General features: G+C 43.9%; 1 protein-coding gene and 1 long non-coding RNA gene across 2 annotated transcripts in view; one reads left to right on the top strand and one right to left on the bottom strand.

Annotated features, from left to right (window-relative positions):
* Window positions 1–7088, top strand: part of LOC146176858 (uncharacterized) — an 8681-nt gene extending 1593 nt beyond the window's left edge. The window contains exon 2 of the long non-coding RNA XR_014701226.1: window positions 6929–7088. This is a non-coding gene — a long non-coding RNA (uncharacterized LOC146176858). The remainder of the gene's footprint in view (window positions 1–6928) is intronic.
* Window positions 7089–33747: 26659 nt separating this feature from the next.
* LOC146176857 (uncharacterized) lies at window positions 33748–48136 on the bottom strand. The gene is made up of 4 exons (XM_084581049.1): window positions 47973–48136; window positions 47666–47763; window positions 44334–44393; window positions 33748–34960 (listed from the first exon to the last, which is right to left on the bottom strand). Exons 1-4 carry the CDS (start codon window positions 47989–47991, stop codon window positions 34658–34660), a joined length of 480 nt encoding a protein of 159 aa, XP_084437175.1. The 5' UTR covers window positions 47992–48136; the 3' UTR covers window positions 33748–34657.
* Between the last annotated feature and the right edge of the window lie 23953 nt (window positions 48137–72089).

Below are 72089 nucleotides of genomic sequence, written 5' to 3'. Positions count from 1 at the left end.
ATTCAGCATTGCACCCAACTTCTGCCCCAAAGGGAATTGGGAGGATATTTTTGCGTGTCTTCAGTGCACAATCACGTGATACATCAGTGACATAGCCTATGTGTTACGTACACATATCTTGTGGAGTTTTTATTCTTTTTTTCCTTGAGAGAGAAGCGCTGCTCAGTCAAAAAGCATGATGCAAGGGAATTTAGAGTGAGCGCCGATTCTGTGCGTTTGCTATCTTTTGCTTAGCTTTCATTCTTTTTCTTCCGGTGGTTTAGTGGGGTTGGTGGTATTCGAGCAATGCAAGGACACGGAGTCAAGAGTCTGCTTCTTCACAGTGCGCTGCAGGGATTGTGCATTTGTTTTCCTCATTGTAATGAAAACATGCAAGGCTAGTGCATGAGTTATTTGCACACACGCACGCCACACACATGCTGTTTTGCAGTGGCAAAAAAAAAAGAAATAACTGTCAAGACTGAGAGCATCTTCTAAGGGCACATAAACATTGGTGTTTGAAGTTAAGCTGTAAATTCATAAAAGATGTGGCTTAGCTTATGAACCAACATTTTTCCGGCACTATCGTTTCACACAACGTGTTTAACTTAAGGTACAAAGGTGGCCGATCGAGCCCTGTGCTTTAACGCGCTGCTCACAGAAGCAATCAAATCTTGAGCGCTCCCTATACTGCTGCTCAGGTCAAAGCAACCCAAACCTCGTTGAAACAAAAGTGACGTGGCTATGTCACTCCTGCATGTCCTGCATGGGCTTTTTTTTCATTCTGCTGTTAGGGAGCGAGAAAAGGGTTGCCTGGTCTGTGCGGGAAGGACGCAAGGGTGCTGGGATGTTGGCCGTCCTTTAAAATGAGTGGCGGGTGGGAAGGGGGAGTGGAGGTAATGGGAGGGGAGTCTAGCTGTCCTGCGAGCTAAACGCACAGCAGTATGCACGCTTTCTTTTTTTTTTTATTTAGCAGTGCGGAAAAAATGAATGAATCGAGGGGGGGGGGGGGCAGGCTGGCCAACGCAGGCAGCACGGTTTCAAGTGAGTGATGGCTTGGAGCTGCCTCGGCAAAGCACAGAGCAGTGTGCATGCTTGCTTTTTTTTGTAGCACCAAAGGTTTGACTGCTTCTGTGTCCGCACATAGGCCTGTTTTGTACCTTGAGTTAAGCCCCCCATGTGATACAAGCCCGAGTCGCTTTGGGGCGTTAAACCCCATAAAGCAAACCTTATGTGAAACATCTTGTATAATTCCATTGCTTAATCCAAACGTCAAAGTTTACGTGCCCTTAGAAGATGCTGTGTCTTGACAGAATTACTTTTTTTTGCGCCACTACAAAACTGCATGTGTATGGGCACGTATGGGCATGCACGTGTGCAAATAACTCTCACTCTGATACTCAATATATATGCAGCCCCGCACACGGCAAGTACTCTTGCACATTTTTTTTAGACTGCAGAAAGCAAATGCACCATCCCGGCAACATGCTGCGAAAAAACAGACTCACGACTCAAGAATCCCGCATCGCATTGCATACCAGCCGTTCCACCAAACTATCAGAAGAAGCAGAACGAAAACAAAAAATTGCAAACGCACAGAATCGATGCGCACTACACTCCCGCGCACTGCGTCTTTTGACTGAGCAGCATGCATCTGTAAAAAAAAAAAATCTAGGAGATATGTGTATGTGACATATAGGCTACATCCCCCATGTGTCACGTGACTGTGCACCCAAGATGTGCAAAAATATTCTCCCACAAGGATTTTGCTATATAATATAGGTCACGCATTGAGTTTTGCAAAGGGTCCAAGTAGGTCATTGTGTTCCTACTTTCACCCTGGCCAATTCAACGGGCGAGAGGCACTAAGAGCACAATTACCTACTATAATCTATATGATCTCGAATGGGCCAGGTGCAGCAGACAGCTTGTGAGATTGAGTATAGTGACAGGCAATCTTCACTTCATAAGAATACATTTACTTCAACTCCACGTAGCCCTGAATGCCTGCTTTTCATTTATTGGCAGTTATGTGACCTTGAGGGCTCATAGACTGGCACTCAACTTGTAAACTCTTGACATCTTATCATTTGCTCTCTCTGTGGGCTTTGTTCTGCGGGTTTACAAGCTTTTTACTAAAGTGGATACAGTAAGTATGCACAGATCTGTTCTCTGAAGCATTGGCTGAGTGACAGCCCAGGTCAACCCTGGTTAACTTAGAACTTCTAGCACATTATTTTTTCTGGGTATGGCTTTGGCATCCCTCCTGACATCCCAGCTTCTGACACCAAGTATGCATAATCATGGTCTATCACTAACTCCAGTGCTGTAGTTGATCATCACATACTTCTGTGGTGCTGCACATTTTAAGTTGTTGCTGTATATGAGCAGTGTTTCAGAACCTACTTAGTGCTGAGCTACGGTACAAATTTGAGGACTAATAGAAGTTTGCTCTGCTTGGTGGCTTCCACAGACAAGGACACACTTGTGGGGAAGGCATGTTGCGTACATACCTGCAGCCAACCCTTCCGATTTTTTAGAAGACTTCAGATGTTTGACCAAACTTTCTGATTGCATGATCACTGCCCTAAATCTTCCGATAAGGGGCTTCTGCCTGCAAAGAATGGCTTTTGCGGAGCCAGCACCGAGGAATCGGCAGCCGCATTATAATTTCGAGCATCTCCATCAGAGGCCACACTAGCACCATCGGCATCATTGGCTAAGCAGGAAATCAATCAAAGCAGACTTTAGCCGAGCAAGAGTAGGTGTCGCTGGCTGCGAAAACAGTTGGTGTACTGCGTTTCTTGTAGGCAGCGATGCACAGCTAATGCAGCCACAGTAGACATAGATGCTTTTCTGGCTTCGCTTTCGATCTCAGCTAAGGGCAGCCACTCAGTGTACTTGAGGTTAAAGGCTTTGCCCAAATGTCATGTTATCTGATCCTTCTTATTGAGCTCAGCCGCATGCCTTATGTTACTAAGCTGCTGTATGCTCAGCAATGGCGTGATTGCTCTTTTTTCGGAACCAACGCAGCCAACGACGGTCACGGATGAAATTACGTGTAAAAGGGCTAGTTATGGTTTTGCATTAAAAAATTTAAACAGCGCTCCGATGGTACTGAGAGAAAACTGGTGGTGGGCTTGCAGATCAGTTTTGCGTTGGCTATAGAGACGTAATGAGAACATTTGGTGGCAGCCTGCAGATATCTCGACAGACGCACAATTGCATGCTTGCTGCATGTGTTTATGCTTAGGATGTTTAGATTAGGACGCATCAGACACTGCCTGAAAGTAGCAGCCGCCTCCCACTTTTGTACACAAATGCTGCCTTCCCCCCCCCTCCATTTTTGCAGTCTTCCCATTTTTGGTCTTAGCAAGTACGTATAAAGGAAGCTGGGGCCACTAGCAGCGCGATTGAGCCTTGTGAACAATGTCAACATCTGTGCTACAGGCATCAATGGCTTGCTTGTCACATCAGGGTACTATGTACTCTTCGGACACACGGTGCTGTCAAAGCGTTTGGTTCACTTGTTCTGTGGAGAGATATTCACGGTAGGCAGAAGGCATGGCTTTTCAAGTGCAGTGACCATTGTGGCTCCGAGCTTTGTTTGGAAACTGAAATCAGCGAGTTGAATTTGTTGGTTTGGGTGTATATGTAGCGAAGAAGCACGCATATTTTCTTCCCTCTCCCCTGAGCCCTGCAAGCTCAAAGATCAAGTGTTGCAGCAACTTCAAATCAAATGTTAATAAAAAATTTGGTCACTAAATTTCACAGCATTTCTCAATGCATATGTCATGTTCTACATGAACAATATCACAGCAGCAGCGACATTTTGCCTAACATTAAGCGTTTTCAGCTGTTTTTCACAGCTGCCTTTTCATGCAGTCCGGGAAACATGTTCTGTTAGCCTGTGAATATCGAGTTTGCTTCTGAATGTTCAGAGGACTTGACATTAGGACATGAGTGTTTTGCGTGTGGAATAGTTAATTCAAATTTTACCCTTGTGGCCGAATTCAAAAATATGTCTCCACTCGACGCTACCTCAGCATCATAAAGTGCAGAAAACAGTCTTTTCTCTACTTAAGGTTCAGTTCAGATTCTTGAATGCTTTTTAGCATTTCTCCGACTTAACCTTCAGAAATATTTCTCCACTCCAGACAGCACAAGTGGCATACGGGGCAAGACTAATGGCGAATTCGAGTGGGAGAGCAGGCGCCCTCGAGAGCACTTCGAAAGTGCTCTCAGACAAGCGGGTGCCCTCCAGTGGTAGAGCAGGAGTAGAATTACTGGCTTCCAATGGTAGAGGAGGAGGTCTTTTCCTTTACTGAGAGCACCTGAATGCACTCCCGGCTGCTCCCTCATCTAAAGCGAGTGTAGAGGAAGTCACATGACATAAAGCGGTGTATCCGCACCATCTTTTTTTCTTTTCTCGAGTCGGTGACACTCTAAATGGCGGCTGCAAAGCATTGCTCAGGTTTGAGAGTCACTGCTGGCATCGAAAAAGCCAAAGGAGGCAGATCGCCGCGCTGTGAGAGCAAAGGCATGCAAAGCAGTTCTACATGGAGTGTTTGCTTCTCCTCGGGTTGCAACTGCTGCTACTGCGGGTAGGCGGAGAATGCTGGGGAGGAAGTGCAGTCACAATGGTCGTGGCGTACTGCTTTCGACACGCAGAGAGCGTTCTCGTGGGAGGAAAATTACACCCTCGCTCGGCGTGCTCCTGTACTTCTTTGTACTGCTCGGCACCTCTGCTCTCGTCCCCCCAACCGAATGGGCCATAAGGCCAAAATTTGGCCCGGAAAGTGCATGCCACTACGTGTAACATGCTCATTTTCTAATGTCAAGTCCTTGTGAACAGCATCCACAAGCTGCCTCAAGAGTCACAGGCTAGTAGGCTGTGGCGGCCGCTTTTCGATGGAGACTAAAAGCAAGGCGCCCATGTGCGGTGCGACATCAGTGCACGTTAAAGAACTCCAGGTGGTTGAAATTTCTGAAGTCCTCCACTACAGCATTTGTCATAGCCTGAGTCGCTTTTGGACGTTAAAAAAAAAGTCACAGCCTAGTAAAATATGTTTTGCAGACTGCATGAACAAGGCAGCTGTGAAAAATGGCTGAAAACAATTCACATCTACCAACATTCACTGCCAGTGACATATGGCTCATGTAGAACAGGATTTAGGCATTGAGAACTGCTCGAACTGCTGTGAACTCTAGTGACCTAGTTGCATATTTGCCCTCTGAGTGCTCAGCGGCGGGCGTTGAGCACATGTGAGGTTCAAAGAAGCATGTTATAGCGCATGCACCCAAGCCAACAAATTTGTCTTTCCAGAAGCAAATGCCGCTTCTGTTTCCAAGCAAGCTAGGAGCTTTATATTAAGCGCACTTGAAAAGCCATGCCTTCCACCAACTGCAAATATCTCTCCACAGCTAAAAAGACAGAATTGACCCCCCCCCCTTCAGCACTGCATCTAGACATACAAGTATATTTGAGGCAATCAGAAAGCCATTGATGTGTGCAGCACAGGTGTTCCATGGCACAACTGCACCTCCGGTACCTCGCTGTCTTCCTATTTGCAATATGACATTCCCCACGATTGCACCACTGTCCACAGTGGTTCACAGAAACCACTGCACATGTTTCATTTGCTGTTAGCCATCAAATGCTTTCTGTAACTTGGCACTCGGCGTGCTCTGAAATGTTGCTAAGGTATCTGGTGATGACTTGAAATGTGTTTACACCACAGTAGCGTAATGCGATGATCAACTACAGCATTGAAATCTGCAACTGACGATAGTTATCCATGCTCAACGTCAGCCGCAGAAACTTAGGAGGCTTTTCTTGGTCGTACTTGAAATGATGTTTCAGTATTTTCGAGTCAGATTGAGGTTCTCGGAGCCAGTGCTTCAGAGAGTGGGTCTGTGAATCCTTATTGTATCCACTTTCATGAAAGGCTTGGTATGCAGTAGAACGAAGTCTGCACAGTGTGAAAGCTGCGATGCCCCATGTTTGCAAGTGGAAGTCTAAGTGTCCCCGTAGTAGTGTCATTGCCACTTATAGATGCTCTGTTTTCTCATGCACTCAAGGAGCAATTCAAGTGGAGCTTCATTTAAAAAAAAGGGCCTCGAGGACCGCTTGGAGTAAAGGTGTTAGTCAAGGCATGTTTGTGAATATCAGTTAACCTGATCCCTATGCACTGTTTCCACTGCCTCGGGTGGTTAGGGTATTTCTCGACCTTATTGGAAGGAAGGCTGAGGGACCGTTATTAATCCTAACCAAGCTTTTAGTAAACTTGGGGAGAGTTGTGCCACTTCTACATGGCATTCTCGATCACCATTGAAAGATTTTATCATCTCACTAAGCTCTTGTACCCCGCTATTGCCATTGATAATTCGCTGCTGGGCTCAAGTAATACTCGTGCACTTTTGAAGATGTGTTATCAACTGTTTTTGTACAAGTTGCAATGGTGATATACTTTCCATACTGTTCTGTGTGCAATTTTGTTTTTCTTCTATGATCATATATGTAGAATTGCATAATCTTTCATTTCAGGTTTGGTTTTATTCCTAGCCCTGTGTGCTAAGCCATATCCTAGAATGCACACTTCTATTTCTCAAAGTCCATTTAAATCTCCAGTTCTGCACTGCTCTGTTCACTCTAGCTATTGTAGCTTTCCATGAAGCAGTGCTCAGATGTCTTTGATTGATAGGATATGGTTCAAAGACCCTTGAAATATCAGTTCGACTAAGGTATTAGATTTTGTGATGGACTGATGCTCAACGCCTGTATTCTTGTGTCAGTTCGTCATGTTTCTGTAGTTCAGAATCGAAACTTTTTGAATTGTTATCAATTAAGAATAGAGCACCTAATTACCCCTTTCTCAGAATGTTTTGTAAAGACAGCGGAATTTTTGGATTTTGGAATATAGTCCTGCTTTTTTTTTGCATTTTGCAGATGTCGCACAGTGAAAACATGTATCCAAGCTCGAATCCAACAGGCCAAGAGCAGCTGAAGAAGGAAACCTGCATCCAAGCTCGAACCTGGTGGACCGAAAGCAGATGTTTTGTGACCACAGTGTATCAGCCAATAAAGCCAATCCAGGTGACCACATGTATCTTTTGGAAGCTTGCATTCTTTGCACTTGAGACTCATCTCATGGAGAGCATGATTTCTGCAAAACATTTTGTGTCATAACTGTAGCAGAAACTGATTGAGGCCTTGCACAAGGCCTAAAGCTGTCATATTAGTATTATGCACAACACAAACATGAGGTGTGATGTAGGAGCCTTGCAACCATGCAGAGTATCACCATAGCATGGTAGCATTCCCATGCTGAATCTCTCATCGTCTGAGATCAGACTAATGTCTTGTACCTTCAGAGTGCACTCATTCCTTGCACTAAAGGCCCCAATATAGTCCGACGTTTTCGACGCGACTGGCTAAGTCTGCGACGTTAGCCACGGCACGTCGGCTGCAACGGGCGCGTCAAAAAACTGCCGCTTCTACAGTCTGGCGCAGCTGGCGTGCCCGATGCCGCGGTGCGCATGCGCACAAGACGCCCTCGAGGGCTGGTACGTTTTTGGGGTTCATTTTCGAGCAGACGACAGGGACCTGGCTGCAGCCTATCAAGGCACTAATTACTGTTGTGATCAAGGCAATGACGCAATGTGTTTACTGCGAATGTTCAAATGGCACAAGGCATTTACAGCCAGCCGTGGAGACGTCCAGCCCAGCAACGGCCTGAGCCCGCGCCGCCGACGGCTACAGACGGAACAATGATTGTCTACGTGCGTGTTTTACTGAAAACTAATCAAAATTTAAGTATATGTACGATTACGGAGGAGTTAGAGATTACACAGTAATGAGGATCACTTTCTCGGCTAGCCGCAGTTCCTGTAGAATTCCATAAATTTCGCAAATTCTTTGGTTGTTGAGCCACTGACGTTCCGTGAGGCCAAATCGAGTACGGCCTTCGATTCCGGCGTGTACCGGTCACAACTCTATGCGAAGCCGTTTCCGCAGTTTTTGGTATTCTTCCTATGAATGTACTGCAGATAAGTGAAACAACACCATTGTTACACCACCTAGAGCAATGCATTAAAACGAGCATGGCACACGCACCGCAGCGAAGAACTCACAGCTGTGCCCAGCCGCACTACTGACAGTTTGCATCGCAGGCATTTTTCTTTCCTCTGAACGTCTCTATATAGTCAATCCGCTTGGTATCATAGATGCAGGGCCGCCCTCGAATTCTTTCTAGCAGCTTTTCCGGAACAGTGTCTGAAATGCGCGCGTGGTTATCGCGCGGTCTCTGTCTACATGCAAGCCGCCATCTTCACTGCGCGTGAGGAATGCTGGAATGTGTGGCCGACGCGGGTGACGCGGTCGGCAAGAAATAGGCGAGATTCTATTCGCGCGTCGGCGACGTTGGGCCGCGTTACGTCAGCGAAAAACCGAGGTCTATAGTCCAACGGCACGGCGTGATGGACGTAGCGAGCGCGAGCCGACGCGGCGCGCGCGCGTTACTTCGGACTATATTGGGGCCTTGAGTGCCCACATCCATGCACTCTGAATTTTGATAGCTATGCACAATTTTGCCGCGCACACACGGGTACAAAATTCCTCACAGTGTGCACGCCTTCGCGCCGTGAGCACGTTGCACGTTCTCCCACCGTGCACACATTGCGCGTCTTCTCATTGCGCACCCTCGTTCGTACATCCTCGTTCGTACATCTTCGTTCGTACATCCTCGTTCGCACATTCTCATTCGCACATTCTCGTTCGCACGTCCTCGGGCTGTGCGGGTCGATAACCACGCACAGATAACCACGCAGAGCCTCGTACAATATTTTCAGTAGGGTGTTGCTGGATTTGTGGAGGTAGAGAAATTGATCTATTTCTTCAAACAACAGATACGACATTTGCTCCCTCGATTTGGTAAACACAACCACTATCGATTCTGCTGCTCACGGTTGACTGAATTGACTGAAGTATTCGAGAGATTAGAGGAATGAAGACAGAGGTGACCCCCACTGTGGAAAAACAAATCAGTGAAGGTAAATCCTTAAGGCTATGAACCTTTGAGGACAAATATGATATGGGCTGTTTTTTGCACGTACATGGCGCTAAAATGTTTTGTGGCAAAATAGAAAGCTGAAAACTATTATCCCTGTATATTTAATGTGGATAGCTCTACCTTGCCACCCGTAGGGTATAGATAAATAATGACACGAATTATATGAGAGCACCTCAGGGAAAGAAACGCACATTCCTGAAGATGCTACTTTCTGGGGCACTTATGATAATATATTTTCTCCTCCGGCAAGAAAGATATTCATAATGCATGTATGGTGGAATATTAGGTTAAAGTGGACCCCCGCGGATTACACGTTTACAAACAGATTGCAGTAGGTCATAAATTAAAAAGAGCATTTCTGAATGTGGTCACGTAGCCGTCAAGAGACACCCTTATTCAAATCAACGCACGACGCCAACAACCGGTTGATAGTTAACCTTGCATGGATTGCTAAATCTATTTTGGAGGGATTTTCATTTCGTCTCGGACATAACGCGAGAAAAGAACACGCACAGAAGACAAAGCGTGTAAGATGATCAGACGCATTCGTTAGGCGTAATGCCTCCATTTCCTATTTTCATGTTCAAACTCAGTTTACTTCTGGTCCGGTAAACCCCGTGGGGTTTATGCGCGTAGCAACCATGAATCCCGAGCGAAAGAGTATTTTACTGGAAACGAGGCAAGCATCACAGATGTTACTCGTCTAAGGAGAGTAGCGAGAAAAAAAAGGCGGTTTTTTCGCATCTTGTCCGCGCATCTCGCGTAGTTAGCACAAAACGAAAATTCGAAAAGGCATGCCATGGGCCTGAAAAGCCGGTCTTAGAGCGTGGAACACATGTTCGGTGCTTTGAAATGGCTTCTAAATTTACCTCGAAGCAGCCGCTTTTCACTGAGCTCACTTTCTTGCCCAAAACATCTTTCTTTTTCTTTCGTCCTAGTGGCGAGCGATAAAGCCAAGTATTTTCACAAATATAGGCTTGACTACGGCGGAATGGTAAGGAACTGGCCAGCGTTCCAGCAGAGCTGTGCTTCGTGTGCCACTAGATGTCATCTGGAAGTGCATTGGCAGTAGACAGTTATATCAACAGTTTGATTTGAAATCTTCGGAATCGAAAATTGGAGCAAATATATTTGACGACAAACGCGTACTCACCAAGAACAAATGGCGATCTCCGCAACTTTGTGCCCGCTTCTCTTCGGTAAGGCCGAGCAAAGGGGATTCCGTATCCACGTTTTTGGAGGCATCGAAAAGTGGACAAGAAATAAGCGCACATACATTGCATACTACATTTACCTTAATTTGCAGCATTTATCCGGCTCATGTTAAGATGTACTTTGAAATATGCGCGCATGGGAGCAAGAAACTTATATAGAATTTAATATATTGGTGCGCTGATGTTTAACAGTGTGAATACCCATTAATGGTGAAGATTGACTGTTATGCGCGTGGGAAGACAGTTGAATTTATAGGGCTGCAATGAAGTATTTAAAGGTAAGTTGCAAGTTATTACTGCTTGTTCTGTAAACCTGCTGCTTTTTCCGCATGGCCACCAGCCGAGTCCACATCAAGGGGTTATTGAATTGCTGGACAAAATGTTGCTGCTGTTTCGTCTACCAGATGGCAGTGCACCAGACTACTCGGCAGAACAGCTGCCCTGTATCAAATGAGGGCGGGTGGTGTGGATAACAGCGTTGGCGCTGGGATCGATCGAACGTGAAGCATCACTTCAGAATTGAACGCAGTGCATCATAATTGACACCCGCTTCATTTTCTGAGTGGTGGAAGTTACTGTTTGCGTTTTTCATTTGAAGTTGAGGCTGTGCTGCTCTCCGTGGGCAATTAAGAAGGCGAGAGGTTCTTTTAATATGTTGGCCACACGTTTTCTGCCTTAGTTGCGGATCTAGAGACTTGATTGAACCTGCGAGGAAACAAACGCGCATGCGGTGCTCAATTTTAATTGCGCACGCACCTGGGACGTTTTGTGATATTTACAAACTCACTCATGATATCTTTACCGTGTTTTTGGGTGATGAGGTAGATTTTATAACTCATAACAAAAAGGCTGCCTTCATTTATTGACAATGTTTTATTGTATCTGCTTTTTAATTAGAATGAAAAATTTTAGTGCTGAGTAAAATGTGCAAAAGATTTGTTAAATTAGGTCATCATGTGAGTTTTAGACTGAATGAATAATTGAACCTCTGTATGAGGCACGTGACAATTTTGTGTACTGTAGGCTGACTCCTTACACGGCACCACGGAATAAAATGGCCATTTATCAATTGCGTACCGTCTGGACAATCTATGCTCAACTCTTTCGTTACAAAATTCTCCTCGCTTTTGCTTGTAACAAACTGTGATTGCCTTTGTGATTGCCAGAACCAATCCTCTGTTTGTGGTATGAGGTTTTCATGCCTTCTTCTTTGACTTTATTTCGGCGAAGATTTAGTTGACAGCTTACACAATAGTAATAAAATGACCTTACTCTGACTACTAAGTTAAGGAGTTAAGATACCGAATATAAAAGGTACACATCCGTGAATTGTTAACATGACTCTACCATACTGCATTTTTACAAAATTGCGTACCTCACTATGTTATGTTTCAAATAGAGACGCGGACTGTGATTAAAATAATTTTGCAAATATTATCAGAATTTTTCCAAGAATGCAAGGCCTAATGACACCTTTGTTTACATATGCAATTTGTGAGACCCAATCAATGAAATGTAAAAGGTGAACTCACGGTGCTCACAATACGGACTACACATCCGACTAAAAAAAAAACAAAAGCTAGTCTCGCCTTCGATGTTGGAAGTCTTAGGCATCGTGTTATAAAGTTGCATCATAAACGCGAAATTAACAGTTTAAGAGGTCATTTTTGTGAATAATCGTGCAGCCATTAAGCACTCGCGCAGGCCGAATGCACACCTTGCCCTGTAATCCACCTGCATATAAGCCGCATCGACGCATCTCTAAAAATAAACATCTGTGATCGTTAAAGAGACTGCAGCGAATAATTATTGCGGTCCTTTCAAAAGCTTAGTTCAGAGTGCGCGCATGCCAATTCGGGTATTTTCGGTTCTTTAGACTGTGGACGCTCTTCTAGCAACAGGCCATCGCGCATAAGCCTAATTCGCTGCTTTACTATCAAGGCGCGCATCGTTCACACCCTAACACACCTTTCGGTGACATAGCATGCATCATTAAAGGTGTGGAATATTTTATTATTCTCCCCAGGTATATAGGTGAGTAAGCGAGTGCTGAGTTAGAAGAGACTCAAATGAAAGGAGGGGTGGGGAGAAATGAAGACAACGAATGGCCTTCGGGTCGGTCAGTAGGGGTATGTATTCCTGGAATAGGAAACCATGTCAATCGAGGCAGACTGAGGTCATTCTAACCAGGCTACGCTGTCGTATTCCGCTCCTAAATTTCTTTATGCACAGGTCTGGTTTGGCGCTCTCTCCCGTCTGCGCATTCTGCTGGGAACCAGAAACAATAGATCATTTCTTAATATTTTGCCGCCGTTTTACCATGATGAGAAAACGGTATTTAGAGAAGCCGTTACAACATGGGTCTCAATTTGCGGAGTCAGATTTTATTATCGTTCGGTGCCACCATGCTTGGGTACAGCCACAGGCCTGCTTTTAACGCCATTCAAAACTTCTTAATAGAAACAAAACGTCTAGCTTGCTAATATGCTTTGAATTTTTAATCTGTGCATATATATCTTAGTATTCTCCTACTGCGTGTGTTAGTATTTACTCTTTTTAATTTTGGTTTTTCATATTTACATTTCTTTCTCTATTCCCTAGCATTTATTTCTATATATTTTTGCGATGTAGTTATACATCTCAAAAATTATAATATCTGCGCCACAATTCTTGGCCGATCTCCCTGTGTGGGTATGTGCCATCAAATTAGAGGAGAACAGCAACATCAACAGTGTATTGATGGCTTCTCATGCCCAGCATATTGTTCGTAGTTGCTAGCTAGCTGCCATGCACAGGCTCCCAATGCTTCTGCGGTGCTCACCATTGCCAGTTCGCTGGAGGTTGTTTCCTGAATTCATATGGATAGGATCAAGGTACGTTCTGGCGCTAGGACACAATTGGCAGTGAAGGCGAGCTTCACTATGTTATAATAGAGAGAAGAGAGAGGGGATTTTACTGGAGGGGGGGGGGGCTGTTTGAATTCTGTGCGAATTTACGTTGTAGATGGTACATTAGGTGAGAAATACTGTAGACAAGAGTTAGGTTGCCGAAATTTAGAAGCTGACTCTTGGCAGAAGAACATGAGAAGCTGACTCTTGGCAGAGGAACATGAAAGTAGGCTGGTCTCACTTCAGACAACAGGTGCTGGTGGTTGGACACGGATATATATGTATGCTTTCTAATAATCCAAAGCGGCAATCAGTAAATATTCCACACAAACACTTCACTCTCTGGGTGCTACTATGCCTGAATCATATTCCCCACCATGAAAGACTTACAGACACGTAAAGAATGAGAGTGCTTTCTAGAACTGTTCTAATACTGTGGCTAGAATTTGGCCACAAAAATGTAAAGCTAGAACTCAAATTACTTCTGCGGCTTAAGTAAGATAGCAAAAATTATACACACGTAATATCCAGGTGTCTACCGTCTATGCCTGATATATTTTAAAAAGATTTCGTAGAGTCAACAGATCATTTTAGAGTGTACATATATTTTCAGTACTGGTTAGATAGTCAGAAGACACTTATTTAAGAAGCGAGGACTTCAGTCTTACTGTCTGCAAACTTGACACCGCGTGTATCTGCTTCGGCTGCATTGTGTCAAGATATGCTCGAAGCATGTTACAGCCACACATCATAATTAAGGCATATAGCGACGCTGGGCAAAAAAGACAGAATGCTTTAGAGGGATGCACATAGTTGATTAGGAATTTAGCCAGACGAAAGGTGTATGAAGTTCTCATCCAAGTACCTGATACCCTTCACTAACTTCGTATCTAAGTGCTCCGGATGGTTTGGGTCACCAGGGGCTGTTTAACATGCGCGCACAGCATACAGCACAGATATTTTGCATTCTGTGCTGCGGGAATAGAGGGCATCGCTGCCGGGATTAGAGCTGGTATCCTGGGCTGGTGACGAATTATCCAAAATTACTAAACCTATAAAGAAGCAGGTCGAAACGGCCCCAGAATCGAATCGTAATAAGTCCGAGAACTGAGCACTTGGTACATGTTCATCTCAAAATAACGTGCGTGATGTCGCAGTCTCTCCGTTTATTACAAGGGAATAAGAATGTCGCTAGTAAATATAGCATTCTAGTCATGTTTCTGCCCCCCCTCCCCCCACACTGTGAAGATTATGTCCTCTGTCTGAAAGAAGGTCAAAGCGGTACTCAATCAAACGAATAGGAGATTGCGATGTTAAGCACATTTTACCGTATGTTGATCACACGGTAGGGATAGTTTGCAACATTCTTTAATCAGGTGGCAAAAAACACGTGGGCCAGCATGGACGGTGTTTCAATATGGAACTTTCCAATAGCCTTGATAGAGGCGATACTTTAAGAAATTTGGTGCATATTGTCGAAACTGCAGTAAACATTAGAATAAGCAGGCATGCTATCCGATACTCTCGAGAACTAGGGTTCTGTTCTTACACCAGGATGTGATAACATGGGGAGATAGTGGAAGGCTTTGCATATCAAAATACGGCAATATACGTGTTATTGATCCTCCGGTTAGCCTTTCCGGAAGGGAGGTAGGTTTTTGATATACACGCATGACAAATTAACTGTAAAGTTCTCCCGCGCACGGGATGACACAAGGCTGCTCGAGATTGGTGGTGAGGTGTGTGTATGTATTGATGCTTTGTAGCAAATCTTTTTCACTTGCCAGTAAGCGCTCTGTCCCCTTATTGTGTAAGTGTGTGTAGTGCTTTTGTTGTTTCGAAATGAATTTAACTTGGCTGATACGGCATTGAGCCGGTCTGCGACAGTGCAACTTGTATGCTGTTCGGGCTGTGCAGGTAACTGCTTCGGATCTATTGACGACATTAATTTTGCAGGAGGCCATCTCCGACTCTAAAAAAGGCATCTATCCTCTGCCACAACGATCTTAAATTGGCCTTTCGTAAAAATTGTAGCCGCAGTTATAGCGAGAATCTTTCTGTTACTACGTCTGAAACGTAATTCCCAACGCATTTTCAGCTGTTATACTAACAAAGCAAGCGGAGTCTCAAGCGGTTGGTCCAGAAGTGCTCCCAGTCCAGGTGGTAAGAAGGAGTTTCATAATTGTTCTTGATTTATATGCACAACCAGGGCTAAATGTAGTTTCTCTATATCTAGACGTCTCTGTGTGTTCTTTCTCGTTTTTGCTATATTCACTAATATTCCTGTGTAGAACTCCTGATGTGAGGAGGAAGATCGCAAAGACAAGAACATATTATAACCATTTGGTATTCTTTTCTCCTAACAGTTGTGCCAGAATACGCAAAGTTCTACCAAGTAGAAAGAGTACCTTCTCTTGTAACAGGAATACAATACAAAAACAAACATAAAACGTGTAAATGAAACACTGAATACAAGTTTATGGGCAGCTGCCATGAAAATATCTCGTCACGCCACTGAAATCTAAGTGCCAGATGTAGAATATATGTCTGCGCTGCTCTCTCTTAAGATGCGAATGATCATGATACTTAAGCCAATAAAATTCATTTGACGTGAATCCTTTCCTTTTTACTTTTTGCACAATGTAGAACAAATGGCGAAACATTTCCGTAAACAATGACATTCTACTTAAGTTATGTAACTTAAAGGATGTTATTACCTGAGGCATACATGCTTTTGAATGCTGCTTTGAGCCGGAAATACATTTTGATGTCGTGAACTTAAGTAACTTTTCCTTTCAGATTTAAACTATGTTCACTTGATTCTTAATGTATCGTTTGCTCCCCAGAGTAAATTCTATCGTCGGTTCGTGCACAAAAAATAACTCTTCGCCTAAGCTTAGTCTTCTGTTAGCAGGAAAAAAAGGTAAAGAGCAGGAGTCACTTGTGAAAGATCCTAAAAACGAATGAAAACTTAAAAGACTGGAGTTCATCAGGATGCATTCAACAGAAGTGATTCCCTGCATTTTGCAGATGCCGATACCGTACACCATGTGCCAAGTAAACGTCAACGATCATGTTCCCTGCACGGTGAGCGTTGAGCTTCTTTTTGCGACTCCCAGCGAAATATAATGATAGAAGCGGTTCTATGAAATGCATTTATTTACGAGAGCATGAAACGCTCGTTCATGTGGGTCAAGTGTCACCTTTGGCGGTCTGCGTTAAAAATAATATCATATATTTGCAGGTGATATGGTGGGAAAGTGACTTGTCAGCAGGTGTGTGACGTCGCGAAGACATGGTCATCATGTCGTATAATTGACTGTACGCAGAATAGCTAATGTTCGTGCCTTCGTATACTAAAGCAATAGCGATAAAGGCCCCCTTGTCCACAAAATCCGACATCGGCGTTGCGTGCGGAACCTGTCGCGCATGCTTTTGGCAAACGGTGATTGGCAGGTTGTCAAATACATTGCTGGGCCCTGTCTACTCAGGCATCGACATTGTGATGCGGAGACGTTTGAATCGAGAGAAGAAGCCCAGCATATGCCACTTAGGGAAGGCATGTACGGCTAGTATCAATATGTGATGTGTATCTCTGACTTACAAGTGTATTCAATAACCTATGTGTTAGATATTTTCTTGTAGATTTCAGTGACCGCGGTAGATGAGGACAAAGTGCGGGGTGCTTTGAATATGTTGACGTAATACGGTCTCAACTGGCATGTGTATTCGCCATTGGCGAATGCTTATAACCGCCGCCTCCTCCTCGTCAGTTTTCTGGTTATGCAGTGTGCACTGGTGACTACTCCTTAACACCACCTTGTATACTGTTTATATTTTTCGGTGGCAGCGCAGGCTGCTGAAGAAAGAAGATCGTTTCCTGGTGACTCCCCAGAAAATGTGACGAGTACAATTAGGCGTCACTAAAGCACTAGCCAATGCACACAGTAGAAGATGAAGTATTTCGTCAATATGACTTCTTTATCTCCCTCTTCTTTTTCTTTCTTTATTATCTCTTCTGTCCGCACGAGGCAGCGGGGGTGGCTCAGCTACAGAGCCAGTAGCAGGTCCGTGCATTTTCTTTTCCTTCTTTTTTCAGTCGCAACAACTCTGCAACACACCGCGCGCCATCCTGTCTACCTCCTCACAAATGCTGCGCTGCTTAGTTTTACACGGACAAAGGAACTGGACAAACGCTGAGGCTAAGCGCAATCTGCCAACTGAAGTTTTATTTCTTAGAAAAGGAAAAAGGAAACACAAGCACGCGACGTAATCTGGGGATCGTGAATACACTAAATCATAACAGTGCACTGTAACAGCAAGAACAACTAAGGAATGAAACCATGAAAATGTAAAACATAAACCCCTTCTCTAAGCCCGGGATGAAATCGCACTCAACCCTCCCCCCCCCCCCCCGCGCATCTGTCAGACACGCGCGGGTGACCTCATGCAAGTCCTTTGTCTCTTTCCAAAATATCCCTTTCCTGGCGGGAAAGAGCTACGGAAGGGGCGCTAACGTAATCGCCTTCTTTGCCAGAAACCATCCGAACGGCTTCAATTACCTCACGCTTTTTCTTTTCTGTTGCCCGCGCGAAAATAACCGTGTTTTGGAAATATGGGCTGCACTTGTGTTTCACGCAATGGTTCGCCAAGTTTTCTGCACCCTGCAGGGAACGACATTTCCTGCTGTGCTCCAAAAGCCGTTCATTCAGGCATCGCCCAGTTTGCCCCACGTAGCACTTGTCGCAAGAGAGGGGAATTTTGTAGACCACCCCCTTAGACCATGGAACAAAACGCGAAACATGCTTGACGCCGCACGCTCTTTTCTCATCTGCAGATTCTTCCTGGTTAACTTTTTTGCACATCCCTTTAAACTTAAAAGGAGCTGAAAAAACAACCTTCACGTCAAACCTCTGCCCAATCTTCTTCAGCCGGTGCGAAATGCCGTGCGCATAAGGAAGGACCGCGAAAGGCTTGTTTTCATCACTTTGCTTCGGAGGCGAAAGCTCTTTATTCCTTAGGCAAGTTTCAGCAACGCCAATTAGAAGCCTTGAGGGGTATCCAGAAGACCCAAGCCGGCCCATTTGGATAAGCAAGCTATCTTCCATTTTATTGTCACATGACTTAGTGAGGGCCTGCTTCACGCAGGACAGCGCGATGCCTCTTTTTACAAGCTTGGTGTGCCCGGATGCAAAAGGAAGTATGCCCTTATCTCCTCTCGTTTTATAAAACCAACACGTGTTGTCGCTTGAGAACACCAGACTGATATTCAGAAATTGGAGCTGGGAATCTGAGGGGCATTCTGACGTGAATTGGAGCCCATCATGTGCACGTGGGAATAGTGATAAGATATCTTCAGTTCTCGTCTCCAAGTACAAATCATATGGCAGGCAATTAAGAAAATCGTCGACATACCTAAATGACCCTGTAACACCCAACTCAGTTAGCTTCGGATGCAGCTTGCGGTTGCCTCTGGCTAAGTACAAATCACTCAATATGGGCGCGATACATGAGCCTATGCAAATTCCATCCTTTTGGGAGAGAGCCACACCCTCAAACTCGACAAAACGTGACTGAAGGTAGGCTTTCAGTACGTTCAGAAACCTATCCACTGCAACACCACACTTGTTCTGAAAGCCGACTACCCCGTAGGCATCAATACATTCTTCAACAGCAATAAGCACCTCCCTCTGCGGAATATTATAAAAGATGTCCTTGACGTCCGCTGAGAAGCACAGCACCGGGATAGACACACGCAGAAACGAAACGAGGTCTCTCGAGTCCCTAATTAACATCGGGTCTTCAACCGGCAGAAGGTCCAAAGAGCACTGCAAGGACTTTGCAGCGCATCGCTGCCAGGTGTCCCGGTCCTCAACAATCACACGGAATGGCGCTCCTTCTTTGTGGGTTTTACAGAAAAGAAGGGTCGAAGCGCAAGCTTCTTGCTGTGCTTTGTCTTCAGCAAGGCGGTGCAGTCCCCCTCCTTCACAAATGTTAGCGGCTTGTGTACGAGCGGCACGAAGTCGTTTCAAGACGAGCTCTTTTCTGCACTCAAAGTTCTTCATGGTGCCTTCCTTCGCCTTTTCTCTGTATTCTTCCTTGTACATCACCGCAAACTCACCAGTTTTGTCTGTCAGAGTACCGCACAAATCCGAGTCACGCAACCAGTTGACAGCTCCAGCTGGCAACCAGTTGACAGATATTTCCAAAACACGTTTATTCTGGCGCGGGCAACAGAAAAGAAAACGCGTGAGGTGATTGAGGCCTTTCGGATGGTTTCTGGCAAAGAAGGTGATTACGTTAGCGCTCGTTCCGTAGCTCTTTCCCGCCGGGAAAGGGATGTTTTGGGAAGAGACAAGGGACGTGCTTGAGGTCACCCGCACGTGTCTGTTAGATGCGCGAGGAGGGGGGGGGGGGGTTGAGTGCGATTTCATCCCGGGCTTAGATAAGGTGTTTATTTTTTACATTTTCATGGTTCCATTCCTTAGTTGTTCTTGCTGTCACAGTGCACTGTTATGATTTATGTGTATTCACGTTCTTCAGATTACGTCGCGCGCATGTGTTTCCTTTTTCCTTTTCTAAGAAATAAAACTTCAGTTGGTAGATTGCGCTTAACATCACCGTTTGTCCAGTTCCTTTGTCCGTGTAAAACTAAGCAGCGCAGCATTTGTGAGAAGATTTTCCAACTTGCTTAAAATCAAGCACTTCTGTCTACCTCCGCCGCCGAGAGGCAGGTCGCATAATTGACCGAAATAAAAGGCCGTTGCTTGGCCGAGTCACGAAATGGACAAGGAGGAGGACGCATAATGATAGCTATGACTCGTGTGCAATTGGACACAATTAAAATTCCGTGTTACGGAGTGCCATCAAACCGCCCGCCGCCAGTGCGCATGCGCTTGATTCATTCCGATTTGGAGCAGTATTCCTTGCGGGAGCCAAATGGAGCTAGGACAGCGATAACCGAGCGCTTGGCCGTCGCATCGAGGACAATCCAGTGCAAAACATTGCTAACATAAATAGCTTCCGTTCTGTTATATTAAACGAATCTGATGACGCTAGACTTATATAAATGCTCATTTATTCTTTTGTGCTGTAGTTATTGTATTGTATTAACCCAATGCCCTCCATAATGCTGCGGCCTTCAGGGTATCTGTAAATAAATAAATAAATAAGTTAGAGTGAGTACGCTGCCTGTGGGAGGCCGTGTTGGCCAGCTCAGACCCGGTCGTCCAGACCAGGGCCGTGGAGTGGGCCACCCAGGTCGCCATCAGCCATGGGTTGATGGCCATCTAACACGGAATCATCCATACATGCTCTCTGACGAAAATAAAGTTTTTCCATCCATTTGGGAAGGCTCCCGGTACTGTGGTAACACTAACGGTAGAATGGTAAAATATATCTTTAGGCTCCTATTAACTCTGAGACGGAATCTTTGAAGGTCAAAGCATTCGCTTACCCCAACATTTTGCCCTCCGTTTAGGTGAACTAACTGGCGTCAAATTAGAGACCGCCTAGCGTACACTAAATCAGCTTCACGAATGAACACGACGTTAAAGCACCAGCATATTTCGGAACATCACAGTCTCGAGGGCGAGAAAGCAAATTCTGAAAATGCAGAATCATTAGTGAATGGAAGAACCTCTCACTGGAATTTTATTTATGAGATAATTAGGTCACGTAAGTGTGCAACAAATTAATTGTGGCAGTTTTGAAAAGTGATTTAGTTCAAAATTTCAACCAGTACTTGACACCATTGGTAGCAGGTTTGGTTCAGCTCTATCTTTCGCAATCGGAAAGTACTCGCAGTATATGTAGCTCTAACACATAAAATACCCTATGCTCTAAAATCCGCAAGAAAGAATAACGTGCGCCTACATCCGCAGAAAATGAACGGCCGTAAGTAGTAGCGTCAGAAAGATACTTGTGCAGAGTATTCTTTTCTTTTTTCTCAAAAGCGAAGAGAAAAAACAAAAAAAGGAGATTTAAAAAATTAAAAGTGATGCCGAGAAATCGTTACATTCACAAAACTATCTAGATCAGTGATTTATCGCTCATATTACAGCTCAGGAGAGGTTTGCCAACAAGACTTCTCTTTGTTGCTTAGCAGAGTGGTGTCAGCTTTGTTTGGGTCAGAATTGAAGTCGACATCTCTAATTGCTATGCACGTGGCAGTTTCCATTACACATCTCAGACAGTTCTAGGACCGTCCTAATGACATCCATGTCATTATGAAAAGATTAAATATACCGTTATGACTAAAACAATAGGACTAATCCTTAACCATCTTCATGAGAATGATGACAACTATGCCCAAATGTGTCCTCAGCCCATGTGTAAGGTTATTGGAAACCAAGCAGTGGCGAGCAGTGTTTGTCCGCGTCAGTTAAAGGCCGCAGAGAATATATGCCTCATTCAGCATGTTCAAAAATGTAAGGTTCGATGAATTTGAGACGTAAAACATAAACATATTTTGTTCTACACGGACAGGAGCTACTATAAAATACGTCAAGTCACATGCTGTATTTGAGCGACAGAAAGAAACTGCAACTGCAATAATGTGTTTTTATGGCGTACAAATTTGTGGGTGTGATAAAATATCCGTCATCATTTATGATATGACAATGAACCACTCTAATTTCATGGAACAAATAATGTCACACAATGTGTCTCAATGATATGCTAGATGATACTAAACAGTTGAGACTTGAGCGGTGACCGCAATCATGATGTGAAGATTTAGGGCTCCAGCCCTCACTCTTGCGGCGTATTTAATGTGAAGTTCGGGCTTTACATGGGCGGATCAGATACTGTGCATGTTCCATGGTCGCAAAGGTAACGCAGGGCTAAGAGGAATATTTACCCACCCTGGACCTCTATGAACCAACCTACGCTCTTTAACTGTCTCTGTTTTACCTCTGCCTGGCAAATTCAATGCTCGCCAAAACCAATTATCGAATACTAATGGCGTCGACATTTTCCGATTGTCGCTGCCGTTCTCATATCTGAACTCTAAGTGTCCTGTTAAAACTGTGCTCTCTATGCAGGTATCGCCACTCGCCCCAATGTGCCCCCAAATGAGAGGCACCTGTTGCAGAGGGACCTGCGTCTGCACGACCTACCCAAATCCATGCATTGTAGGCGGCAGAGCAGGTCTTGAGCCGGCGAGCGTTGGACTCAGGGGCAAGCGGGATGCTAAACATGACAAAAAGACAAACTTGAAACATTGTCTCCATCGGTGCAAGGATTTCTGCAGAAAGCCTCACTGCGACAAGACTATAACTCATAAAACATGCCATAGTAGGTGCATCCACAAATGCAAAAAAGTATGCCGCTCCCGTTACCACCACTGATGTCTAACGGTGGTGACCTTGTAGATTTCATACGTTTCAGACGAAAATAAAATTGTGAAAAACGAACGAAAGAACTCTACTTTGAGCGCCAAATCTAAGGAGTTCACTGTATAAGAGTTGCCTCCTCTTTCTGTATGTATGCCCACTCATCATTAAAAGAATTCCTCTCGTTGCTAATGGCTAGCACGTAATGCGGCCGGTCAATATTTGGCCGGCGCTCTGTGTGATGTCAGGTGTTCTGAAAGAAGTTGAAACTTTGGCAGTCTTTCGAGATGCTCATGAAACCATCCGGGCTCTTTGAATACTCAGTGAGATATGCAATACTGCGGCATGTTGGTATGTGTTTACGGCTTCATACACACAAATAAATGCGCGGCTTGTGATTTACAAGGACAAGGTTGAAAGACAAAGCAACTGTTTGATTGTGAGACGTTCGCGCTTAAACGGTACTGTCGTCTTTTGTCTTTGCCTTTGTCAATCCCAAACAGCGCATGTATCATTGTCTAAAAGATGCCAACTGGAAAAGTTGCAAGCATAATTTATCATAGAATACGGCGGTAGTTATATTTTAGGTTCTTTCACAGAGGATCTTTAGTGTTGCTGACCGGCATCGAAACAAAAGTGAAAACGAAAGTTACAAGACATAATTTTTTGTTGGTGTTGCCACGAAAATCAGCACGTAATTGCGTTTGCAATCATGCAATGCGGCAAAATAACTGGGGCTTGGAAATCTCGCTACCACCTTTGAATTTGCATTTTTACCGCGTCCTGGGCATTTATAGCATGAATATATTGTGCGGAGATAGAAATATATCTAGTCATTGATATCATCACCATCAGATCAGGTATGGCCACTGCAGGGCTGTCACCACGCACACATTTCTCAATTTACCTAACAAAGGGCGATATGCTAACACATTCTATGGACTGGCCCCTAATCTAATCAGTAAAGTTAACGAACTTGATATGGGGGGATAAATACGACTAAAAGAGAGCACACAATGAAGGATGCCGCTCTGGAGGGCTTCGCTCCATTTGGATTCTGTGGTATTTTTGAAGTCAAGCTTGTTGCAAATACAGAATAAAAGCACAATTTTTCTTTTACTAATGAGAAACAACACTATTTCCTTTGTCCCGAATGAAGCCCTGCGCGAATATATAAAATGGGAGGCAGAACACCAAATGTGCTTTCCGAAATCTCGCTTTTTCATTTTCCACTGAACAATAAAGTATTGCTTCGCAAGAGGGCTTCCTAAAATTATGGCGGAGCAAGAATAGGTTTGAGGCGCCTGATTGTAAACTGCATATGATTGGCTATCTTACAATGCTTTAGTGGTAGGCCTGGCTTTATACTTGAAACACCAGTCGGTCGTAATGACACCTCCTAAGTATTGCCTTCAAGACCTTCTCTAGGGCCACAGCAAGCCTACAGCTCTTGTCGCTTGGAGCGATACTGCTGACAGCGCATTCAGCGGCATCAAAGCTGCCACCGCCGGCGCTGCGGTCCTCGTTCATCACAAATGTGATGCACCCTTATCCCTCAAGGTTGACGCATCGGACACTGCTCTGGGCGCAGCCTTACAGCAGTTTGCGGCTTGTTTTTGGCAGCCAATCGTTTTCTTTTCAAAGAAACGTGCGGACCTTGAGCGCCGCTACAGCACCTTTGGCCGAGAGCTGCTTGCAATATATTCAGCCGTGAAGCACTTCCGTCATTTTATCGAAGGACGCACTTTTGATATCTTTACTGACCACAAATATCTGGCGTTCGCGCTGGCATCCAGCATTTCTTCCTACGCTCCTCGGGAAATCAGGCAACTCGCCTACATTTCCGAGTTTACCTGCGACATTCGTCACGTCAGCGGAAAGTCAAACATAGTTGCCGATGCTCTTTCTCGCGCTGAAGTAACTCCGATGGGCAATGAATGGTCAATCATCGACTTCACGGCTATGGCTGCTGCTCTACGAGCCGATGCCGAACTGCAACGGCTTCGCACTTGCGACACCTCTCTGCTACTGGAGGACGTCTTGCTCGCAGACTGCGCCGTTCTTCTCGTCTCTGATACGTCGACCGTTCGCCCTCGCTCTACGTGCCTCCACGATACCGGCGATCCGTCTTTGATGCCCTCCATTCCTTGGCCCGTCCTGGCACCCGCGCAACTCGGCGCCTCGTTACGGCTTGTTAGGTCTGGCCTTGCATCAACGTCCACCTTCGCCGCAGGTCGCGCACCTGCCTCAGCTGCCAGCAAAGTAAGGTGCACCGACACGATGCGACTCCTCTTGGATTCTTCCCGTCCCCGGACGCTCGCTTCAGCCATCTGCACCTCGACATTGTCGGTCCTAGGTGGATGGATGGATGGAATATAGGAGCGTCCCCTTTGAAACGGGGTGGTAGTACTAGCTATCATGCTCATTTTTCTCCCTATATCTTAATTATTGATTTAGAATGGTTAACTAAACCATCATTCTATTTATTAAATTTTGTTCCTACATTACTAACATTATGTCCATTCTCTGCTTTTAAGCCACCAATCTTCCAGTCGTTTTTTGCTAGTTTCCACCGCCAGTTTATTCACCCGGCCATGTTACCTCTAAACCCCAGAGCTTCAGGAACAGTGATTGCGCCTGCACCAACTTCCGGATGGATACCATTACATTCGAGTATAATATGGTCAATTGTTTCACTAGAGTTTCCACATACAGCACATGCGTCATCTCAATTGTTAAATTTCTTTTTGTAGCTGCGTGTTCTAAGGTACCCTGATCTAGCTTCAAAACGTTATCAAAGAAATCTTTCTTCCTGATCTGCATTTTCCACTTTCAGTATAATTCCACACTCTGTTTCTTTTCCATAGAATTTATCCAATTTTTACCTTCTGTGTTTTTCACATGTTCCTTAATGGTCTTTAATTCTACGTTCTTGTTACTAGCATACTTACTAGTTAGTTTCCTAGTTCTTTTCCTCCATTGTGAGTCAACGCTTTTTAGGTACAGGTATTTAAATACTTTAGCTGCCCATCTGTTACTGTCCAATTTCCTCAGGCGTTCCTCATATAATATTTTACTCTGAGCTTCCCGTACATCGAAAGATGCCCAGCCGATATCTCCCTGCACCGCCTCATTTGTAGTTTTGCCGTAGGCACCTAGTGCTAATCGTCCAACGGATCTCTGATTTGTTTCTAATGTCGACTGTACCTCTGATTTTAGGCACAAAACCGCATTTCCGAAAGTAAGTCCGGGCACCATAATTCCTTTCCAAATACCCCTCAAAACCTCATACCTATTGTATCCCCACAATGCCTTATGCTTCATTATCCCGGCATTCCTTCGCCCTTTGGCCTTAAGTGATTGCTCATGCTTTCCAATGTATGCCAATCCTTCGTTTACCCATACCCCCAGATATTTATATTCTGCTACTCTAGGTATTTCAAGGCCTTGTATTTTAAGACCCTGATCAGTTGAGTCGTTGAAAATCATCAGACCCGACTTAACTGCGCTGAAACTGAAGCCTAGAGCGTCCCCTTCGTCTCCGCAATACTTAACTAGAGTTTGCAATTCTTCCAGACTCCCAGCTAGTAGCAAAATATCGTCTGCATACATCAAACCGCGGAGGCGCTGCTCTACCGCCTTTCTACCTAATCTATATGACAGGTTATAACCTAGGCTACTGTTTTGTATCCTCCGTTCCAGGTTTATCATATAAAGCATGAACAGCACCGGTGATAGAGGAAAGCCTTGTCTTAATCCTTTGCATACTATGACATCCTCCGTACTTCTTATCCCTTCCCACGTAATTTTTACTTTGTTATACCGGTATATTTCCTTTAGGAACTCTATTACCTCATAACCGATACCTTCTTCTTTTAATATGTTCCACAGGAGTTCCCTGCTTATGTTGTCGTACGCCCCGTTTATGTCCAGGAAGGCCAAATACATAGGTCTATTTTCCACTCTAGATATTTCGATGCATTGGGTAAGCACGAACAGGCTATCATCTAAGCGCCTACCATTTCTAAAGCCGTTCTTTAGTTCTCCGAGTATCTTGTTACTTATAACCCATGCTTGTACCTTTAATTTCACCGCCTGCATGGCTAACCTGTACATAGCAGATGTTATGGTAATCGGACTGTAGGATTTTATGTGCACCCTGTCTCCTTTCCCTTTATAAATCAAATTCATTTTACTCTGCCCCCAGCTGTCCGGAATTTGCTTATTCGTTATGACTGTTTCCAGAGCTTTTAACAACGTTTCCTTACTTTTTGGACCCAGTTCATTAATCAGCTTGATCGGAATTCCATCTATTCCTGTAGATGTGTTTTTAGGAATATTTTTTTCTGCCTTTTTCCAGTTTAGATTGGTCAGTTCTAAGCTGCTTTGTATTCTGCTACCTTGTGTTGCTTCCTGATTTGCAGAGATTACCCTATCGTCGCTCTTAAATGACTCGGCTATAACTGATCTAATGTAGTTCACTGCGTTATCTCCCTTTAAACAATTTCCCTCGTTATATTGAATCCGATCCTGCTTTCTTTAATTCTTCTTCCTTAGCCAGCTTATATGGTTCCAGAATTTTCTTGCTCCGCCTCTAGAGGCATCGTGTATGTCAGCCATCCAGCTCTCGGTGGACTGTCTTATTTTACTTTGGACGAGGGCTTGCACTTGAAGCTTCTTTTGTCGATATGATTCCCATTTTTGGTCGATTTCCTCCTGAGATACGTGTGCTTTCTTTGCATTCGGTGTTCCCTTGAAGCAGCCCGTCGTTGTTCAATAGCTTCCCTGATTTCCTTATTCCACCAGCTCCGTGGCTTCCTCTATCAATTCCAGTCCTCTTCATCCCTGCGGGAACCACCGCTACCTGTTAACCTGCATTGACAGGTTCACGAGGTGGCCTGAAGAAATTCCCCTTCTGGGCATAACGGCGGAGTCGATCGCAAGAGCGCTCATCACACTCTGGATACACCTCTGCGGCGTTCCTTCCACAATTACGACTGATCGTAGTCACCAGTTTGACTCAGCCTTATTTGCTTACCTATCTCGGCTCCTCGGCGTCAACCCCATTACGACGATCTCTTACCACCCTATTTTGAATGGTATCCTTGAATGTTTTGACCGGCAGTTGAAAGCTTCACTTATGGCGTCCGCTTTCTCTGCATCATAGACTGAGCGCCTACCCTTCGCCGTGCTTGGTCTCCGCACCGCACTTTGCAGCCACTCTTCCACCTGTGGAGCAGAGATAACGTTTGGCACCACTCTACGTGTCCCTGGCGAGTTCTTCGAGCCGTCGCCAACCACGCCTCCTGACGTCACAGATTAGCCTGCTGACTACGTAGCGCTATGGGCAATGTCATTCCACCACGTCAGCGCCAGTATTCCCGTCGTATCCATCTTCCCCTGACCTGCAATGGTGCACACACGTCTTCGTTCGCCACGACGCTGTACGTCCACCCTTACAGCCCCCATACGATGATCCGTACCAGATGCTCCGGCGTGTTCCTAAGTACTTTCTACTGCGTATCAACAGCCGGGAGGACAAGAGCTCCGTTGATCGATTTAAACCCGCCCACCTTGACTCAAATGTCATCGCAAACTATGCCCCTGCAACCCCTCCCGATTGTGCCAGTTTCACCGCATACGATTCACACTAACAGTGCCCACTTTTCGCCATTTCTCTTCGCTCGTGGCTTCATCGCTGGAGGGGGGGCCCTGTGGCATGTCATCGTCATCTCGGCGAAGAAGAAGGCGACAGCCTCTGCACGCCTGTAAAGCAAGCGCAGTTAGTTCTACACGGCAGCAGGATTGAATTCCGGCGGATCGCTGTGCCGTTCCCGCCTGGCACAGCGGGTCGTGCCAAAATGCATTTGTGGAGAACTAACGATGAGTGTGCTTGTTGTTCATCTCTCCAGTATTAGTCAGAATAAAGGAGCCGAAAAGCACAGATTAAAGGAAAGGGCGAAAGTGGTGTGAAGTCTTAAAGCCTTGCTACTAGAGATACATAATTTAAATGGACTGCCGCTTTTTAGGCTACCGACCGGACTGGTGAAAGATAATACTGGATGAAGGATAATTGAAATTGAAGTGGAAGCGAAGCAACTTTTTACAAACGATATTTGTTTCCCCACGGCATGAGAGATTTATGCAATGAATGGCAATAAAAAGGATAATATATTGGAAAGAAGTTTGCTGATTTTATTAAGTTAAGAAGTGAGAAACGGTGTTGTCCCTGCGCCGAGGATATATGCAGCAATATTCGCAGCTTAAAGGCGTGCTACAGTCAGGTAATTGATTCTTGTCAGTCTCAATGCATGGCATTCCCACAGCAAGCTGTGGATGCCGTCTTTAGTGGTCTCAAATTTGTATATCAGGCAACCTGAGCTGGGATAATAACGCTGGAAGTGCGGCCACGTTCGAGTAATGGAAGGAGTGAGGGTAACGCTGAGCTGGATTCTTGCAAACCACGTAGGCATAACACCACTTCTGCAGCGCCGGAGTGGTTCTTTCTTGATGATGAAGGTTGTTTTTGATGATGTGTTGCTAAAAAGTAGGACGTAGAGACAATGATGACCTTGGGGTAACAAGGCGAGTCTCGAAATCTGCATATTGTTACGGAGCACAGTATCGAGATGACGACGACGCGCTGGTGTGGTGTCGTGAAGAGGACGACGCTCAGGCTAAGCTGGGTTCGTTCTGGTGGCGAGTGTTTCTGACAGTCAAGTAGCGGTTACCGCTGTGTACATTTTCCTTAACAATATGCTTAAGAAGGCAGCAAATTCTGTGGAACCCACTCAGTACGTTTGAACTGTGGAATAACTGCCACGATCTGGTGGATGTCTTGTCATGCTTTTGGGCAGCGGCTGTCACGTCGGAGTAAGGCGCCGATACAAATGAGAACGTAGGCCACTGTAGGCATAATTGTAAAGGCAGCGCAGTACCTTATGAACTGCAGACAGCTGAGCACAAAATTATGTAGGTGGTTTCGCAATTTTAAACATGGAGGCCTGATTAGGGCAGGTCTGCACGGGCAGAAGGCTACTGTTCGTGCCTCGGCAATAATATCTACCGTGGCGATTGTCATTACGAATAGTGAAGTAAACAATGCAAGAAAGTAGACGTTGCAGATATATATCTACCACCCTTACACGGAGTTGTGATGAAAAGATAGTGAGACTGTTTCTGAGGACTTCAAAGTACTAATAAGTAGAATAAAAACATAGTACTCTCCCTGTTTGGGATTTAATATCAGGGTAAGAAAAGTTAGGGAGAATTAAGCATGGCTTGAATCTAGTGATAGGGTGAAATTTGCGAGTGTTGCAGCGAATTTTTCGGCGCACAACTGGATTTAATGTGCCACCGTTATAACGTCCGAACGACCTTTCTGTCCTTGCAACACGCTGTTGTCGTTTGCATCTACCAACGACTGAGTTATATGTTAGCTTCTTCTTCTGGTACTTCTATTTTTTTCTTATTCTTCACTTATTTTATTTCTTCTTCCTCTTTTGTTTCTTTTATCTGCTTCTTTTTCTTCTTATTTTCTCCTCCAACTCCTGGCCCAGCTTTCGGTATATACCACTTGAAAGTTGCTAGGAAACGGCTCGACGCGCCGCGGTGTCACGGTGCTACGCCGACGGCTTGAAAATCTAGCGCAGTGTAGCTTTCGCCACCAACGAACGGCTGCTAACTATAGTACGAGGTAAGATGAGAGGTGCTGCTAATATTGTAGTCGAAGGCTTTCAGCAGAGTTTCGATCACGCAATAGTTTCTGGAGCTTAAATACCCTTTCTTTCATAAAGAGAATCGCAAATTGACATTGATTGACAACATCGTAATGGGAAAAGTAAAATGAAGCTTATATTTGCGTTCATCCTACCATAACGCAGAGTTTACATGCGTTTTGGATATTGCGATAACGGGATAAATGCGAGGAATGGTTTTGAGTGAATTTAGAGTTTATTGGGGAACTACAATATTCAGCAACGAATGAACACTTCTATGTTGTAGTCACATAGCCAAATTGGTAAGTTGTAGAAAATCTAGCTGTAGCGCCACGCGTAATATCATCAATGAAACATGCACCTCACTGCGTATATGCGGTGGTCTTCAGCTGCTGCGCCGCTGCAGGGATATAGAATGCGGCACAGGAGCTCGAACACTCGCTACGCTCTCCTACAAGATGAATTTGCCTATCCTGGTGACATATCTCGTCGTGAAGAAGCGGCACGTAAGAAAAATAAAGCTTAGAGATATAAACAAGCGATGGAAACTCCCAAAGAACATGAAGAGAGACTTTCCAAGCGGCAATATAAAGCCGCGGAGAAACTGCGACAGTAATCAGAAAAAAACAGTCCCCTCTGCCACTACTACTGCTTCCGCTGCCTATATCCTGGCTTAGATGAGTGAAGCCACTGCCAATTTGTCTCGCATATTGTACGCCTGCACCATACAAATAAATATTTGCCAAACTTGCCTTTTAAAGGGGCTGCGGAATGCTTCGTGATGTGATATCGGTTATGCTTCAGGTCAATGCTTTACGCCACAGGGTTACTAGCTCAAAAAACATTACAAGAATTGGTGCAAAGGAACGGGAGTTATTCAATGAATAAAGTAAAAAATACAAGCAAACAAAGAACAGCCTTCAACTCAAATCTTGCTGGGATTCCCATTCCCATTTCGCTCTCAGAATTACGTCATTGGGCGCCACCAATCAAAAGAGACAAACCGGTGATGTCGCCGAAGTTATCAATGCATGCTTGCCTGTAGGCTTTAACACGTTCCTGCCAAGGCTGGCAGCGTCGTTTATATGGTTACAAGCAACACGTGGGTGCAAGTTGACAGCGTCGCGGCGTCGGCGTTGCTTCTATTTCGATGGTGATAAAAAGTGGATTGTCAGCGATGCATCAGCACTGCTAGCACCTTAGGCGAGATCCACGTAAATGGACTTTACCGACCTCTCAGAACTCGAACGCGAGATATTTGCGACGGATCGACTATCTGCGCATTATTCCATACGGGGATATGCCGAGAGAGGACGAACAGCAGCCACCATGTCCACCGCGCGGTATGGACGACGACAATCGCCCAGCCACGCTGCCTGAAGATCCCCATCAAGCGGACGATGCGCACTGGTAAATATGAAATGCAACGCATTTTTGCATCCTTTCTTGGGACTGAATGAATGCTTGTAGAATGCATTGGCTCGATTTCCATCAAGCCGTTTTCGGTACCTCGTGGACTTCGAGCACCGTACTTGCGGTTGAAAGAAAGCGCCTTATCTATTATCGCGATCCAAAACGTTGTGATAGAGCCACTGCGGTAATATTGCGCTTGTTTTTAACCCAGAAATGAACGCGAGTAGAAAGAACACACACTGATAACGCATTATGAAGCTGTGTGCTGCCGAGATGTTGAGCAATACGCAGCCAGCAATCTGGACTGCATATGCCAAGACGACTTTTTTTGTACTCTGCCTGGATACCGGGGTGCTACAAGTCGTACACGGCGACCTCATCGAGAGGGCAAGGAGCCTGAAATGAATATATCCACAAGTAGGTATTTACGATGATGATTATAACCATTCCTACCCGTTCGTGAATGTAAATGACGCCCTTTCCCGCTCGTTCGCGTTAAAACATTTTAAATTTTCCGCCGCCACCGGAACGTAGGCCTGCGTCACCAGAAATGAAGTATACTGCGCGACCATATTTGGACTTCCACATTACCCGTCCCGTCTATTTTGACGTCTGATTTACTTATTTGGCTCTGTTTATTTAACTAATGAGCCCACACCAACCATTTTGTCATTTAAACATCTTTCTTTGACGCTCTATGCGATGGTACAATTCTTTTGCCGATGTATTAACTAGTTCCTCTTCTACAGCTCCGACAAGGTAATGTCCACGTGAAACCCGCCTACATAGCCATGCAATGCTTACGCATTAATAACCAGACCATGTGTAATACTCATCTGTTGTGATCATCCAGGTGACGAACCTTACTTCGCATGCTATAAAGTAGTAACACACAAAGCATACCTTGCAGATGGCTTTTGAATGAAAAAAAAAAACAGCGCCGAGTAAGCTTTCTTCATCTAGATTTGCCTCCATCATAAAAACGCTGGACCGTCAATATCAGCTAGCAAGCATTTCGAAAGAAGCGCGGTAATGCGGTGACACCGGATGTGTTTGGACATTCTATGCTTTGATGGTTGCTCACAGCTACGAAGTGAAAAATAAGCTATCTATGGAGAAATATTGCTGCGATATACATATAACTGAATTGAGAGCGGGGAAGAAAATGCTTTCTACTTGCTTCTTGCCGCTGGTATATATACACTCTGTGTGCCCTGCCGGGGTGGCGCAGTAGTTACAATGCTCAACTACTGTTTCCAAGGATGCGGGATCGAATCCCGGCTTCGGTGGCCGCTTTTCCATGGAGGCGAAAAGCAAGGCGCTCGTGTGCTGTGCGATATCAGGGCATGTTATAGAACCCCAGGTGGTCGAAGTTTCCGGAGTCCTTCCGTTCGGCGTCTCTCATATCCTGGATCGTTTTGGGACGTTAAACCCCACAACCAACCAACCATATACACTGTGTACCATACTATTCTTTAAAAGTAAATTCAAATGTGATTCACTTGACAAATTTTTGTCACAAGGTTAGTGACCGGTGCCCAGGCATAGCCGTGATCTGCACACTGCTATCGGTGCGGCCTTCTTATACTTAGCGCTGATCACTCGAGACTAAGATAATTTATTTATAACATTATTGAGCCCAAGAAAAAAAAAGGTGCAGAATATAAAGGGACCTTTACATAAGCCGCTAGTGGTCAGCACAAAAATTCTAATTCATCACTTACATCATTATTTACGGCATTTGTTAGGTCTCATTCTATGAAACATCAAAGAAAACTAATTAGCTAGCCTCCATACCATATCAATATTCTACTGTGAATTCGGCTTTACTCTACGGTTAGTGACGATATACACTCGAATTTCATAGAGCAAATCCGCTCTCAGAGAAACGTCATCATGCGTAGATTGGCGTTCTTTGCTGCAGGCAGTTCTGACTGTACATAAACAGCAAAACAGGCACAGTCTAGATGTCTTCAAAGGGGAAATGCTGAAGTAATGCCCCACGACACTGCTTCATAATTTGAAGACGAAAGAACGAAAGAGAGATTATTGAGTGGCAAATCAGGTTCAAACCAAATAAAGTTTATTGTAATAAGTAAATAAATTTTTCTGAGACGATGGTTGTAATAATGAATTTTCATAGAAGAAGGGCAGTTTAAGCAAATGGACACTATGCCAAAGAGTATTTTTTACTCCAGGTAGGATGGGAGACCCAGTTGTCATATAGTTCGCCCGGTTATGCCAAACCCCTCGCCGGGGGAACGTTCGTGCCGAATGAGTAACCGGTGGGCACCAGTTGGCTTTACAAGAGATAGAATGCCATCAAATCTGCTTTCGAGGTGGGTGTCGATACCTATAAGCAACCGTCTCGATTTCTTAAGAAAATTTGCGCTATAACAAGGAAGTAAGATTCAATTCACGTCTGGAGGAAAATTTACGCATATGCGTTCTTCCTTAAAGTTGTTGATAACAAGATTGCTAGCTTAGAAGGTGACTTATTACGATTGTTATTGTTTCATTTTCGCCCAAATCGCTTTATGCAACTAAAATGACCAATTATTCATTAGCATTCAACCAAGCGCCTCCATTCAACTACAAATTGTGGATTATAATGTAGCTTCTAAGTGAGTGACATTAACTGTGCAGGATATTCCCTTATTACATGCTCTGTTCACTTTTCTGAATTCCTATAAGCAATGTACCAGCATCAAGTTAGAGCACAAAAAAAAAGTTGGCACTGAACTGTTTTAATTCCTGAATATATTTTTTAATACAGTGCGCAAATTCATCGAATATATTTTAAGGCAACGAAAAAGCAATTATTGAAACACGTAAAATAAAATTTAGTGAAAAACTAGGCAGATTAGCCGACAAGTTACACTTTTCTCATTTTAAAATGGAAATAGATCAAATGCAAATAAATAAGAATTGAAAATAGGTTGAAAGAGAAGTGTTAAAATAATTGCAGTTTAGCAGGCCTTAATTTGCTCTTTTATTTTTAGGCTTCATCACAAAGTCATTACGTCGAAAGCAGGCCCATCATGGGCTTTTATACGAGAAGCACTTTTCTCCGCAGGATCGTATGCACGTCATTTGACACAAGTTCTGCTCTACTATAGGGCCGCAGAAGAGCAGTAGGCATGGTATGATGCACTTGCGCATGCATTGCATGAAACCTTTCGGCAGTTTGTCTTTCGTCTTGATCAGGTTGGCAATATCCTGTTCAATCTCAGACTCTACGGCTGCACGAGCATCGATGGCACATGGGTTCAGATCGGTTCTGCATATGCAGGTCCCCTTGCAGCAAGTGCCTCTTCCATCTGAGCATACTTCCGCTGGCACCTGCAGGAGGTCAGCATAAATGAGATAAAAATAATGGTGGGGACATTCAGAATATCCTCACGAATCATAATGATACACCACACTGAAGATTTTGCCATCCAGAAATGCCAATAAATCAGCTAGGATCGAGACACGCTAATATATCAGTGATAAAAGTTAATTAAAAAATTTAAAGGATTAAGTAAGGGTCGGAGTTTTCGGTTTTTATTTTTTGAGAATTCGGCTGACTTGTTTCGGTGTTTATTTGTCAACACAGCTTCCGTTCTTTTTTCGGGTAATATTATTTTCCACAGAAGAAATATCGTTTTTTTTTCGGTGAGATAAGAGGCATCCGTGTACAGTTAAATGGGAGATAGTGTTCATTTCTTATTTTTTTCTTGTATGTTGTTTTATGCACTTTTATTTATAGCACAGTTGCTCCTATATACTCATGGAAGTAAATGCTATTGCCATGATGAAAATTAGCGTTACGACAAAACTCATATTACAAAACAGAAATACACACTTTAGGCAAATCAGTAACTGAAAAAGAAAACAGAAAAATGTACACGAGTTTTGTGTAGGAGCAGAGGTGATGCAAAAAAGGAACAAAGGTTTCACTTGCGAAAGGCTCTCAAGTTATCAATATATATTTCTGCATTCTTGTCCTGTGCATGCTTGTGTCTGAGAAGTGTCACGTGGCAAGAAACTAGCGGAATTTCAGGGTAGCCACTGGTGGCTACTTTACGCGAAATCGGCTACTTTTAGAGGCCCGGGGCGACCATACATTTTCATTGGCGACATGGTGAATGTCTGGTGATTTTCGGTCAAGGCCTCAAGATCTGGGTTCTAAGCCCAGTGGCTTCTGAACAAACTATCGACATCATTCTCTTTAATCTGCGTGGTTTTAGGAATGTGTTCTGCCGGTGTTTTTTTTTTTCGTTTGTTTGGGAGGGAGTTAGAGGAGGCAAGTAAGCTCTCTTTCAAGTCCCATGCGTGGGAAGGATGCAAGGAAAGGTTGCAGCCTGGGGATCCCAGCCCATCCCTCCCGGACCAAGCGTGCGCGGCAGACTTCGTCCCCGTCATGGCCTTTTCTCAAGCGCAGTTATCCCCCCCCCCCCCCTCCTGATTTGGGAAGATTTGGAAAAGAGGATGTAATGTAATGCCTGATTTTCTCCCACGCACTGTGGTGTAACAAGTCTCATGCACCACTCGTTTCGGTCCCACCGAGCGGATCAATAAAAAAAAAAGCATGACATAGCTGGCAAGTGCCGAAGACTCCTGGTTCAGCGCCTCGGGGAAGTACGTAGGCGAGAATTGCACACGTCCGCTTGGCAGCAAGGGCGCTTTTCAGCAAGGGCAGAGCATCCCCCAAAACCCCTCCTCGGTAACCACAAAACAAAAGCAGCGAAGAAATACACATGAACGAGTGACCAGCCGTCGCTTGCGCTTTCTTTATGTATGTACGCCGGGCGCCGCTCGGACTTCACTCCCGATCGACACCACCCTGCCGTCGGAAACAAAAAAAAAAATAAAAAAAAAACAAACTCGCAGAGAGCAAATAGGACATTCCCCCCCCCCCCCCCCCCCCCCCCCCCATGGGCAAACCAGCGAGTCCCCAAGCCCGTTGTTAAAGCTAAAGAACAGTGGTCTAGAATATGCTAAAGCTTTCCTGATTATCTAAATACAAAGCTAATCATAAGACCAAATTATAAACTCAAGATTTTCAATGCGTCCAGCATATTAGGTGTACTAAAATATAAAAAAATACGTATTTAGTTTACAACACTTCTAGTGTGGCGACCTTTTAGGCGAAATTTAAAACAAAATGGCTACTTTTGGAGACATTTTTCCCGCCATCTGGCGACATTGACTCAAAACTCATTGGCAACCCTGCGAACTTTGGTCTTCGCGATTTCCTCACAGCGCTTGCACTGCGAATGCTATGGTCTGCTCTTCGCCCCTCGAAGTGCCTGCTTTGCCGCAGGCGCCCCTCCTGGAGGTTGAAAAGGTTCATGAGGGTCGGGAAGCGCGGCTGCCATTTTTTCACCATTCGTGAGACCATGAACAATGGGTTTCGGTTTAAGCCGAAGCGTCCAACCCCTAGAAATAACATTCCAGAATGGAACAAACATTTCCATAACCCTAACACCACCATTACAATAAATGCAATTCCATTAAGTTTGTTTAGAGCATGAGAACGTGTGTAATGTTCCATGCCTTCGACACCTACTGCTAAAACTCTTTCAAATATGAACAATGCAGTAGCAAATCTTTGAGTCTAAATGCATCGTCCAGTGTGTGACGTATTCGGTGTAGAGGATGGCTTATACAGTTGAAAGGTCGATAGTGGGTACTGCTCGCTTTAATTTTAAAAGCTCGTTGTAAAAGACATAAAGGAGCAAAAACTTTTGAAGTGAGAAACAGATCCCTGAGTTGACTTAGTTATTATTTCGAACATGTGGACAAGGTGTTAGTAACACAGACCAGAATGATTGGGCCGTGAACAGGTTGACGAAATGAAGTACACGGACTGTTTGCCAGCTTTTGTGAAGTCTAATATACGTGCTTGTTTTCTACAGCGCGACGAGGGAGAAAGAAAAAAAATATTCCGACGACTGCTATGCTCTCTGATGCGAATATCAGCCCAGCTCTGGTTTCCCAACAGCTGCCAACACACCTGCGCTCGTCCGCTCGTGTCCCGCTCTGTTACGTATGGCGCCATCGGTACTAAAACGACTGCGCGAGAAACAGCGCTTACCGAAGCCAATATTTCTTAACGCTATTTGCTGTAACTACGAAACAGTCAACAGTCGTCCCTCTGGTGCTTCTGCAAAGTAGCAACGCTGTCAAAATCCAAAGCTAGCCGTATACTCAGCGGAACACTTACGCGCGCTTATGTATAGGTCCACGAGTCACCGCCCCAGGCCTTCCGCAAAACCAGTCTTAAAGATACCAGCCTACCCTTCTCCGCTTTACTCCACTCATTCTCTGCATAATACACTGCTTTAATCTTATACCGCTCTCTATACTCGTTCTCTTGTAACCTTTAGCATCTTGCTCGTTGTCGCTCTAGCGGTTACATAGCAGTCTACGATACCACCATGTAACCTACATACAGGCGCTTACTTGCGAGCTGCGTTCTGAAATGGAGTGGCCTTGACTTTTGACAAAACTGCGGATAACTGAGTGCGCCAAACACGATAAAACGTCATGTAATTTAGTGGCGTTGCCAGCCTGGTGTTTAAAATTTTTTTGGTATAACAGTCGGCTGGGGTCTCAAAGCACTGTGACACTCTAGAAGTCGAAAACACTGCGCCTGAACGGCGATTGTCACAGAATGAACCGCCTTCTTTCTTTTCCATGCTCGGTTTAAAGCAAGTAAGAAGACGGAAAGAACAGGCTGCCAAAGTTTCCAGACAGATGTATGATACTGTGGAATGCGTCCTACGTGGTTATCTTCGTTCCAGGTTATTCTGGGGTCATCTAGAATTATAAATTGACCAAACCGCTTTCGCTTTATTTTTAAAAAAGAAATATTACAAAGCTCCGCCTTAGTAGAATGAGCATGCTCGAGGACGGTTTTATTTACTGGGCAGTCAAAGCTGCGGAGGGGGTGCTTATATAGAAGATTTACTACACAAAGAATTTAATGCACATGTGCCTTAAAGGGGTCATGACCGCTAACATTTGAGCATAAAATAATTACTGCATTTCACCCCACACACGTTAGAATATATTTCAACAAAATATGAGCTCATTCAGTGTTGTCTATATATATATATATATATATATATATATATATATAGTTTTATATATATATATATATATATATATATATATTTATATATATATATATATATATATATATATATATATATATATATATATATATATATATATATATATATATATATATATATATATATATATATAAATATATATATATATATACATATATATATATATATATAGATAGATATATATATATATATATATATATATACATATATACACACACATATATATATATATATAGACAACACTGAATGAGTTTATATTTTGTTGACATATAATATAACGTGTGTGGGGTATATTTGTCTATATATATATATATATATATATAAATCGAATTTTTGTATTATTTAGAAAGCACCTTCCTGGTTTGGCAACCATTGGCCGCTGATGCCACAACGACATATTATCCCCATGTCGTCTGCATTTCACGTTTTCGGCTACACCCTTGCATGCACGTCGGGAACGATGTTGGCTGAGGGCTTTTTGTCTTCAGAAAAAAAAATTATTCTCATGTATGTATTTTTATTTGAGAACCCCTCACATTGTATCAGTGATTGTATGAGTAAATAATACAGCATGAGCCCATCGATTTGGGCCTCCTTGGCAATCGCTACACGGAAGCCCAGGACAAGCCCGAGGATCACTATGGCCGCGTATTATTTATTAATTTTATTTATTATCAATACCTCAAATGCCCCAGGAATGGGGTATTGCATGAGGGATGGGCTGCTATTTCATTTGAAACAATATTCGATGGCTGGCTTGAATTGAGATGGATTGGAGTGGTGCACGAAGACGACTGGCAGATTGTCGACTTGGTGCGCTATTCCAATTCATCTCATCCGTCACACTACGATCCTAGGCAATAATTGGCTGTTCCAGGATTGTCTCCGGTGTAACGCGAAAGAACAGATTAGGGCGTCGATAATCTTTAGGAATCTAATAGCACAGTCCACCAACTTTGACCGAGCCTTATGTTGAAGAAGACATAGCTTATACTCAATATCACTTTTGTACAGCAATTTCTTATACTGTAGTGTCAAAGCGTAAAATATAAGCGTTTTGTTTAACCTCAGGTATTAACAGAGCGATAATGTCTTAGGTGCTCTTAAAGCTGTGCTCGGGCATGCTCTACCCACAATTTCCCGTGCTTAGATAGCAATTATGAGTCCTGATATTGACAAATATTTTTATATGTTTAATCAAAAATATTAGATCCAGTATTCCTTACCATGAAATGTAAATGAAATAGTGGCTGTGACTTTCGCATTTGTTTAGATGCTTGTTGGACTCTCTGTACGCTGACTTCGAAGATAGAGTTTTTCTACCAACACTTCTTTGTAGTAGATATATAAGCGAGTAAAATGTATTTGCCACAGTTATACTCGAGGCTGTTTTCGCAATTTTATAAAGCTTAGTCACTTTGTCTCTGAAAAACATACAGTAGCGAATAATCGTAGTCAATTCATGACAGCCAGGCTAAGAGGAACCATATCGCTCAACGATATGGAGCCTTCCTTACGTTTACCTACAGCGTCGCCTCAAGCAAATCAAATAATGTGGCAGTTTTGCCAAAATATATGCTTGTTGGTTTTCTTTTTTTAGGCCTGTTTGCTAAAACTTGTGCAACATCTAGCATTATGCGCCAGCAAGTATTCAGTCGAAAAATGGTGCTATGAGCCTACTGCATTACATCTGACAACTTTTGACAGACAGCTTTCTTCATGAACATAAGCTACGGTGGATCATATTCGTGAATGTTGGCCGCCTTAAGATTGTGATACTAAATGTGAGTTCCTGTAATATGTAACTTGCAATTGCTCCAATCATAATTCTGAGCAAGCGCTCTGTTTTTCTGGGTCTTAGAAGATATTCCTCTGGGCTGGCAGGGCTGCTTGATTGTGTAGTATGTCATCACATCACAGACGATTGCTTCCGCTTAGACTTTGTTTGTACTTCCTTAGCGAAGCTTGGTGCACTATTTTTTCGTGGTTAAATATGGCAGATTGGGAACCATGAAATATTGGTATAGCTGTGCACTGCAGTTGTTGAATATGTGGTTTTCTTTATATGTAGCGGTTACTTTGAATATCATTTTATGGACGTTTTATGTGCAATAGGCATATTACATTTCACAACGCTGCTTGGAACTTCAAAAAACTGTTATTTGTTTATGTGGGCTTTATTGTCAGTATGAAAGTGGTGTCAGGTCTTAACATTTTTTATTATACCAATTTGGATGGGGCGTGTCGCTGTTTCTTTTAGTCAGCTACCTAATATAGGATGGTTTCGCAGTACACACTTGGAGTTAGACTTATTTTGTTCCGGCTGCAGGATATTTGTCTTGCTCTGGGTATTTGGGAGCATTGCTTGAAATACATATATCGAAAATTGCCCATCCCATAAACTGGTAAAATGCAGTTCACAGTGTGGCAATGTTTCTGGGCTTCTGCTTTGGCGGAAGGTTATTCTGCAAATGACCAAGTATTGTTTCGTCTATTTTATCGGTCGAGCAGCGTGTCCTACTGTTTTGCCTTCATGTTGCCTTGCGAAATCGACTAGCGCAAAACTGTTCACGTATGTTGGAGGCAAGTGATATTGCTTTCGCTTCCTTTATATTATTTTGAATTCATGTAGCTTGCTGAACACAAATAGTATCGCCCTTCGTATGCCGTCTTTTTCATCTGCATCACGGGAAATGCTTATCTGGAATAATCTTTTATATAACCAGGATACCTCGACCGTTTTTTATTAAAGAGAAACTTGATAGCTTCTAATGTCAAACAACATATATTTAAACATACGTTGTTCCTAGTTTGTGGCGATAGAATGGAATTCAACTTTGTCGTCTCTCATAGCTTGATTCGCTTTGGAACAATATACCTCATAAACCATACCGGAAATAAAGTTTAATATAAAATCGCATAATCACTTGTGTTGTAATTAACTCAAAGGCAAATGATCCTAAAATCAAAACAAAATGAAGAGTTTATTCGATTAGTCTTTCCATTGGTTAAGGTTCATAATGGGCCTTTCAACGGCTAAAACGAATATCGGGCACATACAAGGATGCCTAAGCATTTTCTCAAATTTTATTTGCAAAATATTCGTATCAAGCTCTTGAAATGAAGTTCGCATAGCTTCTAGAAGCCATGAGGTATAGTCTGGGTCTGAATAACAAGTCGACCTGAATATCTACAAGGCTTACACGTGATCTTACTGGTATTTCTTTTAGACGCCTATCAGTTGTTTTTTGTATTCCATACGTTGGTGCAGTTTCGATTCCACTTCAGGCTTTATTTTTAAATAGCATTTTTCACGCCTATGCCATGCATGTTTCCGTGGCTTTAATCCAGTGAAGGCCTTTGTAAAGTAAACTGCTGAATAATGACTAACCGTCTCACCGTACGCTATTAACTCCAGTACATTCTGAGAGCATGTAGAAATCGGTGAATATATCTAGAAAACACGGATTACTGAAGCTTTGCGAGTTTTCTGACTGACAGCTCAGCCTTTGACATCCACTATGCTTATTGTGCTATAGAGAGTATGCATTTAGGTCGCAATGGTGGCCATATTGTGGTGAATCTCGCCTGGCTGAAGCAGACAGGGATATTGATCGCCTGATTAATATCTCCGGAGGGTTTAACTGCTGAGGTTGATGTCTGCTCCACAAAATGTGCCCTGACGTAATTTGAATACCTCCCATATTTGAAATATCCTGCGCTGTCATGTAGTAGTTAGTATTAAATGATATTTTATACAATAACGTTAATATATCGGTACCAGCGCTCTATTTTAAAGCGCGAGTCCTGAAATGAATGGATAGACTGTATTCTGTGGCTCAGGTAACACGTATGTGTCATTCTAGCTTTAGCTTCATGACCACAGAAAGCTGTTAGCAAGTTATGAGGCTTATTGGTGGGATAGGGGCACCCTGAACGCTTTTAGTCAGCAGCAAAAGACCCAAAATTTCAGCATAAAGCGATTTTTATACAATGCGCGAGGGTCTTTTTTTCTTGTTTTGCCGTTGCTACGTTCAAGCAGTTGATATAGGGCAAATACGTTTCCATTGAAATAAATCAAGTGCATTATATTACGCTTATCCTGATCACAAGCATCACTGGAGGAATCTCGAAAGTTTGTATCTGCACACTTCTTAATTTCTAGCAAAATCAGGCGGCAATGTGCTTTTAAATTTATCAGGTCCCTATCTCAGGCTAATTGGCAAACTCGGACCGAGTTGCTTCATCCACAAAAATTCAGTGCCCTGTATTATTCTTGTACAGTATTTTCCTGGGGCGAGATAGTTCAAGATTATCCTCTGCGGTTCTCACATGCTAGCGCCGCCTCGCAATGCGCACCCAAAACCTAGCTCCCGCTGTGTTGAGGTGCTTGGAGAACTAAGATTGAGAGCTAACTGCGATACGGTGTGCTCACCTCATTCAAGAAACGTGTCTCACTCGTTAATTAACCATGGCGAATAGGTAGGTTGCGACTCGAAGTCAAGTAGCCTTCTCATTCCGAACCTTACACCCACCCTTTTAGACAATGCCTTACCACAATCGCTCAACTGAAACAAACTTACCTTCAACTGAGTGGCCGTAGAATAACGCTTGATAGCAGCAGGGATCCAACCGCTCTGAGAGATTCAGCAATGGTGTTACATCTACGCGTGAAAAGCTGCACGGCGCAGTAGTAGTATCTGGTGTGTCTTTTTTGTCCCCAGGTTTGCTCACGCATTTATAGGAGCGCTTAGCACGAGTTCTTAATTTCGATGCGCTACCATGTTCGCGTGTTTAAAGCGTTTCTTTGTAAGTTCCGTTTATAGCTATACCTTTTGAAGTTGCCTTTCAGGAGGCGTGAAATCGAACACGTTCTCCTGAGCCGAAACGTAGATGTAACTGCAACTATATATATATATATATATATATATATATATATATATATATATATATATATATATATATTGCACGACTTTTTAATGAGACGAATTATTTTATAATAAAGTAGACTACGGCACCTTGCTCAGGCCAGGCCGCGGAGTATCGCCTTCTGGGCTGTTCCTTAACTCTTCGCCCCAGCCTTCTTCCGCTTACCCGTTTTCTTGGTATACGCTTCGCCGACGTTCAGGTAGTAACTGCTATTTGAAGGCTTAAAAGGCGTCACTCAGCTAACATTTTGTAAACAATTTGTTTGCATCGTCACAAGCTCCATTTCGTATTTCACGAAAACAGGGCTCGTGGAATTCTGACCCTGCCGCTTTATATCGATTTCACTTGCGTTGCTCAGGCTGAAGTTATTGGTATGAGAAGCAACAAGTACAGCGATAAAAAATGGCGAGTCTTCGCAAGGCTCCGGGAATACCTTTGCACAAATATAGAAACTCTTGCCAGTCTCCTAGTTTGCTCCGCCATAAGGCGCTGATAGACCAAGTGACTAACCCTTACGTGATACTGTTCAATGTTCCTGAAGGTGTAAAATTCTTAGCCACCAAGTGTTCGCTCAGGGGATTTAGTATTGAAACTTATTTTGCAAAAATAAAAACAAATATCGATGGCTTTGATTGTGGTGCATGTGAAACAACAGGGCATACCATGCAGGGAATGTGGTCAGAAAACTCAGGCAAGCACTTTCCGTCTGGCATCGGTCTGTCCTGAAATACAAAAGACACTTGATGTACAAGTGAGATAATTTCTCAGAGTTATTGCAGAAAGGTTTTCCAAAACGATAGTGGCCGCTGTGCGATTTTATTTTCACGTCGTTATTGCGGTCATTGCCAGCATCTGCTGTTCTGTTTTGGCCTAACATATTTATTCCGCGTTCGAGTCAACTTTTGTGACTCAGAGGGATTTTATGTGTTCGTTCAGTACTCCTGCCGTGGTTAGTTTTTAGGTAGACTCAATTTCTGACTTCTTTGTTAAACACTTTGTGCCAAATGCACCGCGATAAACAATAGAGTTGAGTTTCCCTTTCAGGTGGCCAGGTGAGGAAACGCTTGAAAATATCGATTTTCTTGTTAAATTCAAGATTCAGACTCGCAACCATCACGTTACTTGATTGCACGACAGAAAGATTTATTTATTTATTTACTTCTATTTATTTACACATAAATAAAGCAAGAAGACACAAGCAAAGAGAAAACTATTTACATGACTGACCCGTTTGTCGGACGAAATCAGCCCTGGCTTAACCCAGGGCTCTTACTTTGAAGCCACCTGTTTCCTCCCTTGGCGGGGACAGCAACCAATAAGCAATAAGGCAACCTTTCTCACCAATCAAAGGCTAGGGAAAGGATATTACCTACACAAACACTTGGGAAAGGAGAGGTCCCAAGCAAACATACGAACGGCACTGACGTCACTGCGTTCTGAACCTCTGCTTTCCCTTGTTTTCTTTTCGCACACGTGCATGCGGGACCAACGTTTGACGCCTGAACAACAGCTGAAGTTCTTTATTAAAAAAAAAAAAAACAAAGCTGTCACTGAGGGGCCAAACGCCATGTGGAAACTCCCAATTGAACAAGCGCTTCTTATGAGCACCTGTGGCTCAATGCCCATTGGGCCTCATCGCGCCCTGGTCAACCACCGAACACCTGCTCCCCCCCCCCCCCCCTCCAAAGGCTGTATGCACATACGCAGAGGGAAAGACGCGCACGTAGCAATACGAGAAAACATACGAAATAAAACGTCCACTGGTCCCCGATATGACATTCAACACTGCACACAGCACAGAGCTGCGCGCTGGAGTGACAGCTGTAGTAGGAAGGCAAGACGAGAAGGAAATGAGTGCTCTGCAGCGGCAGGTGATGCCGGAAACAATATAGCTGCCATCGCGTTTCCGTCGTGCGTCCGCGGTTCCACCAAATTGGTAGTCGCCGTGACCGAGGATAGGTACACATCTCAAAGTATCTATCTCGGTTAGTACGCTCTATACGCGATACCGAATGGTGCCAATGTTCCCCGAACTTCACAAATAGCGTAAACTGGGAGGTGGGACGTTTCATCAGTTAGACCAAACATTGGCGTCATTTGCAAAGCGAAATTAATTCGCCATGTTTTGTGTAAGAAAAAACGGCTAAGAAGCGCTGCTATAGAACTGAACTAAGCTCCTACGGAAGTCGCCTAAAGCCCAAAAGCGAAACTAAGAAAAAATAAATTGCGGCTGCTTTTCTCTTTCTGTACAACGCGGTAATGTTGAATCATAGAAAATGCACAGTGCGAGAAAAAAGGGGAAAAAGTAAAGATGGAGCACTAAAAATACTGCTTCCAATCGGGCGGAAAGTTTAAGAGAACAAATGACTGTGTGTTTGTGGAGGGGGAGGGGGCAATAAATGTTGAATCATAGTTCTTTCTGGATTATTGATCGGCGTTTTATTGTCATTTTGGGTGATGATGGCGCTGCTAAAAGGAGCGAAACATTAACAAAGGCGCAAAAGTGAAAGCTGGCTTGAAACTTCCCCAGATTAATATATTTCTCTCAGGGTGCTCGAAATAGATATATGTTATTTTGGGGACCCTAACTGAGACACTTCGATAATAGGCCTCTTATTATAAGAAGTTAACAATTCTCGAAGAATTCCGGTGACAGAATACACCTTGACCAATATTTTTTCCGGTATTGATCTAATCCGCTATTTGAAAGAAATTCGTTTTCTTTATTAGCGAAGAACATGAATTTCTCTAAATATGTCTACCAGGTTACATCCCAAGGCCTCGATTATTATTACTCTCCATGAAGGAGGAATATGTATACAAATTTGTAAGGTTCAATTCCAATGTTTCAAATGCTGTCCAGAACACGTTGCATGAAGACGAAATGGCGCAATAGGGGCAGTACGTGGACTAAAGTATGCCGTAATTTATAAACTAGGAGATTTATTTAGCCAGGACAACTGAATACGGTCATGGCCCGTATAGTACGCATGAGAATCACAGACGTGTATTTACTCACTTGACTATTTTTCTTGCTGCAAAAATTCAATACCTTAATGTCATTCGAAAGCCTGGAGAACTACCACCAGCCTGTTATTATGTAATACATACATTTTGCTGATGCACAACTGTTCGATAAAGTTGTCTGTAATACTAGCATACTACCTGTCTGTAATACTAGTGAAATAAATTTTATTGAATACAATACAAAGTCCCAGTGAGACACGTGCTACGAAGATAGCCGTAGTGAAGAGCGTCTAATAATTTAGAATACATGTTGTTCTTTGCTTTCCGTCACGCCTTGAACAAAACGCGGCCGCCGCGGCCGGATATGACTGCAGATTTCACTAAGCCATTATAGTTGGCTTACATAACTGTGTATTTTAAACTTTTACCCCGCTAAGACATTTTGAAAGCACTGTGAAGACAGGTCCTCGATCGAATGTGATAGGCAATAATATATTTATTTCGGTTAGAACATCAAATACATGCTTATTCACATACACATGTGAAACTATTAAATACTTTTTTTTACATGGCTGACATATCAGATGACTCTTTTCACTGAGGTAATGTTGTTTGCTAGTAGTGAATCTTTCTTACGGTACTAAACGAATATACTTTCTCAGTCTAACTATATTTAGTCATCATTTAGTCATCATTGCATGCTGATGACTCCCAGCCTCCAACTTATTGTTACCTTGTAACGCATCATGCCCATGAACATTTGATTCTCTCTTAAGCTTTTAATTTTCTGAGAGTGAAGCAGCGTCACTGGGTGGTACAATGCATTTTGAGAGAAGACATTTAATTCCACCAGTTAACATTCAGTCAGGAATGAGCAACAGGCAATGACGTTTATTGTTACGACAACATCCACCCAAAATATTGTCAAAAAATTTGATCTACCAAGATATATCAAATTATAGAGAACATAAATATTTTATTTGACAGATTCCAGCACTGAAGAATATTTTGATCAGCTCTATCTTACCGAGTGGTTCAGAATTTTAAGCTGTCCATTGATTGCATACCGCTTCATCCCCTCCTTTGGCCAATCTTGAAGACCAAGCACAACACCTGCATGGATGGCTGCAAAAGATTCTAGTCATTCCCATTTCCTTTACTATAACCCGCGAAGATGAGACAAATGTATGCTATATTCGTGAAATTGCGGCCTAATTATATTTCAGCAGTGTGTAAATTCTCGCTTTAGAATCATTGGTAAACCACGGAGTAAACTATTGTTACGGGGGAGTGAGCTCCGGCTCACTCAACGAAAGGAAAACATTATTACTTACTTGCATGAAGAAGCAGCATTTCGCACTAGTTCGGAGTCGTTGTGGTCAGCTCTCCTAACCAATCGGCTGCCTTAACTTCCGCGCAAAAACTCCATATATCCTGCAGCCAGTATCCTCCCTAAGGCATTAGCATGAGGCTAGACCAATATAGTTGGCAATGTAAACCTCTGTCACTGGAATTAAAGTGGGAGAGTTGCGGGTCATTCACTTTTTATACTCAATATTAATGGGACAAGATATTATCTGTTGAATTCCCAAGAGATCAGCCACACTACATTTTTGCATTGAAACCTTTAACCAGAGAGCTTTTCAAACATAGCTTCCTCAAACTATGGCATAAAATAAAAGAAAATACAGTACTCTGGAATGCCGGCATATGGGTTACTCAAATGTAGCGGTACGCTCGGGGCGACGCAGCTGTTCTAGATTTTTTAATTAAATTGGTTGGGTCCACAGATTCTTGACGTATTGTTTAATTATATTAGACTGGCATATTATTCGCAGGCGAACAGTATTAGAATAAGATGTTCGGAGACCGAATACCCACCCGTTTTAAATTACGTGCTCCAGAGTACATAACATGCAAAGAAAAGAAGTTGGGCTAGAATACAAGTTCTTGTTCATTCAAACAATGTGCAATGCTTCACTTCAGCAATGTCTTTTCCCGTCCGAGGTAAAAATAAATAATACTGAGCTGATATATATATAAATTCCAAGCGCTAAAATTTGTTTTAAAAGGTATTTTGCTTGCTTTTAAAAGGCGGCTACGTTTGCAAATATATTTCACAACAGTCCTTCCTCGGATAGAAACCAAACAGAAAAGAAGGAATCGCAACTTGCATTATATATTATTAGGTATTTCTCAGATGTCATATCGAAAAGAATCTTCTTGGGGGCAGTATTCTCCTCAAATCTTCTAGAGACAGAGTTTCAGCTGCTTAAAGGATCTCTTAACGGCGAAAAAAGGGTATATACTTTGGGAGTTGAGGAGGAGGAATCTTTACTGAGGAGAAATTGGGGTATATTTTCTTCGTGAGAAGGCGCCTCTCCTCAAGCCGCGCCAGTGGGGTCTGCACTCGGTGGCGCTCGGCGACCTCTGTTGACCAGTCCGGGATGGCCTGGTGCCGCCCTGGATCAGTGCTAAGCAAAGATCCAGGGCGGCACCAGTAATCCTAATTGGGAATATACAGGCCCTCCGGCTGTTACATGTTTCTCATTAAAATATGATGTGCTTTTTCTGCCCTCTGCTCACCGCAAAGGGAATATGAGGGGCTGTATTTGCTTGGAAACCATTGTGCTACTTTATGTAGAATAAAGCACATATTTGTTTGAAGTTTTCTAAGTTGTTTTTTTTGTTTGCTTAGTTAGGGTGTGGTTCTGAATATTTCAGTTTTGTTGTTTTCCTAGCAGTTTGTAATCCTCTGTACACGAGGTCTCTCTCGCAAGCCGATCTTAGCTCGGGGTGCGTATTGCCAAACCATATCCCGTAGGCGCACTAGAGCAGACGACGCCTTCAGCGAGTTAAACGGCGATTGTTGCTGAATGGTCTCTGTGAACGCAACCTAAAGATAACAAACACTCACTGTAAATGGCGATCGTTGCTGAAAGATGTCTCTGAACGCAACCTAAAGGTAACATGCACTCACTGAAGACAGGGAATAATTACGGTGAAGGTAATTGCTTAGTGCAACCATCGTGATACCGATCGTTACTAAATGTGTCAGTGAACGCAACCTGACGGTAACATACACTCACTGAAGGCGTGAAATAATTGCGGTGAAGGCAACCGAAAAAGAAAATTCAGAAAAAAAAACCACAACACAGGAGTAGAACAGATGTTTCAGTGGCATCAGTGCAGAGGTAGTTGGTGCCAATCCATTGCGCCACAAAAACATTTTCTTTTCTTTATTGCCTAACGTTTGCAAGACAGCACAAACACACACAAGACATTGATATAATAAGCTTGCCAGGGGCGGGCTTTGTCGTTGTAAAATTCCTTTAGATCCATCAAAGGTTCTACCTTTGGCAACCACTCAGGTTTATCATCGACAAACTTCACAATTTTGATAAACCAATGGAGAGCCTCGCGGAAAAAAATTCGTGCAGGACGCGCATCAGGATCACAGTGATCTCCTGCCATGCGTGAACGCCATATACCCTGGAGGACCATTAGCATGATTGAATCGTATAGAATCCCCGACGAGAGCAGTGTCCTTTAAATGCGTTATTATTCGTTCAGACAATATATCCACAATTTGTCGTCAGGTGGCGTTGCTCAGAGGAATCACGCGCCAGAGCGTCATCGGCTCGAGTTTTTTTTTTTCTGCGAAGTTTATTGCCTCAGGGCATAAAAGGAATGTTATGATGGATGAAGGGTGTGGTCAAATAAATAAAAAAAAGGTTGGCTGATGCAATGAAATCGAGGAGTGAACGATGATGCGGTCCCAGTGTCTAAACAGCATATGACTGCGGATTATGGGGGGAGAGGCCAGCGGCCACCAGGTGCCGGATCCGCATTGGCTTCAACGCTGGACAATCCCACAGTAGGTGATAAATGTCAGCTTCTATATTTCTAGACTTGCAATGGGGCACCCAGGGTGTGGATATAAATACCGAAATTGTGGCCACTTTCGGATCACTGCTGGTGTGAGGGCCACCCCAACTCTAATCGTCCGAAGCGCCACCTCCTCTGCACGGGTTAGACCGTAGGGGAGGCTTACCGTACACGGAGGTATAAGAGCACGTGTACGGCGCCGGAGGTGCTCCTTTCTTGTTAAAAGCAGGATGGCATTGTCCAATTTTATGAGGTTTGGCGATGTCGATGTTGAGTTTGAAAGGCGGGTCGCAGAATCCACTTGGCTTTGAGCACCTAAAAGATCACGCGGGGTCCATTCAATACGAATTGGATTTGGTATGCGAGCCGCTATGTGTATGTTCTGGCAGATATCCGGGCTACTACTAACTCTCCTAAGTAGCTTTTTCACCTGGAGGGAATCTTTATGTGTGATAATACGGGCCGTGGGAAGCATGGGAATGGCGGTCACAGAGCGAAGCGCCTCTTGCACTTCAAGCAGTTCCGCACAAAAAGAAGATGGAGCTTCCGGTAATTGAAATGTTGACGTCTTTTTCACTGAAGATTTGCTAGGACAGTAAACTGCTGTTATCACTTCACAGGCTTTGATGCTTGCGTCAACGTAAACTATATTAGAACCATCGGCTCGAGTTCCTCCTACGGGATATGGTTTCGTAATAACCGCTCTGCGTCATGCACTTCCTGACCTATACGGCGAATCCGCGGGAATTCTGGTGTGCTACCTCGCGTCCGGGATGAAACGCTTGTGTTGGTACCCACAAACTTTTGATCGCAATAGCATTTTTAGAGTGATCAAAGCCTTCAATCTTTTGGCTGCGTATTGATGAACTCTACCTTTTACGATATTTCGAAATGTTGTTTTCGAGTCGCTATAATGAACTTGGAGTTCGGGGTGACAACCGCAAGCACTTCTTTGGCCTGCTCTGGGGTTTGTGCTTCGTTCATCGTTGAAAAAATTCGTGTGCGATACGTTTGATCGACTAGTTCCAGAGCATAGAATCCCTTATCCTCATATTCTTGCAGCGTTGACATACGTAGTTTGTGGTAGATTTGAATAACGTTTTTCTGATGCTTGGGCTCTTGCTGCCCGACGCTGCTGGTAAATTTACGGGTGCATGTTTTTAGGTAGTGGAGGGACTGTCACTATTTTGGGTGTTGAAGAGGGAACCGACGTTAAAGAACACGCTTACCACAGTTTAAAAAAATACGCTGTTCACGAATTCATTTCGATGGGCGGGTACTGTGCCGCACCATGGCCCAGTTGTCTCTGTTGGGCGCTCGGTGCGCGTGTATCTCGTCTTCGTTCGTCTTCATATCATCTTGCGATCACTGCGAAAAAGGGCGCCTGGATGGTCGGCGGTCTCCGCGCGCCTTGTTGGATGCTCGCCAAGCATACATTGAGCTGGCTTTCCGTGCACATCTCTGGCGAATGCTCGGGCAAAACGTTTGTAGCGTAATGCTACACTACGCGGGTTAGAGTTTCGCGTTTCGCGTGAGTGTTCACCGCCCGTTATGCGCATGCGTGAGAGCCGCATCGAATTTCGGAGAAGAAGAAGAAGAAAGAGTACGAGAAGAACTCTCGCTCATCCGTAGCTAATGTTTTCGCTACATATTCGAACCAGCACCGTTGAACCCTTTTTCCGTGTTATACCTCAGCTTAGGGCAAAATTACCTCGCCGTTTAATCCATAACAACATCTTAGCAAGTAAGTACTAAACTCAAATACACATACAAGCCATGTATTTTTAAACTATATTGCTAATTCATCATTTCGCCAGTATTTACATGTCACGCTGTAATAATTAAGCAGGCACTGTATCTTAGGATGAGGTACTGGTTTGTTCCCTTCCTGTGCTGTTTGCTTTGTCGGGTTTGGTTTCAAAAAAAGATGCGCAAAACAGAAAACACAGAAACAAGAAAGACAATGACAACTGCCTATTTGTCATTGTTCTTCTTTCTTCTGTGTTAATTGCGTTCAAACAGCAAATTCAATCGAGCAAAGTTAATATCAAAAATTGCCGAGCTCTGAAAAGCGCGCTGCAAAAGGACGGCCTCGAAATCTCAAAACTGCGGCAGCATGCATCCAGAAAAATGTCACCTCATAATTCGCACCAATATTGTACGTAGACCTCACCGAATACAACATCACAAAATGTATTGGTTCCCAAGGGTTTAGGGGCGCAGTAGTGCCCATCCGCGCGCAATGCAGTTTTGAAAAGATGCTCACGTTCACTATACACCATTGCTTGCAACTTTCTCATATTGATGCTGCACTTGCGCTACAACAATTTTGTAGGATCTTTGAATATTGCACTCGAGAATTACATGGTTAACCTAGGATTTGGTGTCAGCAAGGATGCATTGCCAAATTGCTGTAGCTTACCACTACAGCACCCTCTAAAACGTAGCGTCCTACTAAATTTTGTGACGTTGTATGAGGTCAGGTCTCCGTACAATATTGGGTGCATTTATGTCCAGCAGGAGCCACTACTGGTAAATTTGCGACGCACAACTGGGCATAATCACCACTCTCTGGCCAACATTAGTTGAAAGCTATCAGAATGCAATTGAATGTAATACCCACAAACTGCACACGCACCAACTTTAGGCAGTGCAATTATGGACAATTCCGAAACCTAACGTGCGTGAACATATTTCACGTATACCAAAAAGTCAACAGTTGGACTAAGCCGTTGGCACTGTCATATATCTCATCTGTGCATAGTGCCTTAGTGCATAATTTTGTCGATGGCTCAGTGAAGACCACCTCTTCAGCAGCGGCGTTTGTAGCGCCTGGAAGCGCGTACAGCCACCGCTCTAAATTTATGCATATAATATCACCCACGGCATCTGAACTGCAGGCATAAGAGAAGCAATCCAATACATTGGTCAGCAGACCGCGAATCACTGGACAATATTCTGCGTCTCGAGACTGCGCTACAGACTATAAAAACGTACATAAAACGAAGTACATATTAGCAGTTAGTGGAGCAAATTGTTGTTCTGCGTTGCATCGAGGGGGGGCGTTGCAAGCTGCGCGGGCCATTTCAATACGTAGCATTATTTGCGTTTTCTCCCAACGTGTCGGGTAGCCTACTGGGCATGTACTAATTAACCTCCATGCCTTTATATTCTATTTATCTCTCTCTCTCTCTATCTATGATGTTTTAATTACAGTACATTAAAACGCTACCCAAGCTTATCTGTCATTAGTTACCAATTGAAAAGGATTTACATTCGACTCGAAGAACCGCCATTTCTCTCGCAGGACGCTCCATGGTAGAGAGATCTGGGCTGTGGATAGGGGCTATCATAATTTGTAATGTATTGGCAGAACACACCGTTAATAACACAGCAAACGTTCAGGGCCCAAAGTGATCCGTTCTCGAAGTGGCTGCCTTCAGCGTCTATGCATAGCTGCAACCTGCAGGTGCGTTCCCTAAACACTGCAGATCGCATGTCGTCGCTTATCATGGCGAACTCTTTTTTAATGCTCTCCCGCAGCTTTTTAACGGTGCAAAGGCTCCCAGGTTTGCAGACTCGAGATCTTATTTAACTCCATACGAAAAACTGCACGGTGTCACGTCTGGCGATTGCGTTGACGAAGGCATATGGGGCTATTCAGACCCCATCCGCATGCCCTGAAATTCGCGATGTTGCCACTTGCGAGCTTCGGCTCCGTAGTGAGAGGGGGCACCCTGTTGCTTGAATGTACAAATATAATTGCTGCTTTATGATGGTATTGCATAAGCTCCATTAGAAACCGTTATTTCAGCAGGCGTATATCGGCGTCGGATGTCAGACTCTCTTGAAAAAAGAACAGGTCGAACATTCTTTCTCTCCAAATTCCACCCCAGACAACAGTGCGCTGCTTGGTGAAAGTAAATATCAGTTGCTTTTTTTGAGGAGAAACGCGTACAGTGTTTGTTTACTTAGCTGTCCTGATTTTAGGACATCCTCATCGTTGAAAAAAATTGTGTTACCCAGGGTCTGTTTCAACCGCAGCTAGTCAGAGCGGCTGAGTGAAAGGCGCTGGGCTTCACCCTCTAAGCTGAAGTACTGGGGTGTCAGCACCCTGTACGGACTTTTTCCGTTACTTGTCACGGCTCGGCTCACCGTTGATGGCGCTACCCCCTATATCAGCCCAGCACACGTGCACGCCAGACGAGGTGAGCCTCAAAGACCCTCTCAAACGCATCCACGATTCCACGGTATGTATTTGAGTTGTCTTTCTATCCTGCCTACTCAGAGTTCCAGTATCTTGAAACTCGAGCGTTCCGCCATTTTAAAATGGCTGTGTGAGACAGTGGCCGTCGAGGAAACTTCCCCGTGAACTTTGTGCCAACATAGTGAATTGAGTTTCTTGAAATTAGCGACTAGACTGCCGCCGCTTTCTCTTTCGACCTCTAGGTTGGCATTTCAAAGCTCAGATCATCACGCCGCAGTGAAGCAAAGATTTGAAAACATAATAGAAAAATTAAATTACTGACTCAGAATAGTAAATGCAGGAGAAAACTCCGTCCAGCAATATGCAATGTCCTCCTGCGACACTCAGGACTAAGCGATGTCCATGAAAGCAGACAATATCATCTGAATTAGATAAAGTCGCATTGCTAGACGAAAATGTTCTAAGCGCTGCCGTGTAAGCGGGCAAAATGCCCAGTCCGCCGCGTCAGCGTCCACCTCGCTCCGCACGGTTGGCCTAAGATGGTCTTTGTGACGACTGCAGTAGGGTACATCTTTTGCCGCAACCAGAACTTGCCCCATCGAATGCCACACTGATTAAAACAAATACCCAGATAAGCCTACCTTGAGCTGTCGTTTGTTTGCAGGTCATGTATCCCATTTGCCGTGCTTCATGTCAATTACCATGCGCTGTTTTTTACACAGTTAGAATCGTGGATTCGGAGCGCGTTAAAACTGTACCTCGGCTCCATGGAAGAACAGACGGAGTGGCTTTGGAGTACACGAGGCTCTGAGCTCTCTTTTAACACGAGTTTGTTCTTATTGTACGGAGTTGAAAATCGAAGGGCTGCCATTAGTGTGTCCATTTCACGTAATTCGGATTTAGTGTGTAAGCACATCGAAATAGAAGCAAATCATTTAGTTAATATAACGGCCAAGGCATATCTTCGATGATTTTTCGTACTTAAACTATCGACTGCGCATATATTGCGGTAGCGACACATTGCAGGTACATGCGTCTGCAGGAATATGTCCCTCAGAGACTACTACACCTTCGGGCTAACCGCACTTGATTTGGAATAGTGTAGACTAGCGATCATGCAAGTTTCAAATTTTGTTCTTGCGGCTGCGTTGTGGCGTACATCAGTTAAACATTTGGTTTCCTTGATCTGGCCTGGCGCTCCCTAAGTTGCGGCTGTTCTCTAAAACAGTTAAATATTTGTATCCTTAGTGTTGTAACTCCACAACTATATTCTATTACAGTAAAACGATAGGACCCATGTTCGTCTCGTGTTTGTGCTATCCTGTCGCTCTGAGCTAAAGAATGTTTTTTGATGTGCCTGTTCAAAATTTAAAACTTTTTATTGGTTGGTTGTCCTGCCGCCGCTTCTCGTCTTTAAGGAGGAGACTGCTATGCAAGCCCTCCTTGGACTCTGTATGAGTTGGCGTACTGTATGCGTCGTATCCCTAGGCGCTTCTACGATTCATTATTGCAACCTGAATTTGTCCTCCGCCCTTCAAAGCTTCTTTTTAGCGAACCACTGGCTCGCACAAGGAATTACCTTTGAATGATAACTTCTTTCCTTCATGATCACGAAATATTCCGCCATGATGGAAATGCTTCAAAATTCTACTAACTCCTAAACCATAACTGTTGAATATGGTAACACGAATCACTCTATAATTGATATCATTTTGCGCTCTTTATCCGTGTATACCATTTTTGAGCATTTGTTTATTGCTGCATATGTGTTGGCCAATCTTCCGTATGTGTATGCGTAATCTTCCTTGCGAATAATGTCAAACATAGCAAAACCAAACGCTTGCGCATGGAAAGAAAACTTCAGGCGCACGGATGTCGAAACTTTGAGAGTTTGGTGAAAGTGACCATGACAGTCCTTTCCCGTCTGCAGCAATGCGTCGGTGCGCTTGAAAAATATAGGGCCTCACAAGCGCAGGAGGCATTTTAATGCAGAGACGCGTCTTTCTATATATAATACAGGGCGCCAGCAGTGAATTCGAAAAAGGCGTAAGAAATCCCCGTCAACAAAAAAATGGTGATTCCTGTAGAGTGCCGTATTTGCCGCTTGTGCGCCCAGTAAACGTCTTAGGTGGGATATGCCCCAGCGCGACCTGTAAAAAAGCCTCATTGTGGAACGTTTCCTCAGAATACAATAGAGATTGTTTCCAGTGCGTTTTCGAGCACTTGCAATCGGAAAACTTAGCACGATCGTCTTGTGCACTTTCTCACGGCAGCACTGAATTTTTTCAACTCTTTGGTATGCGTTGAAGTGCACAACATCAACACCCGTATAACGATGATCTATAGCAACCCTGTTGAGTTTACTACAGATGTGAAATTGCAAGCAAATACTTCCATCAACCAAAGCAATCAAATAGGTGTGTAAAAAGTTGGTCTTTGTTTTATTATTATCGTAGTTTCATCGATGCATATTTCGGGCTGTCTATGTATCAGTTAGCAATAAAGCTCAAGCCACAATTTTCAGGATTTCTGTGTATGTGAAGGCTTGCTTCTTGAAAGAAACGGCTCCCCTCTCACCACATGAAAATTTGTCACTGAGGGTTTTAACTAGGTTGTTATTTAACTAAAGGTAGCGGCAACGATAGTTATAGAAACATGCTCTTCATGCTTGTGTCACATGTAATGTAAGTGCAGCTTTTTTCATAATTGTATGTAGTGTCACGACAGAGTGAAGAGCCTGGCCCTGGTGCACCGGGAAACGGAAACAAGGTACCATTGGGACCGCAAGGGAATTAATATAGTTTCTTTTTGAAGCGAGCTTTACCTGGTAGGCTGTTCTGATTGGTCGGAAGGAGGCACTAGAAATTGTCAATCCACGGGTGTTTTGTTTCCGAGCTCAAGAAATTGTGACTAATTACTCTTGTGCTCTGAAGTTAGGGAGCATCATCCCAAAAAGAGCCAGCATTTGCAATGCAAAGCAAAGGATGCCCCAGAACTTCTATAAATTGCTACTTCTTAAATATGTTCTTTCGAACCTTCACTCTGGCGCCTTAATGTAGCTATAAACGAATGATTAGTTATTAGCAGTCCCAAAAAGCGCAGCCGTACTGATACACATCAAAGCGATACAGCTTTCTTAAAAAAGTATTTGAGCTGAAAGTAGGATGATGCACATTTCGAACCCAGCACCTTCGTAAATGCGGAGCAGTAGTTCTTCACACCCAGCTTAATATGAATTCTACCTGGTCAGACGTAGCTGCTGGAAGAAAACGACCAAGACCTAGAATGAAAATGGTATTGTTCAAACGTTCAAGGAAACACACCAATTTCATACATTTGGCTCCCCTTTCTCTCTTTCCACTGTCACTCCCACCTTCCTCCCTTGACTTACGGCGCGGTTCAGGAGTCCACAGAGCAAGTCTGACAGATACTGCGCCTTACCCTTCCTGTGAACTAATCATTATTAATTACGAAGGAATTAATATGAATGAAGCGCGCACTGGAGATGCCTCCCGCAGAAAAAAATCGGAGCCTGGTGCCGCGTTTAACTCAAGCCAAATAAACGGAAAACTCATAAAAACGGTCGCAGACTTGGGATAAAATTTCCTTTCGAGGCGTTCTTCTGGACAAAGCAGGACCGCCAAACGCACATTGTTGTTACTTACCAACTAACATATGGCACATACCCACAGAGGGCGATCGTCCAAGATTTTCGCAGCAGAGAATGTTATTGGTACATTTATATCGCTATGGAAGGTGTGAATACGATTACTCTTTCGAACGGAATAATCGATGAACCACCTTCTTCTTCATCGATCGGATTAACGTGTCAGCACCAGCGCCTTTACACCGATGCTCGCGCGACATTAATATCACTCTGGTTAGGTGCGCATAATATTGTACACCCCCAAACAACAACTGTCATTTTATATCGTTTTAAAATGCCATGCCGTTTCCTTCACAGGAAAACTGCTACATCCATGAATAAAATCCGCGCTACGCGCTTCGCTGGCCTCGAAATTCTCTGCAATGATCAAACAAAGTGTTTTTTTTTTGTTGCTTAAGACCAACAAACTATTTTCTAAACGACCAAGTTACTTTCGAGCGCCGTTGTGGCTTAAAATGTATATTCCATTATCTGCTGATCAGAATTTTGAAAACTCACTTGTTTATATCGCTTTGTTTTCATTGTTCATTTTATTCGTTATATTTAGTTGAGATGGGTTGGAGGCCGAACTGTACAGGAGAAAAATGCATGTCCTTCTTTTGAACCCTTTTCTGAGCAAGCAGTTTTTCAGAAACATAGAAGGTAACGTTGATGGTCTGAATTGCAGATACAATAATGTGCGATAAAATATATTGAACAAGAAAAAAAACGTTTTCTCTATTTAATGGTCAAGCAAAGGCAATAGCTTTATTGCGCCAAAAAGGCGTTCACAAATGTCGCTCAACGAAGGCCAGACTTGTAGCACTCCTGAACACACACATTGCGGCATGTTTGGCTGCACAAATTTTGCTTTGAAATTTTTTTTTCTGACGAACATGTTTTCCATGCGCAATATGTTCTTTTGCACGCACAAATACATGGTTTCTCACACATTTCAAGCCGACTTTTTGTTGGCTTTTTTGTTTTCTTTTTAGAAAAGCGTTTTGTAGCTGTGGTTGGCCGTGGTTTTCTTGCGGTAGATCGCGTCGGTTGGGTAGAGCACCGGCAGGGAGGTGGCATAGACGAAATCTTGCGCGGCGTTGATTGTGTTGAAACACGGGTAGTGGACGATGATCTATGTGAACTTGTTGTACTCTGTGTCATTGCTTTTTTAGTTGTTGCTGATGCAATACTTGCGGGGTAACTGGAGCTTGCAGTTCTTGAACCTACCGCTGTGGCGTATTGTGTTCTAGGCTGTGGGAGCTTTGAGCCACTCACGCGTGTGGACGTGTTCCACTCAATCTTCTGGCGCCTTGAGACAGCTGTGGATCCCATGACTGCTGTTGTAGATTTTGATACAGGCACACTGTGACCGATGGCAGGCTGTATATTGAAATGCAGCGGGCCATTTGACTCAGACGCAGTTGAGTGTGAAGCATTTTGATCAGTAATGGCCTTCGTTGGAAGTACGGTGAGGCAAACTGCAATATTATAAGATTGCATGTCAGATTGCATAGAAGAATATTTTAGAAACGAGGCATGACGGGGGGGGGGGGGGGGGCTGGCAACGCACGAACAGGACACGGCAATTAGGATGCAGTTAACGTATAAAAACTCTTTTGCTAATTCATTCTTACAACACACCCTGCGAGGATATTTTTGACTGTATGAACTTGTTTGGTAGCAAAGATGAGAGGAAACAGCTCATCGTCATATGAAAATGCTTGCGGGACGCCAGTAGTTTAATCCTCTGTGTACACGTATCCAGTTTGGTCAGTTGGCTCAGTTTCAGATAAAACCACATTGATGTTCCCAGCTTAAAGTGTATGTGAACAACTGATTAAAAACATGCAACCGCACGCAGTACCAACGATGGTATTCGTTTTTCTTAAGTTCAGGAAAGCGAACAAGAAAGAAAAACATATTTCGAGAGTTTCTCCTTACCTGTGGCCACCAGCATAAGCAGCCTGAACCCCACTACACAAGCAATATCCATAGTCGAGACACGCATCTCTGCACATTATCTGCCTTCCTTTTCAAGATGCGCGATCGATGCTCCTGACATACGGCCTAGAATACATTTGGGCCGAATCGGAACGTCAGCTCGGATGCTACTCTCTGGCGTGAACTGCGGTCGTGTACGTTGACGCCAGAATGAGATACGTCCAGACGTTACCGGCGCAATGTTTTCCGCTCTCTCGGGTGATATAGAAGCTGTTGCTTTTTGCACGACGCTGGCTTTCTTGCTGATTTATGCACCCAAGGTGCGATCGTAAAACACCGAGAAAGAAAACCACCAGAAGTGCTCGGTCTACATTTAAACACTCACCGGAGCTGGTTCGCAGAATCCCCAACGCTAGCGTTGCTGTCATGCAGTTCATATTTACGGCACGTGCTCAGAGTCTGCGCGAACGCTGAAGAAGTCTTCCCCACGCATAATGATGACTGGTATCTTTCTTGTGATATCAGGAATGTGGTCAGCTAGTACTGCAACTAACATCTCTTTAGTGTTATGGTCGGCGTCCTTATCCAGATGTGGAGTACGATGTCTCGCACGGTAATTATGCACTAGTGGTGTAGAATGTTACTTCTGCTATATCCGATTGGGTTCTTACTAGGTTGACAAAAAGCGTGAATTTTGAAATAGTGTACGTCATTTTCACGCCACAAAAACACGAAATGCTGTTGATATTGTATATATCTGGCAGCAAAATGTAGAAAGGACACGTGTAACTTATTTCTATGGTTATATGTGCATTGTGTGCATAATTTCTTCAAACATTAAAAAGTGCAATAATATAGGTGGCAACGTGGTATAAAAAAGTATTCGTCGAGTAACTTTCAAAAGAGAAATAAATTTCAGTGCACAGCTAGCTTATTGTAACTAATCACTAATCCGTTCCGACTGTTTTATCAGGTATTACTTACATTTCAGACAACAGAAAAACAGTGAATAGAAATGTTTGACATTCTTCCCCTGAAACTTTATTTCGCCTACTACAATGGCTAAATCTGTGAGTGCATAAAAAAGGGGTGTGTTAGATAAAAATATCTATTTTAAACTGCTTTTGATGCCCAAAATGTGTTTGGTAACTTCATAATTCATCAGTCATTGTCCCAGCGAACATTAAAGCTTTTGTAAACGAATATTTCTTACTTCCACAACCTGTCACTTCAGCTGCGTAGCGAAATCTGCTGTGTAAAGGCATTAACAGGAGCAGAACATTTCATTGAAAACAAAATATTATCGTCACTCATCGGTTAATTTACGTTAGTGGCTAGACATACTTGTAGATGAGGTTTAACACATCTTTTTACGTCGCTTTACGTTTACAGAAACGTAAAGCAACAGCGATTTTTGGTTGCAGTACAAATCATTATATTTCAAAATTACCAATTTATTATACTAGGCACAATTGTGTAAAACGTGTGGGACAACTTATTTCCTAAACTGCAGAAATTTTTTGGCACCATTGATGTTTTTCAATTGCGCCTCACGTCTGGAATGCAATAAATAGTGGCTATGTACATGCAAAGTAAATAGATTTATTTACTTTTTTGGCTCGCGGTGCGCAAAAGAAAAGTGAGACGTGCGACGCCATTGAAACAGTTCATTTTTAAATTCTCGCTTTGAGAAGCTCGGCAGCTCGTGTGATCAGAGGTTTGGGTTGCATAAACTACTGCCGAAGCGTTCGACTTCAGACAGTTTTGAAAAACCGGGAGCCCCTTCAAAGTAAAACAAAAAAAGAAAAGGCGATTTTGCAGTGCCATATTCGAAAACAATTAGGTGAAGGTTTAACCCTACTAAATTTATGTAACGAAAGCAAAAGGGGTGGCTAGTTTAGCTCAACCCGCCTGTCTTCTCTGTGCCCCAGCCTATAGGTGACCTACGTCCACCGGATGATAGGGTCCGGCCCTTCGTCTTCGCAACCTCTGAGACGGAGACAGCTCAGACAGATCATGAGGCGTGTCGCTTGGGTAACCCATGATTACTGCTGTCGTTCAACTGTCGAGAGCAGCTGCGGTCCTGCATCGGCTAGCGCATTTAACCGGCAAGAAGACCTTAACCAGGCACTGGACTTCTCCACTTAAGTAAGCATCTGACCGTTTCGATGCGTGAGAGCCCTTCCTTTTTATTTTCAACAGTAGCAGTGCCTATCTAGACACGGCAAGCGCATCAGATCCGGCCTAGCTCCAGTTAGGGGACGTCATGAGTGTCACATGCCCTCGGTTTCGGCTGTAAGCCGGCGCTAGCAACGGCTGTTGAGTGACATAAAAATTTTTGTGACTTCTCATCGCTTCAATGTAAAACACCTGCGCACAGCGCACACGACGATGAAGCTAGCAGGGAAGTAGTAAATGTAAAAGAGTATTTTCGTTGCACGCTATCGCAGCGTCGCCATTGTTCAGTCAACCTTATGTTTTTCTCATTACCAATTAAATAATCAGCAAGAGCTCTAGGAGCAAAGCTAGGATAAATAAATTTTTTGCCTGACTGTGACCTACCGAAAGCCTGAAGGGTGGCTGCTGCTGGCCCTACTGGGCTGGGAATGGTAGGCTCTAGCCTTTTGCAGCGAGGGCTCGCTTTACACCTACGGTTGTACCTGTTTTAGGCCGTCATTGCAACAGCCACCGCTGTTGTTGCGGACAACCGCAGTTGCGACACGTGTCTTTCTTTCTCCCTATTCTTTTTTCTTCAATATTTTCTCATCTGTCCGCACGTGGCAGCAGAGGTGGCTACAGAACCAGTAGCAGGCCCGTGTATTTTCTTTTCCTTCTTACCTAGAGTCGCATTATTCACACATCAGCCGAAAACCATTTTCCTCATGCGGCATTCATTAAAGATGTTTTACTGAATCGACACAAAACTTTAATCATATTGTCTTATTTAAGCGAAAGCTTCACTTTGGCTGATATAACAGGTCCGGTAAATTGGTTTATAGGAAATGAAAGACGTCGTACATGTCACACTTTTCACTGAGACCTGAACCCCACCAAAGGAATGAGTGAAAGGTAGGAAGGAACGTGAAATATGAAAAGAGGAACTGTAGCGGAAGTAGACGGAGAAATTGTGACTAGTGGAGGGTCGTTAACGTGAACAGATATCTCAGAGCACGCGGACGCCTATTCGTCTCGCCGCCATCAAAACGCAGTTGCCGGTGGTCGGTCCCTATATAGAGCGGATGCTTTCGCCACCCAGCCGGCGAAAAAACGATCTGTATTGGCGTCCGCCTCATTTCCAGGGCTGCCGAGAGATCCGGCGCGCAAATTAATTAAAATGTTCATACATGTGTAGGGGATCTTATTAGGAATTTTGAGGGTTGATTGTGCAATTCTACCCTGGGCAGTGTTGTGTATGGCAGTTTGGATTCGCGGATGATAAAATTTCAAGGGGGCACTTTATTTCACTAAAGTACGATGAGACGAAAGCCTATATTCCGCAGTGGTCTGAAGACCTGCACTTCACTCCAAATTTCCTCTCTTCCATTAAGGAGCGGGTAAGTTGTCCGCGAAGAATTGTGACAGATACTCCGCGTTTTCATTCCTGTAAACGAATTTGAAACGCCTCTGATTCCTGCTTTACTGCGTGTTCCACTGTATACTGTCTGGTGCGGCGCTCCAGGAAGCGCTAAGTGAAAGACGCAGCAGCGGATGTCTTCAACGAATGCTAGGCGGAGTCAGCTGCATATATGCGTTAATACGCCATGAGGAGATGTGATGTCGTAGTTAGGTCAGTTACTGGTATTAGCCACAACTGGATGTTACGTCATATAGGCATCACACCTGGTCATGACGTCACAGTCATCTCTGTCATTATCAAAATCGCTGTCAATATCACTAACAACGACAATCAATATCGGTACCTATCAATCACGGACCAAAGTTCCTCACTGAGAGCTTAAATGTAAACAGCCGCCGTGGCCTCTGTGGCAACCCCGTTGGCATGACGCTAGAAAGGAGAAATGGCAAGTCGTGACAAAGGCAGGATAATTGAAGCTACAGTGTCACCGAAGGAACGCCAACAGCATGAGCCATTAAATGTTTTCGCTTTACTATCAGTCTGTGATTTTGTAATGATGGAAGCAAAGGCTGCCTCCAGAGACATAGCTGATGTGCATACATAGATGGAGGGTCAGAGTGCTATGGCGTGTGTTTCCGTAACCTCTGCCACTCAGCAGCATTGGCGTATAAAACGTACTGTTGCTGCATATAATTCTGACGGTGAGCGAGAGCTCTGGCCATCCTCCTACACCTGTTATGTATAGATTCATGTTTTGGGAAGGGGTTTAATGGTGAGCCGTTTCCTAGTCAGGGGGGTAAGTCTTTTGGTTCATCTATATCAGGTTTCCTTCTTGCTTCAAGTCTGAGGAAGATACATCTCCTTATTTTAGTTTTCATTAGCCATGAGACCTGTGTCGCTACGAGGGTGGCTCAGAGGACCTCGAGTGTGTTGTCAATGCCGAGTTGGAGAAATTATTTTGTAGGTATGTAGCGAGGAAACCTTAGTGCCACTTTGACTACTTGTCTGATCAGCCACTCTAACTTGCTCTTTTATTCGGCATAGAGCTGCAGATAGGGCACTGAGTAGATGCAGCGGCAAAGAACAAAGGCCTGGCCTAGTCAGCACTGGTACTCCTCCCCTATGCCCGTTCTCCTTCTGGAGATTCATTTAATTACTCGGGCTGTCTGATGGGTAGTGGTAAATATCTATTGATGGTATAAACATTTGTGTTATTGCTCTGAATGAAGATGCCAAATCCCTCATTGTCTTATTTCTTTTATGGGTTGACAAAAATAGGATTCTTCCCATCGACGCTGACACGGATTCATCACTACCACAAAGCGACTAGGCAGCTAGCGGTCACAAAACCAGCGACAAGGATTCAGGCCCAACCCCTTGGCTCAACAATACGGTAGCCTGTCATGGCTTTTCACTGCGCTCATTGAAATAAGTTTATTTTGCGCTGCAAATCTCAAGCCAGCTGAAAATTTTGAAGCCCAGAAAAAATTGCGGTACCACATGGCACGGAATGCATTTAGAAGTAACGGTGAATATTTGCGAATATATTTATACTGCTGTGTTCAACGAGGCATTTCTGATTTTGTGCGTTACTTCTGCCTGCCATATGTTTGTGGGAGTTCTAAGGGCCTGCGGCTTCTCTCTTAGAGCCGGGCGCCACTCCGCTAGCTCGAGCTACATCGAGGGTAACGCAGATGTGCTAACCGTGGTCCAGGCAAGGGCCCAAACTATTTATTTTAATTTCCCATGTGCTCTTGCTTCAAAAAGCCGAAGCTTAGGCTTGCGCTTATCTGGCTGCTTCTTTGTTCCTCTCGCTGCAACCGCAGCCGTGGCTGCCTCTACAGTACCGAGGGGAGGCAGAAAGAGGGCTACCTGCCGGGCTTCATTGTTTTCTCTAACCCGTGACCACTCCGCAGCAGTTTCCAAGGAAAGCGGCCAAAAGGGAAAGTGACAGCTTGCAGTGAAAACGAGGGAGAGGATATCAGCGCACTCCCATTGTGATGAGTAAGGTACCCTTCATCTACAACTCCTATTTCGAAGTTTGCGGCTTTCAGTTACTCTTACGCGCACATATTTTGTGTCGCGTCTCCAGTCATCCGAGTCCGTGTTCCGGGTCCTGACTACGGTGGATCTATTTACGTGATCTTTAGAGCAGGTTCTAGGCATCAGAGAAACCCATCAGCATACTAGTCCTTCATTCATAAACCTTTATTCACAAGGATGTCCTGAAGCCTAGAGTGGAAGCTGGAAGTTTAGGTGAGGTTGAGGGCGCCAGACTCCGTCATGAAGTCTAGCAGGGCACTAAGCTTGCGCTTGAATCGGTAATAGAGGCTGTCCAGTCTTCGTATGTCTGGATGTGGTGACCGAATGTGTAGTGGGCGTGGAGGCTCGTAATGCCAGGACTGGTCAAGATCAAGTGATTGAGGTCAATGGAGTCAGCAAGGTAGTTGAGGCAGCCGATCCTGGTGCGGCGCCATCAGCTCAGCATGTCCGGTGTTTATGCTGTACCGGCTCGCGGCCTGTGAGTGAGAACTTGGGCAGGGCGAGAAACAACGAATGGAATCGGAGCAGCAAAGTCCGGGACAAGGAAAAGTTTTTGTGCAAAGAGGTTTATTTCACCTCTCTTGATGCGCCACGATAACTCAGTTTTTTTCAGAAAATTTCAAAAACGGCCGCCTCCTACTCAGACTGGTGACATCCATGCTTATAACTCACTTGTACCCATATTTTGAAACATTTAGTTATATTAAAACGATGGCAGAGGTACTCTCAGACGAGTGTCATAGATATTGTGGTTGAGTAAGCGGAAAGCATTTTTGAGAGCTTTTGTTAACTGTCGCCTCACGATGAATGGCGGGGAAACAGCCAGTACAGAACACATCAGCATTTTCTGCGCTCTGTCAATTTCGCTCCTTATACTATCACATGTTTTCACTCGATAGGACACAGCCTGTTAAAAAGAAGAAATCAATAACTGGTACGGAGATCAACAAACTGTTTTACATTTCTCTCTGGCAGGATTTTCAGTTGTCACGCATGGCTCTTGTACCACTGTCTACACAGAAAAGTGAACAATCAAGCTTAGCCATATCAAGATATCAGTGATGACAGGGCTGAGAAAATGCAAATCAATAGCCGCAGCTGACGAACCCGATCCGTTTATGGTCTTACAAGCAGCTTCTGCAGCTGTGAAACGAAGACCACACATGAATTCAAGCACGATTTGCAAAGATAAGCGTTACGTCTGATAAAGTCATTTTCGATGTCAGCAAGCATACAGCTCAAAGATGAGATGACCGTCTGGAAGCATTAGACTACGTACCTGCCCTGAAGGTGCAAGGTGTAAGTGTGCTTCGAGGACAAAGGTAACTCTTTTCTGTGTTGCATTGTGCAGTGTAGCACTTCATCTAGCATATTTATTGAAGCCTACTTCAGTTCAGGCAACAAACCTCGACTGATGAAAAGAAAAACAATATTATCAACTTACGCACCGGAGCTCGGGTTCATGTTGTTCGCTGTAGAGGACATTCAACTTGCTGTGGAAGAAAAGTTTTAAAACGAGTACGTTTTTGTTAGCTTGTCAGTTTGTACAGAAATGGCGCACCTAAAAAAATTGCCCTTTGAACGCGTAAATCTTATTGGGCTACAAAGACTTACAATGTGCTCTCCATAGTGCTAAAACGACGTTGAGAAATACCTATTATATGCACGGCATCAAGTATACATATAAATGGCTTCACGTCTGCGTTTCTCTCAGGCAGCATAAAATAAATTTCAAGACAACAAGCAAAAGCTTCAGCAGAAGTGGTACTGAACTTTACGTCACGCTATATTCATGGAAAACATTTGTATAGACCAAATGTTTTCAGCGAGCATTTAAAACATTCCAAGCAACAGGCGAACACAATTGAAAAAGTGCGAACAAAAGCTCGTGATTTAAAAGGTCATCAAATATAAGAGTAGCATTTAGAGTCATCTACCTGACAATGTTGCTAATATTGCTGACGTTGCAGGCATGCTATCAAAAATAACTTGAATCATCTGACATCCGATGGGTTTTATCTTTCTTTCCTTAATGTTGAAAACATTTTCTTGTCTACGTCTTTGCAACCGTTATGTTGCAATCCCACAGCATATACGAGCATACCCGAACTGTCGATCTGTTGTGCTGGGCAGGCAGAGCTTAAGATCGGATTGAATACCTTCGCAGCAGTTATTGAATTGGTGAGACCTGTTATAAATTTATTTGGCAAAGTTTAAATATCTGAATCATCACAAAGAGAAGTGGGTTCTGTTTCCAAAATTCCTGTTTGAAAGCAGAAACCATATGTAGCAAAACAAATTTAACAAAAATCACAGCTACATTGGGTCAATGTGAGAGACATAAACAGCAGCAAATGATGTAATCATTATGGAGTGTTGCTGGCAGCCGCTGGCGAAAGGACTTACAACTTAGTACTGCATAGGAAGATCTCCTGTTATTTGTGTTCGCTCAATGTCGCCGATACTCGGCTTTATAATTTTCTTTGTAGAAAATATGCACCGATATGTATATCAAATCACTCCAGCCACTCGCATCTATTTCCACAATATTACAGTTTATTCTGATCAAAGATTTGGCTTTTTTTTGTTATGTTCTTAATAATATGTTTCTTTGAGTTTTCTAAATTTAGCAGTGAGGACAACCGTGGGTGTTGCGGACGTGTGCGCAGTGTGGATGCCACGAGTCGGAGACGAGACATGCTCGGCTACATCTTCCTGTGCGGTACTAAGTTTTAAGTCTTTTCGCCAGGGGCTGCCAGCAACGCTGAATAATGATTACATCATTTGCTGCAGTTTATGTATCTCACATTGACCCAATGTACTTGTAATTTTTCCTAAATTTGTTTTGCTATATATGGCTCCTGCTTTCGAACGGGAATTTTGGAAACAGATGCCACTTCGCTTTGTGATGATTGAGCGATTTAGGCTTTGCCAAATAAATGTATAAAAGGTCTCACCCATTCAATAACTGCTGCAGAGGTATTCAATCAAATCTTAAGCAGCTCTGCCTGCCCAGCACACCAGATCGACAGTTCGGGTATGCTCGTATATGCTATGGGATTGTAACATAACGGTTGCAGAAACGTAGACAAGAAAAAGTTTTGAGCCTAAAGGAAAAAAGATAACACTCATCGAATGTCAGATGATCCAAGTTATTCTTGATAGCATGCCTGCAACGTCAGCAATAATTCTAACAGTGTCAGGCTGATGACTTTAAATGCTACTTTAACATTTAATGTCTTTTTAAATCATGAGCTTTTGTTCGCACTTTTTCAATTGTGTTCGCCTGTTGCTTGGAATGTTGTAAATGCTCGCTGAAAACATTTGGTCTGTACAAAGGCTTTCCATGAATATAGTGCGACGTGACGTTTAGTACCACTTCTGCTGCAGCTTTCGCTTGTTGTCTTGAAATTTATTTTATGCTGCCTGAGAGAAACGAAGACTGGAAGCCCATTATATGCATACGTGATGCTGTGCACATTATTAGGTATTTCTCATCGTTGTTTTAGCACTATGGGGAGCACATTGTAAGCCTTTGCAGCACGATAAAGATTTACGTGCTCAAACGGCGATTTTCCTAGGGGTGCTTTTGTACAAACAGACAAGCTAACAAAAAAAGTGCTTCTTTCAAGCTCTTAATTCCACAAGACTTTTAATGTCCTCGACAGTGGAGAACATGAACCCGATCTCCGGTCCGTAACTTGAGAGTATTGTTTGCTTTTTCATCAGTCGAGGTTTATTACCTGAACTGAAGTAGGCTTGAATAAATATGCTAGATGAAGCGCTACCCTGCACTATGCAACAGAGAAGAGTTACTTTTGTCCTCAACACACACTTACACCTTGCAACTTCAGCAGAGGTACGTGGTCTAATGCTTCCAGACGGTCATCTCGTCTTTGAGCTGCAGGCTTGCTGACATGGGAAATGACTTTCTCAGACGTAAAGCTTATCTTTGGAAACTGTGCTTGAATTCATGTGTGGTCTTTGCTTCACAGCTTTGAAGCTGCTTGTAAGACCATAAAACGATCGGGTTCATCAGTAGCGGCTATTGATTTGCATTTTCTCAGCCCTGTCATCACTGATAGCTTGATATGGTTAAGCTTGATTTTGCACTTTGCTGTGTAAACAGTGGTACAATAGTCATGCGTGACAACAGAAAATCCTGTCAGAATGGAATGTAAAACAGTTTGTTGATCTCGGTACCAGTTATTGATTTCATCTTTTTAACAGGCTGTGTCCTATCGAGTGCATATTAAAATTAAGTCAGAAAATAATCATGTGATATTATAAGGAGCGAAATTGACAGATCGCAGAAAATGCTAACGTATTCTGTACAGGCTGTTCCTCGCCATGCATGGTGAGGCGACAGTAAACAAAAGCTCTCAAAATGCTCTCTGCCTACTCAGCCACAATATCTATGACACTCGTCTGAGAGTTTCTCTGCCACCACTTTAATATAACTAAATGTCTCAAAATATGGGCACAAGTGAGTTATAAGCATGGATGTCGTCACCCGTCTGAGCAGGCGGTGGCCGTTTTTGAAATTTTCTGAAAAAACTGCGTTCTCGTGGCGCATCTAGAGAGGCGAAATAAACCTCTTCGCCCCAAAACCCTTACTTGTCCCGGACTTTGCTGCTCCGATTCCTTTCGTTCTTTCTCGCCCTGCCCAAGTTCTCACTCACTAGCCGCGAGCCGGTACAGCATACACACCGGACATGATGAGCTGATGGCGCCGCACCAGGATCGGCTGCCTCAACTGCCTTGCTGACTCCACTGACCTCAATCACTCGATCTTGAGTAGTCCTGGCATTGCGAGCCTCCACGCCCACTACACATTTGTTCACCACATCCAGACATACGAAGACTGGACAGCCCTATTACCGATGCCAAGAGCATGCTTAGTGCCCTGCTAGACTTCATGTCGTAGTTTGGTGCCCTAAACCTCAACTAAACTTCCCGATTCCACTGTAGCCTCAAGACATCCTTGTGAATAAAGGTTTATGAATGAATATATGACTAGTGTGCTGATGGGTTTCTCTGATGCCTAGAACCTGCTCTGAATATCGCGTAAATGTGACCACCGTAGTCAGGACTCGGAACACAGACTCAGATGACAGTGCATGCGACCCAATAGATGTGCGCGGAAAAGTATCTGAAGGCAGCAAACTTCTAAGTAGGAGCTTGCGCATCACAATGAGAGTGCGCTGATCTTCTCGCTCTCTTTTTCAATGGCAGCTGTCACTTTCTCTTTTGGCCGCTTCCCTGGAAGGTGCTGCGGAATGCTCAAGGTTCGGAGAAAACAATGAAGCCAGGTAGGTAGCCCTTATTTTGCCTGCCCTCTTTAATAGGCAGCCACGGCTGCGGTTCCAGCGAGAGGAAGAAGGAGACAGCGAGATAGGCGCAAGCGTATGCTGTTGCGACTTGAAGCGAGAGCACACGGAAAATTACAATAAGAGTTTGGGCTCTTGCCTGGACCATGGTTAGCACATCTGCGCAACCCCCAACGTGGCTCGAGATAGCGGAGTGGCATCCGACTCTAAGACAGAAGGCGCAGGTCCCCCCTACAAACATATATCAGGCAGTTATGCCACATAAAATCAGAAATGCCTACTGAACAACAATATAATTATCTTCGAAAACATTCACCCTCACTTCTAAATACATTCCATGCCATGCGATATCTCGGCTTTGCCAGGGCTTCAAAATTTTCAGCTGGCTGAGATTTTTCGCGCAAAACAAAACTTATTCCAATGACCGCAATGAAAAGTCATCACAGGCTACAATATTGTTGCGTCTAAGGTTTTGGCCTGAGTCCTTGTCGTTGGTTTAGTGACCGCTAGCTGTATAGTCTCTTTGCGGAAGTGATGAGTCCGTGTCAGCGTCGATGGGAAGAAGAAACAGGTCTATTTATACACTATTTACTGGTCATATTTACTCTACAAAGTCTACACGTGGGCGTAGGCTATTAACCGCCCGTCGCTGTTCTCGCACATACCGGGCGGGGCAATTATGTCGTGTCCCCCTTCTTTGCGAGCTCCACTGAACTTTTCGGATGCTCTTGATGACCACAGCCTGAGAAACCATTTCGGAGGCGGCATTCGACGGCAGCCCGAGAAGTCCAATCAGCGACGGTGCTTATTGCTCGC

Source organism: Amblyomma maculatum, chromosome 10 (assembly GCF_055883805.1).
Source record: "Amblyomma maculatum isolate TAMU_Amacu chromosome 10, ASM5588380v1, whole genome shotgun sequence".
NCBI lineage: Eukaryota > Metazoa > Arthropoda > Arachnida > Ixodida > Ixodidae > Amblyomma > Amblyomma maculatum.
The sequence above is the reverse complement of the archived record's forward strand: the minus strand, read 5'-3'. Positions and strand labels throughout refer to the sequence as shown.

Bases quoted from the DNA above. Each gene is read 5' to 3' on its own strand.
- LOC146176857 (XM_084581049.1), bottom strand. The intron at 44,394-47,665 runs GTAAGATAGAGC...TTTGTATTTCAG, and splicing joins TTAAAATTCTGAACCACTCG to GACAGACCGATGCCAGACGG. The intron at 34,961-44,333 runs GTATGCCCTGTT...GACCTCCTGCAG, and splicing joins CTGACCACATTCCCTGCATG to GTGCCAGCGGAAGTATGCTC.